Source organism: Triticum urartu, chromosome 3 (assembly GCF_003073215.2).
Source record: "Triticum urartu cultivar G1812 chromosome 3, Tu2.1, whole genome shotgun sequence".
Taxonomy (NCBI): domain Eukaryota; kingdom Viridiplantae; phylum Streptophyta; class Magnoliopsida; order Poales; family Poaceae; genus Triticum; species Triticum urartu.
In genome coordinates this window covers 225,027,823-225,099,911 of record NC_053024.1, presented here as the reverse complement: position 1 = coordinate 225,099,911, position 72,089 = coordinate 225,027,823, and positions in this window count along the sequence as shown.

Genomic DNA, 72,089 nt, shown 5'->3' with positions numbered 1-72,089 from the left:
CTTTGACCCAACAACAAGAGAGGTTATATGACCAAGGTGGTGATTCTTCTTGGTCAGTGTTACAATGTGGCTTGGTGGGATGCCCCCTCCCACCGACTCAAAGTGTGTGGGAGGGGGCACAGTACTACTTCGCACTAGATGAACCTCCGTGGGGTCGAGGATGTCCGATTAATTTGCAATGCACATGTGCCACATCAAATTTGTGATTTGGTTATTTAAATATCACACCACATCGTTTTCACACACACGCACACACACATATAACAGGCCACCCGAAGGTGTGGTTCGTATGTGGTCTCACCCATCTAACACCAGAAGAACACATCTGTGGGCCCACACACGGTCCACATTTGATCGGAAGCAAAGGGGGTGGGGTTTGACCATGATGTACTCCTTTCGGTTTTCTGTGTATGGTAGGGTGAGATGTCAGACCTAGCTATTTGGGAAATGCGTTCATAGCTAGGATTCCCCTCCCGCCAACACGAAGTGTGAGTGTCAAGGGGGCTAGCAATAATAACGAGCGCTTTGTGCGACAGGTGCCACATCGAAGTTGTGCATTGGGTATTTGAACATCAAACCACCCTTTTCATACATATATTTGGTCCACATGCAAGTGTGTTCGTGTTCTGACCCTTTCCCGCATTTTTCGCTAAATTTATAAACAACTGACAAGTCGGACGCAACAACCGTCTGCGATCGGGTACGAAACAAACACGGTTCCCTAGGACTACCCGTGTGCCATGCCCCTGCTTATCACCCACATGATCACAGTATATTGGGCTCCACGAGGCTTCCCTCCCCCTCTCAAAAATATCTACCCCCTCGCAATTTCAAAAATATCTACATGCCTAGATGGTGTTTCTGTTTGACACACGATTAGTATGTGTGGACCGTGTGCGATGTCTGTTACTCCCGCTCTGCTTCAATCAATAGACCCAAATTTTCAGTAACCAAGACATTTATTCCTACCCGCACCGCTCGCAATCTCAAAAATATCTGCTCGGCTGGAGTGTTTTTTTGTTTGATAGCACACAATTATTATGTTTTAACCGTGTGTGATGTTCGTTACTACCTCCTTGATGTGCTTCAATCCCTTGATCCAAATTTTTGGTAGCCCCGCCATTTTACTCCCGCCTAGTAAAATTTTCAATATCCGCGGCATTTCATCAAATACCACCTTGGACCCCCTTGACACACACACCCCAAATCCTTCGCTCACCCCAAATCCCCCGCAAACACACATACACACCACCCCTCCCTCGCTCGAAACCTAGCTAGTTCGTCGACGCCACCGACCCGTCACCTCCCTCGTCAACCTCTGCCAATCTTCACTGCAGTTTACCCACCAATATACATACCCTCGCCACCCTGAGTTTCTTAGAAAACACTTGCGAAATGCCCCCTTTCCCACAGATCCCCATCCCCACCCCTCCCCCACTCCAGAGCGTCACAGCCTAAGCCCGGCTATGCTTCCCGGGGAGCTCGAGGAGCGAATGGCCCAAAAGAGCTTTACCACAGCCTCTTCGCCCGATGTCGGTCTTGTGGATCTAAGACTGAGGGTAGAATGGGGGGGTAGGTATGTAGAGGCAAGATCCTAGCTATGGAGAAGTTGTACACACAAGTTTTACGAGTTCAGGCCCTTCGCGGAGGAAGTAATAGCCCTATGACTCAGTGCCCAGAGGCGGCCGACTGGATTATGCATGTGTGTCTTACAGGGAGTGCGAACCCTTGTGCCAGAGGAGGCGGATGGCCTATATTGTGAACTCCAGTACCCCAGCCGTTCCCCTGTTGCCAAGGGTTCAATGTACATAAATATGAGGCGTTATTAGTAACGCCAGCCTTAAATGCCTTAATGGCCTTCAAGATTACAGAGTAAACTCTTGTCCGTTGCTGTTCTAGATGACTCCTGGTCTTTAATAGGTTGAGTGATCGAGCGACTTCAGGAAGGAGGGGTCTCCGAGTAGCTGATCGGTCCAGTGGATTGCACTCAACACCTTTGTTAGGCCCTCCCTATTGTCTCTTGAGCTTCTTTGTTTCTAGGACAGTGACCTTGGATAGGGCGCATAGGTCAGGCCTATGACCCTACCCCAGGTCTATATCATTATCAGTCGGCGAGGTGGCCGTCGAGGAAGCTGATGACTAGACTTGGACGGAGCCTTTCAATCAGCGGGCTAGAGTAATCTGGCATGTCACTGACGCCGACTACGACATCACGGTCGTCGACAGTGACAGCTTGACACGGGCTATGTCACACGTTAAGTTGCCCACCCCTAACCCTCGGGTTTCATAGCCGTCGATCTCATCGATGGCCCTGCCGCTGATCTCCTGAGGCTCGTTATGAACAATTTGCCATCCTTCATCTTCATGGAGCCCCTTTTGTCATTTTTGAAGGACACGTTCTGCGACACTGGCTTGGGATCCTCAGCTGGCAAGTCAGACCTCATCTACGACGACCATGAGGAGGAGCCAATCTATGATAAGTGAGGAAACCCATGATTTGTTTTGCCATGCCTCTTCACCGAGGGAATCCCATGAGTCACAGGATATCCGCGGCCACCTATGGGACCAGGAGGCCCCTTGTTGGTTCGGCAGGGGGATGTCGTGTTGCACAAAGAGCAGACTAGCGTGCGGCAGCACGACAGAGAGCACACAAGCAATTTACCTAGGTTCGGGCCGTCGTGAGGCGTAAAAACCTACTCCTGCTTTGGTGGATTGATGGTGGAATGTGGATAATGCAACGCAGTACACTTGCCCAACAGGGGTCGCCGTATGTCAGCAGCGACTATGCGCATATGGGGTGCGGGTTCCTCAACTTTCCAACCCTTCCTATGCGTGCCATGGGCCTCCTTTTATATATTAAGGGGTCACCACAATGGCAAAGTGGTCATTATCCACTGATATGATAGCAAATAGTGCTATCATACCTAACTCTACGGGATGACAGGGTACATTAAATGCACCACTTAGTGTCACATCATTGGTTGCCCCGCAAGGCTTGCCGGGCTATATCGCCAGCTCTTCATTTGTTCTATTGACACGTCACAGGACGGTTGTCATATGTATGTTCCTTCTATAGGAAACGGCCGCCATGTGGGGAATGACTGCCACTTAATCACCTTCCGGCTTGACACCGCACTGATTGACAACATGGGTCGTGCTTGAGTGGTTCGTGGGGTGGTTATGCCCCCGCGAGCCCCGGCAGTCCCTGCCGGGGTGCCTTGGTTGCTTCCGGTGGTGGCCTTGCCCCTTGACGAGCTCACCTACCAGCCAAGGGAGGCCCTTCTCTTGCCGATAAACTGCTCCTCTGGCTGGATCTTGACCCCTCTGGGCAGCGTGTTGGTTCTTGACCCTTCAATCTCCGACTCCAGCTGATGCTTCAATCTTGCTCTTGTCCATGCACGAGTCAACGGAAAATGCATACCCATGTATATTTTCCTCGACATAAGCCCATGGGCCTCAGCCATACATGTCGCGTGGCACGTTGGGTTAGGCCCCAAACAGTGTGTGGACACATTGTAGGAAATGGTTGTGCATGCCGTATCACCACGGCGACAGTCAATCCAACGTCCACTTTGCGCAATTACTGTGCGTCATGAGGTCGTGGTACCATTGTAGTTATGGTAAAAACGGTAACTTTCTAAAGAGTTGCGCCTCGACTCCTTCTCCCCCTCCTTAAGAGTAGGGAAATCATAGCGATATGATTCACCGGTCTCTTGCCCTACTCCTCCATCTTCTTCCTCTGCAAGCCAAGCGATAGTTCCTCCTCTCGCTACACCTTCTGCCGCCGCCGCCCCCCTCCCTCCTCCTTCCAACGAATCCCTTCCCTCCCCGTGTTGCCGCAAAAATGTGGAAGAAACCCACGGAGAAGAAGAAGCCGACAGCTACGGCGAAGGAGGATACCACCGAGGGGAACAAGAGGTCGGCGAATTTGAACAACAAGCAGAGCGAGGACGTCGTCTTTGTTCTGTCATCCTTGAGCGGCCCCGTTCTTCAGGCAAAGTATGGATATTTGTGGGGGAGACCCGTTGAGAAGGGGCACGGTGCGCCCGTAGTCTACGAAGTGGGTGAGGTGGATCCCCTGATTCTTATCGCTTCTTTGCTGCTCATTTCATCTATGGCCTCTGTCTCCCTTTCTCCGGGTTTTTCGAGGCGATCATGAACTTCTATGGGTTCCACCTCCTCGATTTCATGCCAAATGCGATGGTGACCATGGCTATCTTTGCGCATTTGTGCGAGAACTTCGGCGGAGTGATGCCCAATGTGGATTTATTCCGACATTACTTCATCCCAAGTGTGGAGAACAAATTCAATCGCTTCGGAATCATCATTTGGATGCCACGGATGAAGAGGGCGATTTGCGATTTGGATTCCACGTGAGAGGTGGGATGAATGGAGAGGAGACCGGTGCTGGATCCAGGACAAGGCAGCTCCCGATTTTTGCGAAGCGCAACAGGAGTGCCTCAAGCGCGGCAAGGATTGGAGCTTGAGGGGGCTCACTGAGAATAGGATGTGCCCGACAATCAATAGGATCACCCGTCTAGCGGCTATCGGGTTAACCATTGAGCATGTTGGGGCAGATTTCCTTCTCTACCGCATCTCGCTGCTGTAGGAAAGGGACAGGACTGCATGGCTGTATGGTGGAACCGCGGATAGGATGAGGGTGTTCCCAGGACTAGCCAATAACTTGTCTATTCATGGCCATGCTTGCTTGTGCGACCAACTGTTTGGTCGCTTCGAGCTGTTGAAGCTCCAGGCAACCGTAATTCCTCTGAATATCAACTCTTCCCGGGACCAAATACTGAAGTGGATGCTAGACTGCAATGCTGAGGGAGTGTCGAGCACTTGGAAACTCCCTTCCCTAGATGAAGAGCTCCAACGGTCGAGTACTTTGGTGGAGAAGGCCACCAAGACTAAGGACGGAATGTATAAATGCACCTCTACCGCGGAGGTGGCGTATATAATGAAGAGAGTGGCGGAGGACAAGGCTGCCGCCTTGCGGAGGTGGGGAAGGCCACAAAGGCTGGGAAGGGCAAAGGGAAAGCTGGAGATGGAAGTTCTTCCCACGGCGGCAGTGAGGCACAAGCCACGGAAGGATCTGCCGGGAACATCTTGCCGGGGCTGACTTTGTCGGGTTAGATGCCCTGGCCATGGCAGTGGAGGAGCTCTAAGAGGGAGCGGATGAGAGGGACGAGGACGTGGTGACGACCCCCAAATATGAGTGGCTTGCCGCTGGACTACAAGCCCTAGCACCGGACCATGACCAACACACCCGTAGGCATGCTGCAACTCGAGGAGTGGCGACCTCCAACCCAGCCCGGCCAGCAAGAGGGTGAAGATGGTCTCCACCAAGTCCACTAGGGATGAAGTGGTGTGTCGGCAATCCCCTCGCCTTGCTAAGGCCAAGGTTCCTTCCTCCAAAGGCCGGTGGCCACGGAGGCGGAGTCCAGCCCTCGCTCCGGCTCGAGCTCTTCGCAGGGCTTGTCTTCTTCGGAGCTCCCGGCATCGCGACAGGTATCAAAGCTGCTGGGAAGTTCCGCCCTCCCAGCTCTGAAGAGAGGACAAGAGTCTCCTCCTACCGCAGAATTCAATTTGAACTCCATGCTCATCACGGAAGAGTAAGAAGGATTTCTCTTTGTGGTAGGCGTCTTCCTATTGTCGGTGTACAAAAGTAGGGGCTCTTCTATTGACCCCTTTACTTGTGCATAGGCAGTCGGAGCTACGCGCCATGGCCACAGTTAGCATGGCAGAGGAGGGAAGCTGGAGAGAAGCCGAAGTACGAGACAACCATGGCAACGCCAAGACTAGAAGCGCAGGAGAGCAAGAGGGCGAGGTGGACTCCCTCGGCAAGATCCTTGCCGAGGCAGCCTCTGCAGCCACGGCAAGAGCCTTGCCGGGGCAACTTGCCCGATGCCAGCGGAGCAAGCCACCCTTGAGCCCACGGGCTCCAACCCAACTAGCTACGTTGGAACCAATGCTCGGGAGGCGCCTCTATGGTGGCATGCAAATCTTCGTCAAGATCATAAACATATGAGATCAGATGAGGACCAGAAGACGGTGACCCTCGGCGGGATCCCAGCCGAGGGAATCCACAAGACCCCAGGCAAGACATTCGCCAGGGACAACTGCAATGCCACAGCAGCACCCTTGCCGGGCCCTCGGCAAGACCCTTGCCGAGGGCAGCAGTAGGGCGAGTGCCAAGCCCACGCCAGCCAAGACACCACCGTCGCCATGCAGCTACTAGCTCAACCAGCTGGGCAGGCACCTGCATGGCAACGGGCAGCCTCTACACCGTCTCAGCAAGCACCTGCATGGTGGCATGCGACCCTTCATGAAGGCTCCACCACCGCGCCAGCCTAGCAGCCAACCAACATGGCACCGCGATGCCTCATCAGCTCGGACGCGTGCCGAGGCCAGGCGAGGCAGCGACAGCTAGGGCGTGCTTCCCCGGCGTCCCCGATAAAGCAAGGAGGGCACATCGGCAGCGCATTAAATGGGTTTGTCCAATGGTCCCAAAGGATATGCTTGTCGACTGTAGAACATTCCACCTCTTGTGTGCCACTGTGGCAACCCCTTTTTCCTATAAAAGGAGGACCGAGGCGACAAGGAGAGGGATTCATCTCTTTTGGGCAAGTTGCACCCCGTAGCTAGCTCAAGAACACAAGAACACTCAAATATATCCACCAAAGCAGGACTAGGGTATTATGCATCTTCGTGGCCCGAACCTCGGTAAACGATCCGTGTGCTTTCTGTCAGACCCGCTCTTTGCACAACCTCGCGCTCGCCAACCGTAGAAGGGATCCCAGTGACCCCATAGGTGTCGTTTCCATCGACATCTCTGGCGCGCCAGGTATGGGATCGTAGTTGTGAAAATCTAGTCTGGTAGTTAGCCAAGCGATTCTTCATCGTCATGGCTCCCAAGAAGAAGACGACCATGGCGGTCAGTTCGTCAGGAGCTGGACAGCCCGTACCGGTGCGGGCGACCAGTGGGCCGGTCGCGGACAAGACCCGAGGCGCGGCCCGCGAGCACTAACATCGCTCTGGCAGTCAGAGCCTCGTGAGCGGCGTCGTTCATGCACAAGACGACGGGCCGCACGCCGCAAAATCCAGTTACGGAGTTGGGCCCCCTGCAGGCGACGCGTGGTCCTTCGGGGGCGTCGCCGTGCCACCCACGGGCGGCGCGGCGACCTCCAAGACGCCCACCCCAGTGCCCACATCACGCTCTTCCTAGGTCGTGCGCGACGAGCAGCGTCACCGCGCTGGTGACCCTGTACAACGCCGTGGGTAGAGTCATGTGCGTCATTTGTGTGACGAAGGAGGCCAGCATGCCCACCGAAGCGTTGGCAGAAATGGCACACAGCCGCCGGGCCATGACAGAGCTCCTTCTAACATGGTTACGAGTCGAAGCGCGCCACGGTCCATGCAGCTTTCGCCGCCACCCACGCCAGCAGAAGCTTTGTCGCGCACGCAGCTGCTGCTCGACATCCCTCCTGCTGCGGAGAAGCTCAATGATTGGAGGGCCACTATCTGGAGCCTCATCGGCGTCGCCAACAAAGAGGAGCCACGGCCGGTGGGGCCCTCAGGCCGGCGCTCCATCGAACCGTTGCACACCAGCGGTGGAGGGGCCAGGGGCGCCGCGGCCATGGTGCACTCTCCTCCTCCACGCCAGCTGCCATGGATGTCGGTCCGTTGTGATGACGCTTGTTATAACATTTCCATTGCGTCATCCGACCCGCGGACCCACCACAACCAACGCCAGGTTCTTCGGGAGCGAGCCCATGAAGACGCTCCAACCACCATCGAGCGCCAGTGTGATACACGCCACCAGTCAGATAGGCGGGCGGGAGGCTCCGGCGGCCTACCTTACGAGGTGGGTTGCCCGAGCTTTACCCGTGAGCTACGGCAGTTCCAGTGGTTGTCCCATCAAACATTCAAGCCCGATGTCGGCGATAAGTACAACGGCAAGACCCACCTGTCGGAGTTGCTCAGCATCTACACCATCGCGATGCAAGCCACTGGGGCTCGTGATGATAAAGTGCTTGCCAATTACTTCCCGTTGGCCCTGAAACCCAATGTCATGTCCTGGTTGATGCACTTGCCGGCGAATTCCATTTCATCTTGGTCAGACATGTGCCATGAGTTCGTTAGTGCCTTCATTGGGGGCCACCAAGCTCATGGCCAGGCGAGTGATTTGCATATCATTCCCCAGAAGGAAGGTGAAAACCTACGCAAGTACATACAGAGGTTCTGCCAAGTGCAATACAACTTCCCAGATGTTCACCCTGCCGCCGTGATCAGCGCGTTCCATCAGAATGTGCGCAACCGCAAGATGGGTGAAGAGCTGGCGATGAACAAGGTCAAGGATGTGGCCGAACTTTATGTTATGGCCGATAGATGCGCTCGGAAATAAGAGGGGAGGCAGTACCCCGACGAAGATGCTGGCGTGAAACCGACTCTACCGGCGAAGACACCGCCGCCCCAACGAAGAAGGGTCGGCATCACAACAGGAAGCGCAAGGGCAAGACCGTGCTTGCCGTCGAGGGATCTGACGACACCGGCGTGACCAAGAAGGCCAAGGCAGATGACCCCAGCAAGGAGATTGCCAGGTGCGCCACTTGCTGGGCCTTGGCGGCTGCCGACAAGCCAGGGTGCTATGACAAGCAGTACTGCAAGATCCACCGCACCAAAGGCCATGACCTCCAGAACTGCCGACAAGTTGAGCTGCTTGCTGAAAAGCAAAAAGCCAAGTATGAGAGGCGGGACAAGGAGAAGGGCCAAGATGGCGCTGAAGGATCCGGCAAGAAGCGTGGCGGCCAAGGAGGTCACCACGGCAAGGATAACCAGCAATAGAGGCCCACTCGGGGCTGCAACAAGAAGCAGGAAGACAATGATCATGACGAGGACGACGAGTACGGCGAGCATGTGTTCCAGAAGGCTACGGAGGCCATGTGCATCAATGGTGACGCCTCTCTGCATACTTCTCACCGCCAGCTAAAACAGTGGGCACGTGACATCACAGCAGGGGAGCCCTTGCTCGACGCTACGAAGCCACTGAAGTGGTCCAGCACGCCCCTCATATTTGACGCCGAGGACCACCCCGACCGCACAACTACGGTCGGGTGTTTGCCGTTGTTGGTCTCACCAATGATACGCAACCTCAAGGTGAACAAGATGCTGGTTGACGGAGGGGTCGGTCTGAATTTGATCTCGCCCATTGTGATCAAAAGGCTGCAAATTCCTGATGGAGACCTCGGGGTAACGGGCACGTTTCAAGGGGTTAACCCGGGAAGGAGCCAGCCGAAGGGGAAGGTCATGTTGCCTATGTCGTTTGGAGGCAAGCTGAACTACAGGACGGAGAGGATTTTCTTTGATGTAGCCGAGATCCCCTTGCCCTACAACGGGATTCTCGGCCGTCCGGCGCTAGCCAAGTTCATGGCAGCATCACACTACGCCTACAGCATGCTCAAGATGCCTGGGCCGATGACCATCATCACCGTGCCCTCCAACAAGAAGGACGCGCTGATCTGCGCTGACCAACTCTACCGAGAAGCAGTTGCAGCAGCTGCCGCCAAGGCACTTGCTCCTGCCGCTGAAGCCCTAGGAGGGAAGAAGAAGACTGGCAAGACCTCTCGCACCCACTCTGGCAAGCGCACCTCTTCAGAGTGTTGTGCTACCATCGAGGACGTGCTAGAGAGTTCTATCGGCAAGAGCAAGAAATCCAGAGCTGCACCACCAGAGACCAAGGGGTGTCCGTTAAGGAGGATGGCATGGGAGGGGCTTTCACCATAAGCTCCACCGTTGATAGCAAATAGGAAAGCGCGCTCGTCACTTTCCTGTGGGCGAATGTCGACGTGTTTTCATGGCAAGCATCTGACATCCCCGGCATTCCCAGGGAAGTGATTGACCACCATCTTGCTATCTGTCCCCATGCATGACCCGTCAGGTAGAAGGTCGGGAAGCAAGCTTTGGAACGGCAGAAATTCATCACTAAGGATATCAGGAAGTTGGAAGCGGCAGGCTTGGTGAGAGGGGTGCTCCATCCAACGTGGTTGGCCAATCCGGTGGTGGTGCGCAAGTTAAACGGGAAGTGGAGGCTGTGTATCGATTAAACAGATATCAATAAGGCTTGTCCTAAGGACCCCTTCCCGTTGTCGTGCATTGACCAGATTGTTGACTCCACGGTCGAGTGCGATCTGTTATCATTCCTCGACGCCTACTCAGGCTACCACCAGATCTTCATGGCAAAGGAAGACAAAGAAAAGACAACATTCATCACCCCATGTGGTACGTATTGCTTTTTACAGATGCCTTTCAGGTTGAAGAGTGCTAGATCGACATTCTCAAGGGTGGTCCAAATTGGTTTTGATCCTCAGTTACATAGAAAACCAAGGACAAGGCAACCCTTGTACAAGACTTAGAAGAAACGTTTGCCAACCTACGCAAGATCAACCTCAAGTTGAACCCTGAGAAGTGTGTCTTCGGTGTTCCGTCCGGCAAAATTCTCAGGTTCTTTGTGTCACAGCGTGGGATTGAGGCAAACCAGAACAAGATCAAGGCTATTGAGTAGATTGAGGCACCCAAGCCGATCAAGGATGTGCGTCGGCTCACTGGCTGTGTTGCCGCCATGAGCAGATTCATCTCCAAGTCCGTTGAGCGTTCCCTTCCCTTTTTCAAGATCTTGAAGAAGGTGGGCCCAACGGAGTGGACCCCAGAGGCCGAGGCAGCGTTGCAGGATCTGAAGAAATACCTTTCCTCTACACCAATACTGGTTGCGCCTAAACCACAAGAGACATTGTTGCTGTATCTGGCAGCGACGAATCAAGTGGTCAGTGCCGCGCTAGTGGTGCAGAGGGAGGTCAGCAAAGAGGCAGTGGCGACGGCGGGTGTCGGTGTCAAAACCGGCGGATCTCGGGTAGGGGGTCCCGAACTGTGCGTCTTAGGCGGATGGTAACAGGAGGCAGGGGACACGATGTTTTACCCAGGTTCGGGCCATCTTGATGGAGGTAAAACCCTACGTCCTGCTTGATTTATTCTTGATGATATGAGTATTACAAGAGTTGATCTACCATGAGATCGAAGAGGCTAAACCCTAGAAGCTAGCCTATGGTATGATTTTATGTATATGATCTATCGACTAGCCTGGCCTCGGTTTATATAATGCACCAGAGGCCTAGGATAACAAGAGTCCTAGCCGAGTACGCCGGTGGGGAGGAGTCCTTGTCTTGATCACCAAGTCTTGTAGAATCTTCCATGTATGCGGCAGCTGTCCAAACTGGCCCATGAGTATACGGCCATGGGGGTCCTCGGCCCAATCTAACAGATCGGGAGATGACGTGGTCAGTACCCCCTAGTCCAGGACTCCGTCAGTAGCCCCCTGAACCGGTCTTCAAGTTAGAGACGCTCCTCGATTCTTCCGGACTGTTCTTCATCTTCGGTTGTCGGTCTTGGAAACTGGTTCAACAAATCTTCCCATCTTCGATCTTGAGGATCGCCGAAATGCATTCGACGAGTTCACACGTCGGGTATCCGAGGAGCCCCTTTAAGTTTCCGGCCTTTGTCAATGCCTTGTTATTTTTATGCCACACCTCGGGTTTGAAGTTGTTCCCGGGAGGCAGTGTCCTCTTGCGTCCGAGCTCTAACGCCGGACTGCATTCGAGGTATCTTTTGCAGCCGAGCACCAATGCCGGACTGCTTCCAAGCTCTAACACCGAAATGTATCCGAGCTCCAACGCCGGACTATATCCTAGATGTCATAGATCATCTTGGTCCAAAAGAGTTGAAGGAGTTTAGCCGAGCTTAATGTTGGAAATGCCCTCTATGGAGCCAGCCACTAGCGCCCGAGCTTTATGCCGGATTGCTTCCGAGGTGGTGCACCACCCCGACTGTGGGCCAATTTTTTTTCAATACTTTTGATTGGTGCAATTTATTCTCTGCCGAGATATATAGCTAGTAGCCCTCAAGGTGTGTATCGGTCTAGAACCCGAGATGCACCTGAAGGATGACATAAGACCGTTGATCCCAGTAGCCGCTGAGACTCGGGTTGATTTGCAAAATCGGTCTGAGGATCAACTCCTAGCTCAGCAAAATACTTTAGGACACAAAAAGCGGTGTGCAGAGTCCCCGAGACTCAGGTTGGGTGTGGCCGGCCAACCTGAGGATCATAATCTCCTCGAAAACTATATTGCACTTAAATTTTCTGCACTGGATTGACAATGCAGTAGCCTCCGAGACACTGGTCGGGTGGCAACACCAGATCAGGGGATCGATACGCCCCTTTAAAATTAGAAAACGATAAGCCTGAAGCCCAGTAGCCCCCGAGCCTTAATGCGGGCACGGGTGGCCGAATTAAGGATCGATATCTAGAGTAAAATCACAAATTATGTGTAATGATTCTATGTATCCAAGTACTTTACATCATTAATGCTCGGATCTGCATTGTACAAAACTTTGTTGACCGAGCATCGGCTTCCACCTCCTCGGCCAGTAGCCGAGGAGTGTTTGTCCTACTTTATAAAGCCTTTATGAGGGCAAAGATTTACGAAAAACAAGGCAATCTGGCCATACGGTTTTATAAACAAAGGTACGCAGAGAGATATGTTATATCACTGTTTAACATAATAAATGTCTTCCAAAGAAAATAATCCCGCTATCGGTTCCTTTCTTTGGGTTGTCATGTTGAGCATGATCATGAAACCTCTGCTCTAATGTAAGAGCAAAATATTGAGCATTTAGTTTGGGAGGCCAGTTACTAGCCCCCGGTAGTGTTCGGCGACAGTCGAGGTCAAGCCGTAAACACTTTAGCCAATGTTATGAATGGCCAGTCATTTAGCACCGTCATCGGATTGCTTACCAGTTTACGCTTATTGTGACGGTCAGTTTTCGGCTTTCTCCACTAAGGTGCTTAACCATGTGAGCTGGAAGCACAATCGCAGTGGTTCTCCCTTTGCACACCTAGCCGAACAAAGCGGGACGTAGAAGGCAAGCACAGGAGCTGGGCAACCCAACTATTGACCGAAGACACAATAAGAAACCAATGCATGTATAGTGAGATCCGAGAATGTTTTTGCCGAATGTATAAACGTGTCCGGCATTGCACTATGAGACTTGTGCTGGAAACACACAAATAGTTTAAAAGTGCCATAAGCTTGGAAAACCAAAAAAACGTCAGTAAAAACCTGACGTCCGAACAAGATCAATTGTTCGGTGCCAATCCGAAAATTGGGGAAAAATTGTGCATCTGACGTGCATTAATATTACACATCCGATCTCAAGACTTCAAGCAGGTCAGCCTACGGCTGCAGCCTCCTATCCCGAAGGTGGAGTGCTTCTCGTTAGACCAGTTTAGCGAACTAAACCCGAGCGGTCACTAGAGAGAAAATGGGTTATCTGGCTATTGACCACACACTCACGTCGAAAAAGGAGCGATAGAAAACGACTTTGCAACGACCAAGAAGAAAACACATTTACTATAAAATAGCTCATATAAATTTTAAGAGCCCCCAAGTGACTTGGGTAAAAGAATTTTATGTATAATGATTGTATGTACCGAAGTACTTATATCATATCTTTGTTCAACCGAACTTTAAACGCGTCTGAACCGACCGTCGGATTCTCCCTCTTCGGTAAAGGACCGAAAAGTGTTATGTACTCCACCTGTCGAGAATATCGACAGTGTTTCTGATAACCAGGCAACCGGGCTATAAGGCTGTAACAGACAAAGCGCGCTCAGGGAACTTATGCTATATTATAGACGAAGTGTAAGAAGCATCTTCGAAGAAAATAGTACCCCCACTGATACCTTTCTTCGGTGCTCATTATTGCTATGAGACTTGTGCAATAGATTTTTTGTACTCATAAGTTCCGTTGTGTGCCGACCATGATTGAAAACAATAAGAGCACTAGCTTTCGGCTTCACCCAGTCTGAGGTCAGAGCTCGGAGGACCCGATCGTGACAATCACAGAGGTGCTCCCTTTACTCCCTAGCCGAACAATCGGGAACGTAGGGGTAAGCACAGGAGCCAGGCAACCCAGCTTGCAAATCGCTTAAGTCAATATGGTGCATATTGTGGCGTAATATATGAACAAGGAAGGAAGCCGTACAATTATAATCATATGCAAGAGGAAAAGCTTCATAAAGGAAGCCCCCAAATAAATGGGGTATTTGAATATGTGTGTCACAAACAAAGTTTGGACAAGGAAAAATTTTACAAGCAACTTTTTTTCCAAAAAAATATAATGCTTGGTCGAACCGAACACAAGTTAAAAATTAAAACTTTGAGAATGAAAGCGACTTAGCTGGTTAATGTGTTCGGCATTGATGACGCGGTCCGAGCTTGATGCGGGACAAGGTTCCATCCCCCAAGCCGGTCCCGAGGTGGCGGAGCGGAGAGCTCGACAGGCCGAAGTGGTGACATAGCACGGTCAATGCAGACCGACAGAGTGACGACGAAGTCCCCGGATCATTTTCCTGTGCACAAAAAATAGTGCAAACCGAAGATAATAGTAATAATAATAATTAAAAAAATCGTTGCATAATAAATAATTTATGCAAAGTGAGTAATAAAAAAATATGGCCTGGCGCCGAAGTCAATGTCGATGCAGGGCGTCGGCGTGATACGGTAATGGCGTGGGAAAGCCTGAATTCACAGGTCGTTTCGAGTTCCGGATGCGGCGTTCGCTGGACTATGTACGGAAACTGACCGAACCACCACGCGACCGTCGTTAATGCGGCCATCATTTGATAGACCTGTGTACAGATGATGGACAAACCATAGTAATAATTCCTTGGGAAAAATAAACCCAAACAAGCAAAAAATACTAGGATTAATAGCACATGGTTTACTTGTTGTAGCAATCCGAAGAAAGGTGATTCCCAAAATTGGGACTCGATCCGCACACCCATTGCCTGATGGGCGATAAAACGATGGTATGGCGATGCTGACAAATGTTGGCTCGCCGAGGCAAAGCCCTCGGTCCAGCTAATGTGACAGAGCTGGTCGGCTAGTGACGCTGAAGTCTCCGGAGTAGGTTGATGAAGAGATGGAGAAGCCCCCGGTCCAGCCGAGATGTCGAAGCCTCGATGTCAGCTGATGAGTCGAAGTAGGTCGGCGTGATGGACACCAGCCTGAAGAAGCAATAGTGCGGCCCTGCCGATGCAGGTCGTGACGTGGTCGATGCCGGCTTGATGAAGTGACCGTGTGGCGATGCCGGTATGCCCGCCCTGTGTTTCAGTGGGCTGGCGATGTTGTTGATGATTTATCCTTCACGATGCCGGACTCTTGTGTGGCTTGCTCAGCTCAACAAAGTGACGACGTGTCTAGCACAGGTCGGTGGCCTTGGAGCAATATCGCCGGACTGGTTTAACACCAACATGATGATGAAGGCGACCTAAGGGGAGGCTTAAAAATTTATGGGCACATGTTTAAAAACAACGCACAATACCCTAGAAGAGAATTTCTCTAAAAAGGTTGTCCAATGTCACGTTCATAAAGAAACATGAATTCGGGTCGGATCCATATTCGCGCAAAAAACGGATCCAAAAATTGATCCACTCATCAGAAGGTTCCCAGAGTTTGAACCGTCAGATCGAGCTGAAATTTGGAGGGGTGGTAGATATGGGAATTCCGCAGTAGATGAACTTTTGGATCTTCCAAAGGACCTCCGAGCTAGGATCTGGAGACCACGCCCTAAACTCGTCCAGATTTGACAGGGCTCCGGTATATCGTAGATTGTCGGAGATTCCTCCATCGAAACTCGACGAAATTTTGCATGGTTGTTGTAGAATCAATTCCGCACAATTCCACCAAAGGGATCATCAAAACGATGCTATAAGAGGTGGTGGCAGCGGATACAAGTTTGCTGTTTGGAAAAACAGCATGGTCGCCCGAGGGCAATGTTGACGTTGAGCCCCCGGGCTCCATGGATGATTCCTCCATGATCATGATAGAGATCGGAGTTGATGTTGATGAAGGCTCTTGTCCGAACATGACAATAGGAGATGGAGCATGGTCCTCGGTCGAGCCAAGGTGACCAGTCGAGCCGACGACGAAGATGCCGGCATCGCAATTGACCTGCAGACGAGCCATTCATCCTTTTGCCGATCACACAGCGGAACTCTCAATGAAAGCACCAATGTCGGTGTCAAAACCGGCGGATCTCGGGTAGGGGTCCCGAACTGTGCGTCTAAGGCGGATGGTAATAGGAGGCAGGGGACACGATGTTTTACCCAGGTTCGGGCCCTCTTGATGGAGGTAAAACCCTACGTCCTGCTTGATTTATTCTTGATGATATGAGTATTACAAGAGTTGATCTACCACGAGATCGGAGAGGCTAAACCCTAGAAGCTAGCCTATGGTATGATTGTATGTATATGATCTATCGACTAGCCTGGCCTCGGTTTATATAATGCACCAGAGGCCTAGGATAACAAGAGTCCTAGCCGAATACGCCGGTGGGGAGGAGTCCTTGTCTCGATCACCAAGTCTTGTAGAATCTTCCATGTATGCGGCAGTTGTCCGAACTGGCCCATGAGTATACGGCCATGGGAGTCCTCGGCCCAATCTAACAGATCGGGAGATGATATGGTGAGTACCCCCTAGTCCAGGACACCGTCAGTGGGACTGGCAGATGGCAAGCCAGAGGTTCCCCCGGCAGGGCCCGATGCCAGCAAGGCAAGGCCCCCGGCGGAGTCTGAGTCCATCAGGACAGGCCCCATGCAATCAAATGAGGTGGTGCATATGAAGAAGATGATGTAGCACCCTGTTTACTTTGTCAGCTTCCTCCAGCAGGGGGCTAGGTCAAGGTACTCTAGTGTGCAGAAATTGCTGTTCGGCCTCATTATGGCCTCGAGGAAGCTGCATTACTACTTTCAAGCACATGAAATAACCGTCATCACCCGCCTCCCGTTACAACGGATACTGCACAACCCAGACGCAACCGGAAGGATTGTGGAGTGGGCCTTGGAGCTTTCGAGCTTTGGTTTGAAGTTCGAAAGTACTTCGACAATCCAGAGCTGAATCTTGGCATAGTTCATTGCAGAATGGACCTCAACGCTCGACGAGGAAATCCAAGAGACCACCCCCCCCCCGGCAAGGAAGCAAGTCACAACGGGATCATGTACTTTGACGGGGCTTTCTCTTTGCAAGGCGCCGGTGCTGGTGTGCTGCTCGTCGCACCCACCGGAGAGCACCTCAAGTATGTGATCCAGATGCACTTTTCCAGGGAGATGTCCACCAACAACACCGCTGAGTACGAGGGGTTGCTTGCCGGCCTCATGATCGCGGCGGACCTCGGGGTCAAGAAGCTCATCGTGACGGGTGATTCATAGCTTGTCGTTAGACAAGTTAACAAGGATTATCATAGCCCATTGATGGAGGCCTACGTAGATGAGGTGAGGAAGCTGGAGGAACGCTTTGACGATATACAAGCGGAGCACGTTCCCCGAGTGGAGAACGACATCGCCGACTACCTGTCAAAGCGCCCTGCATTCAAGCTACCTGTGGAACCAGGTACCTTTTTTCTTCGGTTAACTCGGCCATCCGTCGAACCATCAACGAAGTAGAACAAACGGAGGAAATCAGGCCCCGACAAGTACTTTCCCGGTGAGCCCCCAGGGGCCGCCAGCAAGGGTGTTGCCGCAGATTTTGAGCCTGCCGAGAAGCGACTGATTCCGGCGGGCCATCAAGCCCTCGCCATAGAGATGGCCGCTCCCATGGCAGAAGAAATGCCTTTGGTTCTTGCCGTCGAGCCCCAGGCTCCGGCATGGGCGCAGCATACCGTCCGATTCGTCCAAATAGGGGAGCTTCCTGAGGAGCAGGAAGAAGCAGAGGAAGTAGCCCGTCGGTCTGCCGTGTATCAGTTCGTCGATGACGTCCTGTACCGAAAGAGACCGAACGGCGTGAAATTGAAGTGCATTCCCCGGGAGGAAGGACTGGAGCTGTTGGCTGAGATACATGGAGGCATATGTGGCTCCCACATAGGGTCGAGGGACCCTGCCGGCAAGGCATTCTAGCAAGGTTTCTTCTGGCCCACTGCCCTCCAGGATGCAATGGCACTAGTAACCAAGTGTGAAGCGCGTCAGTTCCATTCAGAGAAGCTTCATCAACCAGCTCAAGCCCTTCAAACAATTCCTCTTTCCTAGCCATTATCGGTATGGGGGCTCGACATCCTGGGCCCTTTCCCCCACTCTGTCGGGGGCTTTGAGTACTTGTACGTTGCGATTGACAAGTTCACAAAGTGGACAGAGGTGGAAGAAGTGAGGAAGGTGACACCACAGTCAGCCGTCAAGTTGTTCAAGGGGCTAATGTGCCGGTTTGGTGTCCCAAACAGAGTCATCACCAATAACGACACATAGTTCACAAGCCACACCTTCATACAATATATCCGAGACCTCGGAAGCATGGTCTCTTTCGCTTCCGTGGCACATCCATGGAGCAACGGCCAGGCAGAGAGGGCTAATGCTGAAGTGTTGCGAGGCCTGAGGACAAAGACTTTTGACAGGCTGCACAAGAGCGGGAAGTGCTGGATTGATGAGTTGTCGGCAGTTCTTTGGTCGATCAGAATGACGCCAAATCGAGCCACCGGCCAGACACCCTTCGCCCTACTATATGGGGCAGAAGCAGTTCTCCCCACGGAACTCATATACGGGTCACCTCGAGTGCTCGCTTACGACGAGCTTGAGCAAGAGCAATTGCGGCAAGATGACGCAACGCTCCTCGAGGAAGATCGTCTTCGGGTGGCTGTGAGAGCAGCATGCTACCAGCAAGCCTTGCGCCGCTACCATAGCCGCAAGGTTCATGCTCGAAGCTTTGAGGAAGGCGACCTTATTATTTGGCGCGTTCAGTCGGCCAAGAATTCCAACAAGTTGACGCCAAAGTGGGAAGGCCCTTATCGGGTAATACGAGTCACCAGGCCTGGCGCAGTCCGCCTGGAGACCAAAGATGCTATTCCAGTGAGCAACTCCTAGAACATTGAACATCTTCACAAGTTTTACCCATAAGGCGCGGTTACCGGCCCCCCCTGCAATCCACCTTTTGTACAAGCCTTTCCGGCAAGGCATGTAACCCTTTGTACAAAGCCAGGTGCAGACCCTGAGCATAAATAAATGAAGCGCTGGCGCCCTAAGTTTCAGCATGCATGCTAGGTTAAGTCTCTCCCTCGGTTAGGGTTGGTAGTGCATAGCTGCGACTAACCCCTAGCCTAGAGGTCGAGAGTTCCTCTTTCTGTCTTCTATGGTTCGCAGGGCATGTGGACTCTTCTGCTGAGCCACTTGGGAGAGAGAAAACGAACCGGTGCTCCGGCCCCGGCAAGCCAAGACTGCCGGGGGCCGGAGACACAAGGATTTAACCACGGCAGGCCAAAGTTGCCGGGGGCTGCGGATTCAGATAAGTCCTTCATCCCCTGTTGTGCATTTCCGTATGGAACTGGGACATATGAAACCTCGTTTTGCTCCAAGACCACCGTGCTCCCCCTTCTTCTTGTACCCACGTCCCTGGTACAGAAACGGGTTGTAGATGCGGTGGCAAGGAAATAAACGAAGGGCCTAACTCTACTTCGCCCCTGCCTCCGCCAAAATTGTGAGAATGGTCGACTGAAGTCAGGGGACGGCAAGGCCTGTTGCGGGGCGACAATGTTTATCTTAAAAATAACAAGGATTCGTTCCTTGGCATGGGCCTCGCTCACGCACTAAGAACACGGAAAGCACCCTTTTTCATTAAAAACATCCCATACAGGTACAGTTCATACGGAATTAAAAACATGAGCAAGGGGATTACAAGTCTTAAAATTAACAAGTGCCCGCAGGCTTACAAACTAAAAAAAGATAAGATGCCCATAATCCCTTTCTTGTCCCTCTCCTCAGAAGGTGGAACGGGATAGCAAGAGGGCAAAAAGAGCGCCTAGGCGAGGTGCGAGGAGTAGAATGCACCAAGAGAACGTCTTGGTGCCGGGATGGGAGCTGGAAAATGAGGCAGCATGCCGACAATACACGACAAAGGTGTCAGTGCCCGCGTACTCCGACTTGAAGGCCCCACACGCCTTCTTCGCCTTCTCCGGCCCTCCTACGCCAGCCACCCAAGGAGACGACGCGGACCTCCCCGATGGAGAGCTTGGCGTGGAAGGCCCTCGGCGGGCCGCACGATGTAGGGCGGGGTGACGCGGTCAGTCGGAGATGAGGTCGACGTGATCTCGCTCGGCGCTCTCATCGTCGCTGTCGCTACCCTCCTCGTCGCTGCCGCTTGAAGAGGAATCTTCATCGTTGGAGAAACTCTCAATGCAACACTTTAGGCAAATTCCAAAATCTCCAAAGACCTTGACGGAGAGCAGGCCGCCCTCCATTAACTTGAAGTAAAGGAGGAGCCCCGCCATCAGGTTGTGGATGTGAGTAAATATCTTCCATCCGCGACAGAGGTACATGACGTGAGGAGCGGGGAAGTCGACGTCGACCCGCGTGCCACCATTCTCGTAGCCCGACATGTGCAATCTGAGGGTTTGGGGTGGACCGAGCTCCATCTCCTGAGCAAATGGAGTAGGGAGACGGAGGCAGCGATGCGGTGGCTGGCGCAGCCTGATGAAGTACTCGCGGGGCTGGTCCCTGACGTGGCCCTCCATCGGGAGAGGCATCGCTGGCGGAGGCGAGGACGTTGCACCGTCCCGTCCCCCTCTCCCCCGAGTGACACGGTGACCTCGGCCTCGCACGCTCCCCCTTCCTCTCGTGGCCGGCTCCGCCGCCATGAGCTCTTGGGAAGGAGGGACGCGCTGTCGAGCAGCGACCCTTGCCACCACCATCGAAGGGCCAACACCCCCTCTCGCCATGATGGGTGGAAGAAAGGAGGGGAGGTGGAAGAAGATGGGTGCTGAGAGAGTGTGGGATGACATCCCCCTCCCCCTCCTTATAAAGGGGCGGGGTCGAGGCTGGGCCGCCCCAGTCAACCAATCGAGTTGTCGGAGGCATAGGGAATCAGGACCGACCCGCTGCCCCAATCGGCGACGGCCCGGTTTCTCGCCTCCTCTGCCTGCCACCTGCATGGGGGACACGTGGCGAGCAAGCAGAATTGAGGGGACGGGTGAGGCGACCGTTCCCCACCCCGTGATCCTGGGGCACTAACGCCTTGAAGGCCATGACCTGAGTCCACCCAAGTAAATGAGTCGCGCCTCTGCGCCTCCCTCTTTTTATGGGGAAGGTGCGGGCCGCCTCTTTACCACAATGTGACGCATGCTTGCGGAAACCGCCCCACGCATGACCCCCATGTCACGCACGACCCTCCACGTCGGGCATTCAACGCAGCTCGTGGGGAAGTGCAACGGACGAGAAGTTACTGCGGTAAAATCTGCCCCACCTGCCTGCGCACCATTCTGGACCTAGCCCAACAACGCGGTGCGCTTATGTGTGGCCCAGGCCCGGGGGCTCCTGTCGGTGTACAAAAGTAGGGGCTCTTCTTTTGACCCCTTTACTTGTGCACGGGCAGTCCGATCCGCGTGCCACGGCCACACTTAGCATGGCAGAGGAGGGATGCCAGAGAGAAGCCGAAGTATGAGACAACCAAGGCAATGCCAAGACCAGAAGCGCAGGAGAGCAAGAGGGCGAGGTGGACTCCCTTGGCAAGATCCTTGCCGAGGCAGCCTTCGCAGCCCCTGCAAGAGCCTTGTCGGGGCAACTTGCCCGGTGCCAGCGGAGCAAGCCACCCTTGAACCCACGGGCTCCAACCCAACCAACTATGTTGGAACCAAGGCTCGGGAGGCGCCTCTGTGGTGGCATGCAAATCTTCGTCATGATCATAAACATATGAGATCAGATGAGGACCAGAAGACGGCGACCCTCGGCAGGATCCCAACCGAGGGAATCCATAAGACCCCCGGCAAGACCCTTGTCGGGGACGACTGCAACGCCACAGCAGCACCCTTGCCGGGCCCCCGGCAAGATCCTTGCCGAGGGCATCAGCAGGGCCACTGCTAGGCCCGCGCCAGCCAAGACACCACCATCCCCAACCAGCTGCTAGCTCAACCAGCTTGGTAGGCACCTATGTGGCGACGGGCGGCCTCTACACCATCTCAGCACGCACCTGCGTGGTGGCATGTGACCCTTCGTGAAGGCTCCACCACCGCGCCAGCCTAGCAGCCAGCCAACGTAGCGCCGTGATACCTCGTTAGCTCGAACGCTTGTCGAGGCTAGGCGAGGCGGCGACAGCTGGTACGTGCTTCCCCGGCATTCCCGATAAAGCAAGGAGGGCACGTCGGCAGCACATTAAATGCGTTTGTTCAATGGTCCCACAGGATAGGCTTGTCGACTGTAGACCATTCCACCTCCTGTGTGCCACTGTGGCAACCCCTTTTCTTATAAAAGGAGCCCCGAGGTAACCAGGAGAGGGATTTGGCTCTTTTGGGCAAGTTGCACCCCGTAGCTAGCTCAAGAACACAAGAACACTCAAATATATCCATCAAAGCAGGACTAGGGTATTATGCATCTTCGCGGCCCGAACCTGGGTAAACGATCTGTGTGCTTCCTGTCAGACCCTCTCTTTGCACAACCACGCGCTCGCCAACCATAGAAGGGATCCCAGTGACCCCATAGGTGTCGTTTCCACCGGCAGCTATGCAGATTTGAATGCATTTGCTGACTAACCACTCGTTTTTGTTGTTGCTGGCTGGGAAGTGGATGAGGATACGGAGACCCTCGTCCACCGTTCCCAAAAGAGGCTCAGGCGCCTCAGGTCACTGGAAGGCGTAGAGGGTTCGGTCCCAACAGGGAAGGGCATAGAAGACCCCGTGCCGAGCCCCCAGTCCAGCCCCCGGCCTGGGAGTGGAGACTTGGCCCCACCCGCTGGAGACGACGGAGGCGGTCCTTCCACCCCCTCTCATGGAATAGGTGGGGAGACGACACCAGGTGAGCCCCTCCTGGAGGGCATGCTTCCCCTGCCACTCAAACCGAGGAGGTCGTCATGGAATCCTCTGCGGCGGAGACTATGCAGAAGGCCGCCCAGCCTACCCCGGCAGAGGACGAAGCCCGCGACCTGGCAACAACTGTTGTCGAGGAGATGGAGACCCCTGCTCGGCAGACTTCCCCAGGTATCTGGCTTAATCCTTCTTTTCTTTTGCTCTTTGGTTGTATTTATCGGTTTCTCCATTCGCTTGAGGTTTCTATTTCTCTACCGTCCCCAGCCCATCCATATGCAGCCCCTCAAAATGAAGAACGAGATTTGGTGGACGTGGTGGCTGACATAGGGAGGTCTGCCGCGGTTGAAGCCGCGAGGCTCGTGGTTGCCGAGGGCCAGGACCTTGTCACGGGGGACATTCAGGGGTCCTTGGCGGTGATGGAGCATCCTTCGGACGACGCCCCGGTAGGGGAAGTGGCCGTCGAGGTGAAGATTCCACTCCAAACCATGGGTCCGCTTCCCACCACTGGGGTCGTTGCCAAGATTCTGCCACCTCCCTCGAGCACACTCGCAGTGGTGTTGTCGTTGCCTAACATCGGAGTCCCGGCCCGTCCTCGACGGACGTAGAGCTTGATGATGAGCTCCAGCGCCTTCTGGCACTGTTGCATCTGGGAGGCGGGGAGGCCGACAACACATCCGCCATCACCGCCAGAAGTGGCAGGAGCTTAAGGAATAGCGTGAATCCACCGGCAAGGTGGATCAGAGGCTGAAGCAAAAATGCTTGGAGCTGCGTGAGTGGCATGACAAGCAGTTCAAGGTACTCATGAGGCAGCAAGAGACCCTTCAGATGACGAGGGAGGATGTCACAGCTCGGAAGGAACGCTTGGCAGACCGCAAGGCGTCTCTGGATGCTAGGGAGTGAGAGATCTCCCTTTGGGAGGAGAATCTTGAAGCCACCCTCCGTGCCAAAGACGAAAGCTTGGAGGCCCTGGTGCTAAAACGCACCAAGGAGTTGGAGGACAAGCATGAGGTTTCCCTAGACACCCTTGCCGCCGACCATGTTACCTAGCTGAAGAAGCTTGTTGAAGATCTGGACGCCACGTCTTCCGCCAAGGCTGAGCTCGACCGGCAGGTGGCCAAACTAAACGAAGACCTTGCCGAGAGCGCCAAGAAGGTGGAGGCACTCAAGCAGGAAGCACGGCAGGCAGAGCCTCACCTGGCTGATGTGCAGTCACAGCTCTCCTCCAAGACCCAAAGCCTTGAGACCGCCAACGAGAACATCTCTGACATGAAGGCAAGAATCGGCTCGCTGTAGCAGTCGACGGAATCCCTCGAATCCCGGTAGCTATTGCTATCCAAGGACCTGGAAAACGCCAAGCGTCTCCGCCAAGATGTAGACGATAGGCTGAAGAATTGGGTCAACATGAGCAACCTTTGGCTCAAGAGCCTAATTGACATTGCAGAACGTCTTGGCGCCCAAGCTGCGGCGATGGGCATGGATGGCCCGGTCTACTCACCCAACGAGCAGGAGGTCCCGAGTGTCAAGCTAGGGGTCTTCTTCGACGAGTTGATCAACAAGATGAAGGTGCATGAGGAGGGGAGGGCAGAGCACTTCGCAACCGAGTCGCGGAGGCTTGCTCACAACGCCCTCTTCATGGTCTTGAGCAACATCGTATGTCGCCACCCAGAGCTTGATCGTGATGACAGCATCAAGAAGCCGCCAGCCAGTGCTGATGTCGCTGCCACTAAGGAGAAGGCCGCCCCCCGCGCCAATAGAGTTCTCCGCGTTTAAGCTCTTCCTCTTGGCCATAGGGTCGTGCATTGGGCCACAGTCACTCCCACGAGACCCTGTAATGAAAACATGATATATATTTTGTGTTTAGCCGTTGTATCTCTACTGTTTGTGTGAAACCAATACTTCTAGCTGGATCTTTGAATGTACATTTACCCCTTTGAACTCTATATGCTCGTGCTTGTATGATCAACCCCTACAAGTTTTGGATGCCTGCCGATATCATATTGGCGCGATTGTCGTAAGGGTCCGGCCCTTAACAGTCATCTTGGCGTGAATGCGTCTCGGCAGGTTTTTCATTGGTAGCTCTCGATGCAGCCTCTCATCCTGCGAGCGTGGCTCTGGAGAAGATAATGGTGTGATTAAAGAAACTAGACAAGGTTCCATTGCATGAGGGATCTCTCGATACAAACACTCGCTAGAGTTAAGGGATAAACGACTGCAAAAATTTGAAACGCATCTTCAAGAAGCGATAACGTGAACCTAGATTTTGTATTAAGTTTCTCTTCCATCTATTGGACCGTGCACGTTTGACGGGCCCGCAGCGCCTGGAGGAGTAGAAGGCAATCAAGTGGTTTCTTCATTCTCGGCAAAGGGGTGACGTGTATTTCTTGCAACTAGTGGGCATCGGGGCACGGTGCCGGGCTTCTCTGGTCCTCTTCCCTTTTTCTTCCCTCCCCTCGGGTTAGTGCAGCGGCTGCCGTTGCACATGTCGTGCTAATGTGGGCAGCCTCACCGAAGTCTGCTTGTCGGGGCATCAATCGACGGACTTATACCAATGCTTTGCCCAGGATTACCCACAGCGGGGGAAATACTAGACCAAGCGTTGTGTGGTAATCGTCGACATCGAATACACCGAGGCTAAAGTAGCTCGGCTGCTGACGAGGTGGATGGACGAGAAGGAGGGAGCTCCCGCTCGCACGTCTTGTGCCCTTTCCCTCGGACGGTGCCCAAATGGCAAAAACGACATACGAGTCGTCTGGATAACTCTACCGTCGTTAGCGGTGGTCTTGGTCGTAATTGTTGCTACAGCGAAGCTCGGAGGGCAAGAGAATGGCTCGGGGGATAACTCTACCACTACAAAAAAAGACACTTCCATGATGATACGTGTTTGTCACAATAAAAGACACTTCCATGATGATTTTATGACAGAATCAAGATAGTCATACCTGTGTTGTCGTAGAAGTGTTCCATGACATTACCAAAATTATCATCACGGAAGTGTCCACTTCCATGATGATAAATCGCGCTTCATAGAAGTGCTTTCGTCAAGGGTGACCGACACGTGGCATCGACCGTAACGGCTCGCCGTTAAGCTATCGGGTTAGGTTTTTGATTTGATAACCTGTTAACAGCCCAAACCAATGGGGATTTTCCACGTGTAAAATTCTCATTGGCCGACGGAACCACGTGTCAGCTCCACGGTGGGACAGATGCCATCCACTCATTGGACAGGAGGCGCCTATGATACGTCGACACGTGGCACGACCCAATAGAGGCCCATTCTGGTGAAAAGGCCGGCCCAGCTAAAGGCCCACCATGTTTTTTCAGACACTAGTGGGCTAGCCATTAACAGCCTACCATGTTTTGGGTCAAATTGAGGCCCATATCAGATTAGGCCCGTTCACAGCCTGCCGAGTTTTGGGCCAAATTATGGCCCATATCGGATCAGGCCCGTTAGCAGGCCACTATACCTTTGGGCCCATTCTAAGACATGTTTGTATTTCATCCTGTTAAATGCCCGTTTACCAATTCGACCCGATGATACGTCTCCAACGTATCTATAATTTTTTTATTGCTCCATGCTATGTTACCTACTGTTTTGGGAAATATTGGGATTTATTATCCACTTTTATATTATTTTTGGGACTAACCTATTAACCAGAGGCCCAGCCCAGATTTGCTGTTTTTTTTGCCTATTTCAGTGTTTCGAAGAAAAGGAATATCAAACGGAGTCGAAATGGAACAAAATCAACTGGAGAAGTTATTTTTGGAAGGAAAGCTACCGGATGGACTTGGACCCCACGTCAGGAGAGAAGGGAGGTGCCCACGAGGGTGGGGGCGCGCCCACCCCCCTAGGGCGCGCCCCCTGCCTCGTGGGGCCCTCGAAGCTCCACCGACGTACTTCCTGCACCCATATATACTCACGTACCCTAAAACTTCCAGAACAGAGATTAGATCAGGAGTTCCGCTGCCAGAAGCCTCCGTAGCCACCGAAAGCCAATCTAGACCCATTCTGGCACCCTGCCAGAGGGGGAATCCTTCTCCGGTGGCCATCTTCATCATCCCGGTGCTCTCCATGACGAGGAGGGAGTAATTCTCCCTTGGGGCTGAGGGTATGTACCAGTAGCTATGTGTTTGATCTCTCTCTCTCGTGTTCTTGAGATGATACGATCTTGATGTATCCCAAGCTTTGCTATTATAGTTGGATCCTATGATGTTTCTTCCCCCTCTACTCTCTTGTAATGAATTGAGTTTCCCCTTTGAAGTCATCTTATCGGATTGAGTCTTTAAAGATTTGAGAACACTTGATGTATGTCTTACCATGCGTATCTTTGGTGACAATGGGATACCACGTGATTCACTTGATGTATGTTTTGTTGATCAACTTGCGGGTTCCGCCCATGAACCTATGCATAGGGGTTGGCACACGTTTTCGTCGTGATTCTCCGGTAGGAACTTTGGGGCACTCTTTGAGGTTCTATGTGTTGGTTGAATAGATGAATCTGAGATTGTGTGATGCATATCGTATAATCATGCCCAAGGATACTTGAGGTGACATTGGAGTATCTAGGTGGCATTAGGGTTTTGGTTGATTTGTGTCTTAAGGTGTTATTCTAGTACGAACTATAGGGCTGTTTGTGACACTTATAGGAATAGCCCAACGGATTGATTGGAAAGAATAACTTTGAGGTGGTTTCGTACCCTACCATAATCTCTTCGTTCGTTCTCCGCTATTAGTGACTTTGGATTGACTCTTTGTTGCATGTTGAGGGATAGTTATGTGATCCAATTATGTTATCATTGTCGAGGGAACTTACACTAACGAAAGTATGAACCCTAGGCCTTGTTTCCTATCATTGCAATACCATTGACACTCACTTTTATCATTAGTTACCTTGCTGTTTTTATATTTTCAGATTACAAATACCAATATCTACCATCCATATACCACTTGTATCACCATCTCTTCACCGAACTAGTGCACCTATACAATTTACCATTGTATTGGGTGTGTTGGGGACACAAGAGACTCTTTGTTATTTGGTTGCAGGGTTGCTTGAGAGAGACCATCTTCATCCTATGCCTCCTACAGATTGATAAACCTTAGGTCATCCACTTGAGGGAAATTTGCTACTATCCTACAAACCTGTGCACTTGGAGGCCCAACAACGTCTACAAGAAGAAGGTTGTGTAGTAGACATCAAGCTCTTTTCTGGCGTCGTTGCCGGGGAGGTTAGCGCTTGAAGGTATATCTTTAGATCTTGCAATTGAGTCTTTTAGTTTCTTGTTTTATCACTAGTTTAGTTATAAAAGAAAACTATAAAAAAATATGGAATTGAGTTTGCCTCATACGCTTCATCTTTTTAATATCTTTCATGAGTATGATGGGAAGGAAAATTGTGCTCAAGTGCTAGAGGAATAAGTCTATAAAATGTTCGGCACTAAATCTTTGAATGATGAGCATGATTACAATGTTGTTAGTATGAACTCCTTGAATATCCATAGTACTAATGATGATTGCACTAGTTATGATGAAAATGTCTCCTATAAACATGTCAATTTTTGTGGAGTGCATTGGGTTTGTAAGTACACACCAAATAGGGAAGATAGATATTGCAAGAGGCATAAGTACTTAGAAACTAAGTTCTTGCAAGAAAGGCTAGATGATTGTGCTGAAAATTTAAATTTTCTTGGTCGTACTTGTGGACTTTGCAATGAACAGGGTCATTTAGCTATCCAATGCAAATTGTTTCATGATCTAATCGTGTCCAAAAATTGTGATGACTTGATTTCCCTTGCACATTATAATGAACTCAGTTTTCTTATTGGTTACGAAGAAATGAAATGTATAACTAAGCATCTTCCAGAATTTGCCCGTTAAAAACTTCTTGGCTTTGATCTAGAGGAAATTTATATGTATTGTGCGGTGAATTGCATTGAAAACCCCTATATTGCCAGTTACATAAAGAAAAGGAAACCAATAGAAGATGAAGAGAATACTAATGAAAGGGAAGAGACTTCCCAATATCCTCCTATTATTTCTTATGATGAATCAAGTGACGAGGAGGAGCCTTCTATTCAACCAATCTCATTAATAAGGAGCTCCAAAAAGAGGATTGAACCCACACATGATATGGTGAAGAAGAAGAAAAGAAAAAGGAAGAGAGGTAAAAAGATATCTCCACCAAATAATGCTGCTCCTATTACTATTGTGCCTCATGAAAATATAATTGTGGAAGATAATGATACTTCTTATGATCTTGAAAATCTTTTTGGCACTTGCTTGGAAGAATATGATAATTGCTATACTATTGGTGCTATCTATACTATTAATGATGAGAGTGATTATGCGTATGATATGAAAAGGCCCAAGCTTGGGGATGCTATGTTTGATGAAGATGATGTTTTTGAGAATATACTTGCTGCAATTAATGTTTGTCCCAAGCTTGGGGATGCTACGCTTAATGAAGATGATATTTTTTGTCCCCCAAGTTTTGATGAGCAAATTTATAATGATGATAGCATTCCTCCTACTTATGATAATTATTGTGATGATACATATGCTATAAAAAGTAGTGATGATTATATTTATAAAACTTATCATGATTATGATTACCCTTTTTCTGAACATAACTCTTTTAATGTGGAAACAATTTATAGTATTCAAGTCTCTTATGATACTCCCACTATTCCGATTAACAAGAAATTTGCTTATGTGGAGAGTAATAAAATTTCTATGCTTGTAGATCATGAAAAGAATGCTTTAGGTGCTGGTTATATTGTTGAATTCATTCATGATGCTACTCAAAATTATTATGAGGGAGAAATATAAGCTTGTAGGAATTGCAATAATATCAAGTTTCCTCTCTATGTGCTTAAAGTTTTGAAGTTATGCTTGTAGGAATATCTGTCTGAAGGGCAGTACCCTACTACCACTACATCAGTCAAGCAACCCATTGATCATTTTGATACAAACCCATGTTCTCGCTTCTGCTCTTGTTTACTACATTAAGACAACGCGATTCAAACTGCTGTGTGCTACGGTAGTTGAACCCTTATACTCTGCATGACCTGTCATTGCCACAGTAACTAGATGAAACCCTCTAGCATGTGTAGGAGTTGATTGAGCCATGTATGTGTTTCCTACCTTGCTATGCCTGCTATGCTTAGAATTGTGTCAGGTCTGGTTCATTTGGGTGATGGGCTAGAGTGAAATGATTATGTCGGTAATGTGAGGGATGTGTTGAACATGTTTTGGTAAAGGTATCGATGAGAGGCCATGTAGGAGTACATGGTGGGTTGTTTCATTGAGGTTGTCCATAAGAACTGAGATCTGTATGCATGATTTAAGATTCAGCTACTACCACACATTGGGCCCTGAAATATGACCCCGCTCGACTTACTGACCCCTCTTGTCCTCTGTCCAGGAGTTGCAACTAGTTTCTGGTGTTTGTAGGTTATGTGTTGGCGGCCGTGCGAAGCGCTGACCCTAGGCGTGGGCTATGATGCGGTAGATACACCGTGGCACGGTGTACCGAGTCACCCGTTTGGTGTCTCGGGAACCCTGCACACATCATTTGGGGTCGTTGAGGACACCCCGGCCGGATTTCCTTGCGGATGGAACCTGAATAGGCGATAAACCTGGAATAGAGACTTGTGTGGTTAGTCAGGTCGTGGTCTACACCCACGTTGGTTTTCACTTGAAGTCTGCCGAGCACATGTCGTGTGCAGACGCTAAGTGGTGGAAACATGTGTGATGAAGTACACCCCTGCAGGTTATAAAACTATTCGAATAGCCGCGTCTACGGTAAAGGACTACTTGGTTGCCTATACAGTTCATAGACAAGTTATTGGATAGTACTAAAGGACTCAAGATAAGTGTGAGTACCGAGGATGGCCCTCCCGTAGGATGACGAGGGAGGATCCCCGGTGGAGTATTGTGTTGGTGAGTAGTGGACTCGTGTGCGAAAACTACATTACTAGTGGAGTCTCGTAGGATAGCTTAGCCAAGACTCAAAGCTGGCTTGCTGCAATAACTCCACCACCTTCTTGAGAATGAGCATGTATAGTAGGTTCTGATGTAAGACTTGCTGAGTACCTTTGTACTCATGTTTGTTTAATTACTGTTTTCAGACGACAACACCGCCCCCTCCGATGGGTTTTATGTAGATCTCGACGTCGATGAGTGACTTGCCACCCAGGTGGTGATCCTGGCCATGGAGGGCCCTATGTAGACAGACAGGCTTCGAGAAGCCTTCTTTCTTTCTAGTGTATATACTCAGACTATTTGCTTCCGCATGTGCTTGTATGCTTGTATGACTTGAGTGTCGGGTCATGTGACCCCTACCTGTATGAACATGTTATGTTTGGCTCTTTGGAGCCTTTAAATAAAGTACTTGAGTTGTAGAGTTTTGTTGTGATGCCATGTTGTATTTGCACATATCGAGCATGTTGTGTGTATGATTGAAATGCTTGGTATGTGTGGGATCCGACAATCTAGTTGTTTATCCTTGGCAGCCTTTCTTATGGGGAAATGTAGTCTAGTGTTCCTCGAGCCATAGTAGTCCGCTACAGCCCGGTTCACCAGAGTCCTGCTAGCCCAGCACTACTGCTCAGGACACTTGACTGGCCGGCATGTGTTTCACTTCGTTCCTATGTCTGTCCCTTCGGGGAAATGTCACGCGGTGACATCCGGAGTCCTGCCTAGCCTGCTACAGCCCGGGTTCCCCGGAGTCTTGTTAGCCCAGTGCTACAGCCCGGATTCACTCGCTGATGACCGACATGCTCGATGTGATTCATGTATGCCGGTCTCCATAGGTCTGTGCCACTTTGTGTTCACGAATAGCCATGTCGGCCAGGGTTCTCCGTCATATGGATGCTAGCAACACTATCATATACGTGAGCCAAAGGGCGCAAACGGTCCCGGGGCATGGTAAGGCGACACTCGTGGGGATACCGTGCGTGAGGCCGCAATGTGATATGAGGTGATACCGACTAGATCGATGTGACTTGGAATCGGGGTCCTGACATCAATGTCGATGTAGATCATTTGGAGCAATCCTTTGGAGTGAGTTGCACTTTCAATACCTACATGGGTTAGTCCCACAAGGAACAAACAAGGATATCCATAGACATAGAGTGATGCATACATAAGATGATGTCCATGAAAGCATTAGATTACCTTGTCCCTTGTCTTACCAACAAGAGGGTTTGTGACTCCTTGAACTAGTGCAAGATATGGAAGTTGTTCGCACTTGTCCTCGCTAAAATGATTGGAGTGAAATATGTTGGCGGAGCCACCCTCAAGAACTCTCTAGTTCTTCTTCTTCTGGATCCACACCATCTTGATGGGAACCCTTGGAGTTGTAGTTGTACTTGATGAAGTAGAACTTGATGTGGTCTTGGGAACCCACTTGACCAAGGCCTTGGGTGCTTCTTCAAATGCATCAATTTCCTCTTGAAGCTTGTCCTTGCCTTTTTTGCTTGTGATCTTGTGGTGGAAGATCATCTCGAGCTTGTGTCCCCTTGAAAGAAGTAGGATCATACTTCTCTTGTTGAGGAACAAACTTCGTCTTGTATTGATCTTCTTCCCACTCAACTCCATTGGCATTGAACTTTCGTTCAAAACCAACACCTTGATTCTTCCGGTGTCTTTGTTGCTTGCGCACAATTTCCTCAAATTGCTTACTCCCGGCAAGGCTCTTGTAAACACCTTTCTCTATAATTCCCTTCAATAAGATATTTTCTTGCTCAAGTGTAACTTGGCTAAGAGATTCATTAGTGGAATCAAGAGAACTACTAGAAGCAACAATATTGGATTTAGCATGATTGTTGTTACTAGTAGATGAAGGAATCTTTCTTACCCTTGTTGCTAGATTTTTAACTTGTGGCATGTAAGTAGACAAGAGTAAATGCTTGGCAATGGAAGAAGAACTTTTCTTGCAAAGATCATCATTGATTGCCTTTAAAAACTCATGCTCTTGCTCAAGGTTGAGCTTTTCAAAGCGTAGTTTATCATGAGTCTTTAAAAGATCTCGATGATTTTCCAAGGTAGTTTCATGAGCTCACTTAAGAGTGTTTAGTTCTTTAGTTAGATGCTCAATCTCCTTCTTATCATCATCATTCGTTTTATCTTGATTAGGATGATTAATTGACGTTTCATCATAGTTTTCATCACTAGAGTTGTCAACAAGTAAATCATCATCACCCAGCAAATTATCTTCATCACTATTGAAATCAACATACTCGGGATGTGTTACCTTTGGACCTTTGGCCATGGAGAGCCTTCCAATTCCTTCATTTGGTGAGTCAAATATGTCGTAGGAGTTGGTTGACACAAGTGCTAGACCGGCAACACCTTCATCTTGAGTATATTCGGAGTCGGAGTGATAACTTCTTTTGGAGTGATTGTCGGAGTCAGAGCCGGATACCCATTCACCAACATGAGCTTGATGTCTTCTTTTTGTGTAGCTCCTTGATGACTTTTCTTTCCTTTTGGAATCCTTGCTTCTTCGAGAGGGTTTTCGTTCATAATGATCATCTCTACTCCTCCCTTCTGTTGGTGGTGATTCTTCTCTTCTGCTTCTTCTTTTTGGAGAATCTTCTCTTCTTTTGTAGGGAGTCGTACACTCATTGGAGTAGTGTCCGGGTCTTCCACAACTGTAGCAATTACGCTCACGACTAGAAGATCTTTTGTGATTGTAGGACCTTGACTTGGAACTTCTTTCTTTGCTTCTACTCTTGTAGAACTTGTTGAACTTCTTTACCATTAGTGTAACACCCCGAGACCGTTGCGCCAGGTGTCTTGCAGTTATTCGCCGTCGTTGCCATGTCTTTCGCTTGCGTGTTGCATCTTGTCATGTCATCATCCGCATTGCATCTGCATGTTTTCAAAACTTGCATCCGTCCCGGCCTCCCTGTTCCTTCCGTTGTCCGTTCTGAGTCCAGACACCCTTGCACGCGCCCCGGCACGCCCGAAATATTATTTTATAAGTGGTCGGAAAATGTTCTTGGAATGGGATGAAAGTTGGCGTGTGGTCTTATTATAGTGTAGATAGAAAGCCTGTCAAGTTTCATCGCATTCGGAGTTCGTTTTACGCCCCAATGATTAACTATAGCGACAGTATAGTCGGTCAAATGTCGGACGTTTTCGGTCTCCGGAAACAGTCGCCGGGTCTTTCTCTCTTCTCTTTTCTCAGCCTCAGGCCTTCTGCACAGTCCGCTACCTACCCCCAGACCCAACCTAAGCTCTCTCGTCAGCCCGCAGACCTCCTCGCGCACGTCCGAAAACTGTCCCGGATCCAGGCGGGGAGGAAGGCAAGGGCGCAACGTCCATCGGGAGGCTTCCATGGCGCTGGAGTTGCCGCAGTCTCGAGGAAGAAATAGAGGAGACCGAGGGACAAAGGTTCAAGCTCCTCCGTCTAGTGCAGAAATGAGCAGAGGCCGACGCCACAGGGATCCAGGGTGGCGCGGCCGATCCAGGGCACGGGCGCCATGGCGGTCGACGGGGATGGATGGATCCGCCTGTTTCCGGGCCAGATCTGGCCAACGGGGCGTCGACTGAGCTCCGGCAAGGGTTGACCAAGGCGGCGGCATCTTGCAGCTGATGCGGCGTGGGAATTAGAGAGGAACCAGGGAAAATAGGGTGAGAACGTGGAGAGGCCCAGCGCTGTTGACCTGCTGGTCGGAGAGTTGGTCGCGGCCTCCGGCGACCCTGGTCTCCGGCAAGCGACGGGGTGGACACGGACTGCTGTTGCCGCGGCTTGTAGTTTGTCGGGCGAGGAGATCGTGGAACGGAGCGTGATGGTTGGTCGGACACGGAAAACAAAGAAGAAACAGTGTGGTGGCAGCGGCTAGGAGGATCCTTAGGGATTAGGGATTGGTCCAATGATTGCACTGATATTTATAGTAAGTGGGTGTGGGTAGGGCTATCTCGTCCCTCCGATCGTAATCGGACGATCTCGGATAAAATAGTTAGGGAGTCCAAATAAGAAAACGGAGACGTTTTGTAGATGTTTGGGGATGATGTGAGTCCAACGGTGGCAACTGTCCGGGTCGGGTCCGGGACAGTTTTCGGACATGCGCGAGGAGGTCCGCTGGCTGACGAGAGAGCTTAGGTTGGGTCTGGGGGTAGGTAGCGGACTGTGCAGAAGGCCTCAGGCTGAGAAAAGAGAAGAGAGAAAGACCCGGCGACTGTTTCTGGTGACCGAAAACGTCCGACGTTTGACCGACTATACTGTCGCTATAGTTAATCGTTGGGGTGTCAAACGAACTCCGAATGCGATGAAACTTGACAGGCGGTCTATCTACACTATAATAAGACCACACGCCAACTTTCATCCCATTCCGAGAACATTTTCCGACCACTTATAAAATAATATTTCGGGCGTGCCGCGGGCGCGTGCAAGGGTGTCTGGACTCAGAACGGACAACGGAAGGAATGGGGAGGCCGGGACGGATGCAAGTTTTGAAAACATGCAGATGCAATGCGGATGATGACATGACAAGATGCAACACGCAAGCGAAAGACATGGCAATGACGGCGAATAACTGGAAGACACCTGGCGCAACGGTCTCGGGGTGTTACAACACTCCACCACTACGAGAGGATCTCGTCTCGAGATCTAGAATGGCACCGGAGGAACAACGGAAAAGAAAGAGAAGAGGTAAAACTAAGTTGCTTCTTTGACAAACGAGTGAAACCAAAGTACCTTGAAAAGTTAAACCATTTCAAGAAAAGAATACAACGGAGATGAACGAAGTTGACAACACTCTGTTTTAAAAGAGGAACAAGGGAGAACAACTTCGGGCAACACTCCAATTGAAAAGAAAAGGAATTGAATAAGAACTTGGCCAGATGAGAACATACTTGATGAGATCAACAACACATTGTCTCCAGAACTATTGAAAGAATGGCACAATGGGTAAGAAAGATCTCAGACAGCACTCCGGTTGAGAAGGGAGTCAAGATTTGATAAGATGAGATAGCTCGAATGAAAACACGACTCTTCGACTGGATGGATAAGCAAAAGAAAGAACATGAACTTCACAATACGAGATGATGAGTGAAGAGAACATCATCACAATGCCTCCGGAAGAAATATAAGAATGGAAAACAAAAGAACAGAGAAGAAGACAACAAGTTCTGCCTGAAATGAATTTGGGAGAGCATCCATAAAAAGAAGGATTGAACGGAGTTGTTGGGAAATCAACAACGAAAAGAATAAGATTGATATGGTCTTATGGAATACATCTCAAATTATGAGGTGACAACCTGCCACTCACGGGAAAAAGAATTGGATTGATAAGAACAAGTAGACAAGAAGCTATTTCACCGGGAGGATAAAAGAAGAAGTTGGGTCACTTATGAGCACCATAGATAGCAACAATCCTTAGGGAAGGCTTTAGGTGAAACATGACACCAGATAGCTCCAACTAGTTGGTTTATGGATTTAAAATACCTCATTCTTAATAACATGTGAATCATGAAACATGAAATCAAATTATCAAGAATGACATAATGCCACCTCGAATGATACGGTTGAAAGAATTGCACTCCAGATTACAAGATGAAGAATGCTTGAGCTTCTTTGAAAAGAATCTTGATGAACGCTTCGGGAAGGGAAAAAAATCCTTGATGAACCATCATGTAGAGTCTCCATGAAGAACTCCGGTAAACAAAAGGCTGATGAAAAGAAAAGGAAGTTGAAAACACAAGGTGAATCCTTGTACCGATTTAGATGAATATCCATGGTGAAATAGTTGGAAAAGACTGGAACTCTGGGAAAAATAGAGGATGAACAATTGAAATAAGGAATTTAATCATCATGAACAAACACCGGAAGAAAAAATTAACATATGGATGAAACAAGAATAAGAATTACATTATGCTTATCCTTCACCAATTTAGATTGATGACAAGCAACGGATTTGGCATACTACTTATTCTCGTAGAAAAAAATAAGAGAGATATAACATAAACTTGGGAATGTCTTCCACTAACCACTGGTAGGAATTTGGAAGAACGAATAAATTGATAAAGAAGACAAATCTTGAACGAAACACCGTAAGAATTAAAAATGAACGAAGAGAAGATAAAGAAAACACCGGAAAGAAATTAGCAAATGAATGAAGATGCTTGAGATAATTTATATATGAGAGAACGAAGAGATCATGCACTGTTTAGAGGATATTTGAATGAGGCACCGGTAAGATTTGGAGAGAAATAGTTGAAAGCTGAGAATGAATAAATCTGAGATGATGGCCTTCGGAGAATCAAACTGGAAAGACTCTTGAATTGCTCCAGAATGGTGAAAAGAATATCTCACAATCGAAAATAATTATTAGAGGATGGCATCAAGCTAGAATCATGAATCTTGAGAGAACGGGTAAGATTTGGAGGAAAAACTCTTCTTCGGTCTTCAAATGTTCAGAATGACGACGAGAAACACCACCATGAGTTGTTGAGATACTCCGGAATGAAAATTAGAAAGATTGAAACCAATGATGAAAAGAATTTGAAATATCTTGGAGAAAGACATTTGACTGATGATAAATCATTCTTACATCAATCTTTGAAATGAATTTGAAAAGCTCCGGGAAAATAAGAAGAGTCGGGTAAGATCCTGGGAAAAGACCTATGGGTTAGGGCCCACTCAAAAGATACACCGTTGAACAATTTGAAGGAGAGATTGCACCGGTTGAATTAAATGACTTGAATGAAATAACAACCTCGAAGGATCTTGAACTAATGCAGAGTGGAAAACACGAATCTTCAAGATATCTTGAGCACTCCGGAACAAATGAATAGCGAGAGGTGAATGATAAAGAGGTGCACCGGTAAGAAAAGGTATTTGAAACGAGGAAAAAGGATATGATCCACAAAGCTTGACTTGGTTCCACCGGAGAAGAAAAAGAACGAAGAATGTTGAACTAGAAGCTCCGTTAGAATCTTCATGAGAAACACCGGATAAGAATGGAGAGACTTCCATCGATAAAATGGATAGTTGAATAAGAAATCTGAGTCCTTGAAGAAAAAGAGTGGGTGGGCGGGAAAAACAAAGGCAACTTGGAGACGGATGAAACAAACACCGTTGATAAGAACTGATACTTGATCTTGCGGATGCTGCAATGATCGGATCCACTTGAAGAGAAGCACACCGGTTAAAAAGAATTGACATGACAAACTCGTGATCGAGAAGGATTGGTGTTCACATCGGGGTAAGAGAACACCGCTTAGGAAAAGGTATGGAATCAACATTTGACTTCGAAGCAACTCGAATATCACCACTCAAAACAAAACAAAGGATTGGCTTGCAAAATAAGCCGGACCAAACATATGATAGAGATTTCGTCCGAAGTTTTCGTGGTGGCGCCTACATGGGCTCGATCGTACTACACCATCATGTACAAGGCAGTGCACATGACATACGAAGCGTCCCCGAGTCGGCATAGCCAAGGACTCTTTAAGACACAACGAGACCACTGTAAAACCAACCGTGAATAGGCGGACCACTAGACGTCGAACCCCAATTTCATATCATACATCCGTCGAAAAGATATCCTAAGAGCTACTTGAATTCCCACTTATAAACTCCCGAAATTTTCCAGTTATGCAATCAGGTGTTGGGGATACAGGGGAAGCATAATATCTCACCCAAACTAGCAAATCCTACATCCAGCTATATCCATCCTTCAACACATAACCAAGAAACCTTCGGAAATCATCTACCTCAACCTTCGAAAAGCATCCGTTATACGAGTTATGGCAATACTCCCGAACTCCCGCCCCAGTACTGGGTGGCGTCGAGGTTATCTCACCAACCTGCATAAAAGAGATTTTCGATGTCGGCGAAACTAATCTCAGGTATTCCAGAACTGCAACGATAAAATTGTGACGACAACACCTCGGACCTCAACTCCCCGGGACACTGCCACAACCCCTAAATGACAGGAGGCACCAAGAACAATGTTCTTGTCACAAATAGATCGGAACGATTCCAAGATACCAGCATGATCCTAAATTTTTTTAGTGAAATTTGAGAAGAGAAGAGTCAAAACTCTATGTCAGGATGCCTCACCAGAGCGACGAAGGGACTGAGGAGTAAAAAGAATTCCTAACTCTCCGATATATATAATCCTAAATGACTCAAAACATTTTTCTAGACTCAACAACGCCAGCTATTCGATCAAGCATGGGGCTCCTAAGGTCGGGGAAGGCTCTGATACCAACTTGTAACGCCCTCGATGCGGCTATATCTCCCACGTGTCGAAGCACGACTTAGAGGCATAACCGCATTAAAAGCAATGTCGCAAGTGAGGTAATCTTCACACAACCCATGTAATATATAAGGGAAAAGATACATAGCTGGCTTACAATCGCCACTTCACGCAATTACATGAATAAGGCATTACATCAACCAGATACAATCAAGGTCCGACTAAGGAACCAAAATAAAAGAAGACTACCCCAAATGCTACATAGATCCCCGATCGTCCCGACTGGGCTCCACTACTGATCAACTGGAACGAAATGGCGCAATGGACAAGATCTTCATCGAGCTCCTCCTTGAGCTTGGTTGCATCATCTGCAAGGACTCATCGGCACCTGCAAGCTGGTTTTGGAAGTATCTATGAGTCACGGGGACTCAGCAATCTCACACCCTCCCGATCAAGACTATTTAAGCTTATGGGTAAGGTAAAGGTATGAGGTGGAGCTACAGCAAGCGACTAGCATATATGGTGGCTAACATACACAAATGAGAGCGAGAAGAGAAGGCAAAGCACGATCGAGAAACTATGATCAAGAAGTGATCCTAGAACAACCTACGTCAAGCATAACTCCAACACCGTGTTCACTTCCCGGACTCCGCCGGAAAGAGACCATCACGGTTACACACGCGGTTGATGTATTTTAATTAAGGTCAACTTCAGGTTTTTTACAACCGGACATTAACAAATTCCCATCTGCCCATAACCGCGGGCACGACTTTCGAAAGTTCAAATCCCTGCAGGGGTGTCCCAACTTAGCCCATCACAAGCTCTCACAGTCAACGAAGGATATTCCTTCTAGCGGGAAGACCCGATCAGACTCGGAATCCCGGTTACAAGACATTTCGACAGGTAAAACAAGACCAGCAAAGCCGCCCGATGCGCCAACAAATCCCGATAGGAGCTGCACATATCTCGTTCTCAGGGCACACCGGATAGGTCAAGCTACGAGTAAAACCAACCCTCGAGTTGCCCTGAGGTGGCCCCGCAGGCTGCCCGTTTCGGACCAACACTCAGAGGAGCACTAGCCCGGGGGGGGGGGGTTTAAAATAAAGATGACCCTTGAGTCCGCGAAACCCAAGGGAAAAAAGGCTAGGTGGCAAATGGTAAAACCAATGTTGGGCATTGCTGGAGGAGTTTTATTCAAGGCGAATTGTCAAGGGGTTCCCATTATAACCCAACCGCGTAAGGAACGCAAAATCCGGGAACATAACACCGATATGACGGAAACTAGGGCGGCAAGAGTGGAACAAAACACCCGGCATAAGGCCGAGCCTTCCACCCTTTACCAAGTATGTAGATGCATTAATAAATAATAGATATTGTGATATCCCAACAAGTAAACATGTTCGAACAAGGAACAAACTTCAATCTTCACCTGCAACTAAGAACGCTATAAGAGGGGCTGAGCATAGCGGTAACATAGCCAAACAACGGTTTGCTAGGACAAGGTGGGTTAGAGGCTTGGTTCAACAATATGGGTGGCATGATAAGCAAGTGGTAGGTATCGCAGCATAGGCATAGAAAAAGAGCGAGCAACTAGCAAGCAAAGATAGAAGTGATTTCGAGGGTATGGTCATCTTGCCTGAGATCCCGCAAGGAAGAAGAACGAGTCCATGAACAAGACAAACGGACGTAGACGAACGGGTCCTCACAAACGCGACGTTATCGGAACCAACCCGAAGAAGCAACACCGGAAAGAAGCACACAACATAGTAAACAACCAACACATGAACATGGCATGATGCACAATCAAGTATGATGCATGTCCGGATTAATGAGGCATGGCATGCCAAAGTGCACAAACAACCCTACAAATTAAGTGGAGCTCAATATGCAATGAGTTGCATATTGACGGAACACCATGTGACTTATTTAGTTCACTCTCATTTATGTACCCAACAAGAATAAATGTTGTTAGCAAGGCAAGAGGTGAAGCATAATGAAACTATCTATCTAGTCAAGTTTAAATGAGGCCGGAAGCAACGAACAACAATTCTGGTAAATCCCCATATGCATATATTAGGTTTGGTACTGTTCTGCCCTAAACACAATTTTAGGGTTGTTAAACATGCAAATAAAGGTCACCATGTTAAACTAGGCATTTTTCTACCCCATTTACATATAAAGTTTGTTACAAACCGAGCTACGGTTAAATAGTTATGAATTAAAGCATTTTAGCATGGCATATGAACAAAATTAGACAAACAGCATTTTAAACATTTCAAACATGCATGAAAGTGGCATTATATGAAACTAGATGAAATTCTAAACATTTTACATATAAAGTTTGTTTTAAACCGATGCACGGTTAATTAGTTAGGATATGCATGAAGTGCAAGGGTGTTTCTGCAAAACTGGCAGTCCCTGAAAAAATCGTTAAATCGCAGATCTGGGAAAAAAAGGCTATGGGCCGAAACTGCACATGGGTCAACAGTGAAAAAGGAGAGGGGGTGGCTCACCCATGGGCCTCGGCCCGGTCGGTGGTGAGGGACACAGGCAGGCCGGCTTGCGGCTGGGCCATGAAGAGGAGACCGGTGGAGGCAGATCCAGGCCTCGGGTGCTGCAGTGGCCCACGCGGAGCAGGGCCGTCCCTTGCGCTGGAGCTGGGCCGTTCGGGCAGTCTAGAGAAGGCCGGGCCTTGCTGGAGTGACCGGCTGTGCATCGACATGGTCAACGCGAGTGAGACGCTCGATCTGGAGCAGGGGAAACAGAGGTCGGCGACGCCATAGACTTGCATTCGCTGGAGGTTAGCGAGGGCTCGACGCAAGAGACGACAGCGATGACGTTCATTCTAGGGAGCCAACGCAGGCTCTGGTGACGTGGGAAAAGGCAAGGGGGGCCGGAGTAGCGGGAAGTAGATGAATCCATGTCGGATCCAGGCGGGGAGGAAGGCAAGGGCGCAACGTCCATCGGGAGGCTTCCATGGCGCTGGAGTTGCCGCGGTCTCGAGGAAGAAACAGAGGAGACCGCGGGACAAAGGTTCGAGCTCCTCCGTCTGGTGCGGAAATGAGCAGAGGCCGACGCCACAGGGATCCAAGGCGGCGCGGCCGATCCAGGGCACGGGCGCCATGGCGGTCGACGGGGATGGATGGATCCGCCTGTTTCCGGGCCAGATCCGGCCAACGGGGCATCGACGGAGCTCCGGCAAGGGTTGACCAAGGCGGCGGCGTCCTGCAGCTGATGCGGCGTGGGGATTAGAGAGGAACCAGGGAAAACAGGGTGAGGACGAGGAGAGGCCCGACGCTGTTGACCTGCTGGTCGGAGAGTTGGTCGCGGCCTCCGGCGACCCTGGTCTCCGGCAAGCGATGGGGTGGACATGGACTACTGCTGCCGCGGCTCGCAGTTTGTCGGGCGAAGAGATCGCCGAGCGGAGCATGATGGTTGGTCGGACATGGAAAACAGAGAAGAAACAGTGTGGTGGCGGCGGCTAGGAGGATCCCTAGGGATTAGGGATTGGTCCGATGATTGCACTGATATTTATAGTAAGTGGGTGTGGGTAGGGCTATCTCGTCCCTCCGATCGTAATCGGACAATCTCGGATAAAATAGCTAGGGAGTCCAAATAAGAAAACGGAGACATTTTGTAGATGTTTGGGGATGATCTGAGTCCAACGGTGGCAACTGTCCGGGTCGGGTCTGGGACAGTTTTCAGACGTGCGCGAGGAGGTCCGCAGGCTGACGAGAGAGCTTAGGTTGGATGTGGGGGTAGGAAGCGGACTGTGCAGAAGGCCTCAGGCTAAGAAAAGAGAAGAGAGAAAGACCCGGCGACTGTTTCTGGAGACCGAAAACGTCCGACGTTTGACCGACTATACTGTCGCTATAGTTAATCGTTGGGGTGTCAAACGAACTCCGAATGCGATGAAACATGACAGGAGGTCTATCTACACTATAATAAGACCACACGCCAACTTTCATCCCATTCCGAGAACATTTTCCGACCACTTATAAAATAATATTTCGGGCGTGCCGCGGGCGCTTGCAAGGGTGTCCGGACTCAGAACGGATAACGGAAGGAATGGGGAGGCCGAGACGGATGCAAGTTTTGAAAACATGCAGATGCAATGCGGATGATTACATGACAAGATGCAACATGCAAGAAAAAGACATGGCAAGATGGCAAATAACTACAAGATACCTGGCGCAACAGTCTCGGGGTGTTACAATTAGTCTCAATTCTTCATTGAAGGTTTGTTTCTTGCTTGATGATGTGGGAGCATCAGATGAGGCTTTCTAAGCACCACTTGACTTGTTGTGAAGCTCTTCCTTATCCTTGAGTGACATCTCATGAGCAACAATTCTTCCAATGACTTCCGTTGGCTTGAGATCTTTGTAATTGGGCATCATTTGGATCAGTGTGCACACGGTATCATATTTTCCGTCCAAGGCTCTTAGGATCTTCTTGATGATGAATTTGTCGGTCATCTCTTCACTTCCTAAGCCGGCAATCTCATTTGTGATGAGAGCAAGCCTAGAATACAATTCGGCGACACCTTCACCATCCTTCATTTTGAACTTCTCAAGTTGACTTTGAAGCACATCCAATTTGGATTCCTGGACGGAGTCGGTACCTTCGTGCATATCAATCAAAATATCCCAAATTTCCTTTGCATTCTCAAGATGGCTGATTTTGTTGAATTCTTCGGGGCACAATCCGTTGAAGAGAATATCACAAGCTTGTGTATTGTATTGTAGCATCTTAAACTCTTCCGCAGTAGCTTCACGGTTTGGTTCTCTCCCATCAAAGAATTCACCTTGCAAGCCAACACACACAATAGCCCAAACGGCGGGGTTATGTCCAAGAATATGCATTTTCATCTTATGCTTCAGATGACCCACAAGTATAGGGGATCTATCGTAGTCCTTTCTATTAGTAAGAGTGTCGAACCCAACGAGGAGCAGAAGGAAATGATAAGCGGTTTTCAGCAAGGTATTCTCTACAAGCACTGAAATTATAGGTAACAGGTAGTTTTGTGATAAGATAATTTGTAACGAGTAACACGTAACAAAAGTAAATAAAGTGCAGCAAGGTGTACCAATCCCTTTTGTAGCAAAAGACAAGCCTGGACATATTCTTATATAGAGTAAAGCGCTCCCGAGGACACATGGGAATTATCGTCAAGCTAGGTTTCATCATGATCATATGATTCTCGTTCGGTACTTTGATAATTTGGTATATGGGTGGACCAGTGCATGGGTGTTGTCCTTACTTGGACAAGCATCCCACTTATGATTAACTTCTATTGCAAGCATCCACAACTACAACAAAAGTATTAAGGTAAACCTAACCATAGCATGAAACATATGGATCCAAACCAGCCCCTTACGAAGCAACGCATAAACTAGGGCTTAAGCTTCAGTCACTCTAGCAACCCATTATCTACTTATTACTTCCCAATGCCTTCCTATAGGCCCAAATAGTGGTGAAGTGTCATGTAGTCGACGTTCACATAACACCACTAGAGGAGAGACAACATACATCTCATCAAAATATCGAACGAATACCAAATTCACATGACTACTAATAGCAAGACTTCTCCCATGTCCTCAGGAACAAACGTAACTACTCAAAAATCATGTTCATGTTCATAATCAGAGGGGTATTAATATGCATATAGGATCTGAACGTATGATCTTCCACCAAATAAACCAACTAGCATCAACTACAAGAAGTAATCAGCACTACTAGCAACCCACAGGTACGAATCCCAGACTTAGAGATAAGAATTGGATACAAGAGATGTACTAGGGTTTGAGAGCAGATGGTGCTCGTGAAGATGTTGATGGAGATTTCCCCCTCCCGATGAGAGGATTGTTGGTGATGACGATGGCGATGATTTCTCCCTCCCGAAGGGAAGTTTCCCTGGCAGAACAGCTCCGCCAGAACCCTAGATAGGTTCCGCCAAGGTTCCGCCTCATGGCGGCGGAGTCTCGTCCTGAAAGCTTGCTTATGAATTTTTTCCTTAACGAAAGACTCCATATAGCACAAGATGGGCATCGGAGGGCCACCAGGGGGCCCACGAGGCAGGGGGGCGCGCCTAGGGGGTAGGGCGCGCCCCCACCCTCGTGGCCAGGGTGTGGCGCCCCTTTGGAACTTCTTGCGCCTAGTATTTTTTATATATTCTGAAAATGACTTCCATGAAGTTTCAAGACTTTTGGAGCTGTGCAGAATAGGTCTCTAATATTTCCTCCTTTTCCAGCCCAGAATCCCAGCTGCCGGCATTCTCCCTCTTTATGTAAACCTTGTAAAATAAGAGAGAATAGGCATAAGTATTGTGACATAATGTGTAGTAACAACCCACAATGCAATAAATATCGATATACAAGCATGATGCAAAATGGACGTATCAACTCCCCCAAGCTTAGACCTCGCTTGTCCTCGAAAAATATGTCCACATGTTTAGAGATAGAGGTGCCAATAAAAATAAAATACGGACATGAGGGCATCATGATCATTCTTAGAACAACAACTTATATAATTCTTGTCATATGATCTCTTATGCTAGAGTAACAACTAAATCACTATTTCAAGTATGAATCATAAAATTCATTGAAAACTAACAAACTATAATCTCAGTCATTGGAGGAATTGAAATTTAGCATAACATAGGAAAGAGTCAATATAAGAGCTTTTCAGCAAGTCCACATACTCAACTATCATATAGTCTTTCAAAATTTCTAACACTCACGCAATACTTATGGGTATGGAGTTTTAATCGGACACAGAGAAAGATAGGGGCTTATAGTTTTGCCTCCCAACGTTTTACCTCAAGGGTGATGTCAACAATAATAGTTCATGAAAACTCACATCCAATTAGCCATATATACTAGGATCTTTCCATCAGGTTGTGCTTGCCAAAAGATAAAATGTAAAAGGAAGGGTGAAGATCACCATGACTCTTATGCAAGGTAGGAGATAAAATTAAAAGATAGGCCCTTCGCAGAGAGAAGCAGAGGTTATCATGCGCTTTTATGGTTGGATGCACAAAATCTTAATGCGAAAGAACGTCACTTTATATTGCCACTTGTGATATGGACCTTTATTATGCAGTCTGTCGCTTTTATTTCTTCCGTATCACACAATCGTATAAAGCTTATTTTCTCCCACACTAACAAGTCATACATATTTAGAGGGCAATTTTTATTGCTTGCACCGATGACAACTTACTTGAGGGATCTTACTCAATCCATAGGTAGGTATGGTGGACTCTCATGGCAAAACTGGTTTAAGGGTGTTTGGAAGCACAAGTAGTATCCCTACATGGTGCAAGGAATTTGGCTAGCATGAGGGGGAAAGGCAAGCTCATTCATGTTGGATGTTCCATGACAATATAATTTATCTCGGATGTAAGAAAACATTACCCATTACGATGTCTTCCTTGTCCAATGTCAACTCTTTAGCATGTCATATTTTAATGAGTGCTCACAATCATAAAAGATGTCCAAGATAGTGTATTTATATGTGAAGACCTCTCTTTCTTTATTACCTCCTATTAATTGCAACGATGACCAAAACTATGTTCGTCAACTCTCAACAACTTTTATTAATCATACTCTTTCTATGTGAGCTCATTACTCTCCATAAGATCCATCTGATCTCTTTGTTTCTTTTTATTTCTTCTCTTTTCTTTTATTCACTCAAGATCATGGAAAAATAATAAAGCCCTTGACTCAACACTAATCTTTATTATATATAGCACACGGACTCGATTACATAGAAGGATCATAAAGAAAAACTCACAACTAGATCATACTAAAAACTTTTATTCTACTAGATCAAAATATTTTCAAAAGGATCGAACTAAGAAAAATGGTAAAGATAAAAGTGATGGTGATACGATACTAGGGCACTCCCCCAAGCTTGGCAGTTTCCAAGGGGAGTCCCCATACCCATGTGATTATATCTCTTTTGTTGGTGAAGAAGATGGTGGTGATGATGGATAGTCGCACATCAAGCGTAGGAGGTCTTCTAACTTGTGGATAATGCCATTGAGTGCGATGATATGCTCCTTCAACAAAATATTTTCACGTGTGAGATACTTATTTTGTATTCGAGCTAACTCAATCATCTTGAAAGCTTCGATCTTAGTTGGGGTAAGAAGATTGTGATCAAGTTGAAGGATGTTTTCTGTTGCCGGAACTCAGTTCTCCGTGGTCTTCTTGATCCCTTTATCCTTGTTGATCTCCATGGGTTCTTCTCTCTTCATCTCTATCTTCATTAGCCAAGCATTGTTTCCCTCATTGTTGGAGGTGGAGGGGGATGACATGACGCTTTGCTTTGACAACCCTGGCAGAAAACAGCTCAAAGCAGGAACAGGAGATTTTTGCGTGATACGGGAGTCAAAACCTTCGGGAGATTATATAATGAATTTTTACCGACCAAAAGAAGTATCGTGCAAGAAAACGGAGTCCGGAGAGCGCACGAGGTGCCCACGAGGCAGGGGGGCGTGCTCAGGGGGGTAGTGCGCGCCCTCCACCCTCGTGGAGCCCTCATGTCCTTCCCGGACTGTTTCTTATTTTTCTATTTTTCTAAATATTCCAAAACAGAGAAAAATTGCCACTAGAACTGTTTTGGAGTCGGTTTACTTACCATACCACATAGTATTCCTTTTCGGAGTCTGAAACGTTCCGGAAAGTGTCCCTTATGTATTCCTCCGGGGTTACAGTTTCAATAACATTGGTTTCAACATATATAGGATTACCTGAGATATAATGTTTGATTCTTTGACCATTCACCACCTTCGGATTTGTGCCTTCGAAGTTGTTGATTTTTATGGCACCGGAACGATAGACCTCCTCGATAACGTAAGGACCTTCCCATTTAGATAGAAGCTTTCCTGCAAAAAATCTTAAATGAGAGTTGTATAGCAATACATAATCACCTACATTAAACTCACGCTTTTGTATCCTTTTGTCATGCCATCTTTTAACCTTTTCTTTAAACAATTTGGCATTCTCATAGGCTTGGGTTCTCCATTCATTGAGTGAGTTCATGTCAAATAACCTTTTCTCACCGGCAAGTTTGAAATCATAATTGAGCTCTTTAATAGCCCAATAAGCCTTATGTTCTACTTCGAGAGGTAAGTGACATGCTTTTCCATAAACCATTTTATACGGAGACATACCCATAGGATTTTTATATGCAGTTCTATAGGCCCATAATGCATCATCAAGTTTCTTGGACCAATTCTTCCTAGATCTATTAACAGTCTTTTGCAAAAGTAATTTGAGCTCTCTGTTACTCAATTCTACTTGACCACTAGACTGTGGGTGATAAGGAGATGCAGTTCTATGATTAACGTCATACATAGCAAGAATTTTACGAAAGGCACCATGAATAAAATGTGAACCACCATCAGTCATTAAATATCTAGGGACTCCAAACCTGAGAAAAATAACTTCTTTAAGCATCTTAATAGAGGTGTTATGATCAGCACTACTAGTTGGAATAGCTTCTACCCACTTAGTAACGTAATCAACAGCAACTAAAATATGTGTATATCCATTAGAGGCAGGAAAAGGTCCCATATAATCAAAGCCCCAAACATCAAATGGTTCAATAACAAGTGAATAATTCATAGGCATTTTTTGACGTTTACTAATATTACCAATTCTTTGACATTCATCACAAGACAAGAAAAACTTACGAGCATCCTTGAAGAGAGTAGGCCAATAAAAACCAAATTGCAATACCTTGTGTGCAGTTCTATCTCCAGCATGGTGTCCTCCATAAGCCTCGGAGTGATACTTGCGTAGGATCTGTTCCTATTCATGCTCAGGTACACAACACCTAATAACACCATCTACTCCTTTATAAAGATGTGGATCATCCCAGAAGTAATGTCTTAAATCGTAGAAAAACTTTTTCTTTTGCTGATATGTGAAACTAGGTGGTATAAATTTAGTAACAATGTAATTAGCATAATAAGCATACCATGGAGCAGTATGAGAAGCATTTATGACATTTAGTTGTTCATCAGGAAAGCTATCATCAATAGGTAGTGGGTCATCAAGAACATTTTCTAACCTAGACAAGTTATCTGCAACGGGGTTCTCAACTCCCTTTTTATCAATAATATGCAAATCAAATTCTTGTAGCAAGGGAACCCATCTAATAAGTCTAGGTTTAGCATCTTTCTTTTCCATAAGATATTTAATAGCAGCATGCTTAGTGTGAATAGTTACTTTAGAATCAACAATATAAGGTCTGAGCTTATCACAAGCAAATACAACTGCTAAAAATTCTTTTTTCAGTTGTAGCATAATTTCTCTTGGCATTGTCTAGAGTTTTACTAGCATATTGAATAACATTTAATTTCTTATCAACTCTTTGCCCAAGAACAGCACCTACATCATAATTGCTAGCATCACAAATAATTTCAAAAGGTAAATTCCAAGCAGGTGGCTGAACAATAGGTGCAGAGATTAATGCTTTCTTAAGTATTTCAAAGGCTTCTACACAATCAACATCAAAGTCGAATGGTATATCTTTTTGTAATAAATTAGTCAAAGGCCGAGAAACTTTTGAGAAGTCCTTAATGAACCGCCTATAAAAACCGGCATGACCAAGGAAACTTCTTTTTTTTGAATATGTACTGCAAGGCAACAGCCTCACAGCTCTTTATTGAAAACAACAAAGAACAAAGTCCTATTACAAGTCCATACAAGAAGAGAAAAGAGGAAGACATAAATACTTACAAAGTTACAACCCAAGCAGGGCAAAGAAAAGCACTACCTAAGGAAGGTTAGAGATCCAAGTTAGAAGGCTATCCTTGTATTTACATTTTATCCTATGAGAAAGAAGGGTTATGTCATGGATGAAGTTATGCCTCCATGCTCTGAAAGAAGGTGTCTCATTCCTGAAAACCTTGCCATTCCTCAAGATCCAAATGTTCCAAGCTGCTGTAAAGACCACTTCAGTGAAGAAAGAATGCCCAAAATCCTTCCTAGCCTTTACTGCCATGTTGTAAGTTGTCATCCCAGGCTGTGGGTCCCTGATAATCTGCAAGTAATTCCAGACTCTAATGCTAAAATTACAAGAGAAGAACAGATGTGCACGATCTTCATGGATCATATATGGACATAGGACACAAGTATGATTTTCCACATGCCAATGCCTTCTGAGTAGCATGTCTCTGGTGTTTAAACGATCTCTCAGCAGTAACCAACCAAACATTTTGATTTTCAGTGTACATGAAGATTTCCAAATCCATTGGAAGATTGGATCAACAACAATATGCTGATGCTCATACACATAGAAGGATTTGGGTCTGAAACAACCCTTATGAAAAGGCCAAATCCATGCGTCATGAGTTGCAGAGCAAGAATAATCATGAGTCGCTGTTGAAGACATTCAAGCTCAGCAAAGGCTTGTGTAGAGATGGGCAAATGCAAATTTGACAAAAACTCCTGGGAAAGCACATCAGACATGAAATTTGCTCATCAATAACAAAGGAGAAGAGCCTGGGATATTTTTCACTGAGACAGGAACCCTTAAGCTCAACCATCCATCTGTCATACCCAAAGAGAATGGACCTGCCATCACCCAACGCTGGAGTAGCCATCTGACAATATTTGTCAACCAATTTAAACACATCACGCCACCAAAAAGATCCACAGAGCGTGGTAGTATGAGGGACAGAGTTGGCATAGTAGGCATTCCAAATAAGGCCAACCCAGGGGATGTCATGATGATTATAAAATTTGTGCAAGAACTTCATAAGCAAGGCCTCATTCTGCACCCTGAGATTAAGCACACCAAGACCCCCTTTGTTTTTTGGTAAGCATACCAAGTCCCAGGCGGCCAGAGATTGTCTCGGAGTATCAGAGTTTCCTCTCCATAGACATTGTCTCTGAATCCTTTCAATTTGCTTCAAAATTCCAGCTGGGATGACTAGTGTGCACAGGAAGTATATAGGCATTGATGTTAGAACAGAGTGGAGCAACTGCAACCTGCTACCTTGATTCAGAAAACATGAAGTGGCAGACAATCTTCTTTCAATCCTATGCACAAGGGGCATGAGGTCTTGGATTGAGGGCCTTGTAGTCCCCATGGGTAGACCCAAGTAAGTAAAAGGCATGGTTCCTATGCTACAGCCAAGAATTGAGGCCAACCTGTTAGCTTCATCAGATGACAAGTTCATAGGCACTATAAGGGATTTTGTAAAATTCACAGATAATCCTGTTGTCGCAGCAAAGACATCAAGCATGTCTTTAAGAGCAAGCAGTTGGTGATCAATAGCAGGCAACACAATTAGTGTATCATCAGCATACTGAACAATGGGGTAATCCTGGCTGTTGGAAGGGATTGGCAAAGTCAGAATTCCTTTACTGCACATGTCATTGACAACAGACTGAAGCAGGTCAGCGGCAAGGACAAAAAGAAGAGGTGACATTGGGTCTCCTTGCCTGACTCTTCTCTTACATTTAAAATGGTTACCAGGAACACCATTAAGAAGCACAGAAGAAGAGCCAGAAGACAAAATAGTTTGCATCCAGGAGATCCATTTTTCATTGAAACCCTTGTATCTTAAGATTCTAAGAATGGCATCATGCTCAATAGTGTCAAAGGCTTTAGTAAAATCCAATTTCAGCAGCACTATTGGTCTCTTTGAAGCCATACACTGGTGGATATACTCAAAGCACCAAGCTAGACAATCCTGAATAGACCTGGATTTAATAAACCCATATTGGTTTTTATGAATACAGGAAAGGATGACCTTATGCAACCTGTTTGCCAAAAGTTTAGTGAGGAATTTCAAACAGGTATTTGTCAAAGATATTGGCCTGTAATCATTCAAACCCTCAGGTGAAAGCTTTTTTGGGATCAAGGTTATGAGAGAACTGTTGATACACTCCAAATCAAGGTGCCCCTCAAACAACTCTTTAACCAGTTGATGAAAGTCATCTTTAATTATGTGCCAACACTTCTTAAGAAAAAGGCCAGTGAAACCATCTGGCCCAGGTGCTCTGTCAGGAGGCATTTCCTTAATAACACAATCAATTTCCTGCTCAGAAAAGGGCTTGGTCAAGTCATCTAGTCCCTGAACCTTCTTAATAATATTTGGCATATCAAAACCCATTTGTGTATTATTTGTGCATCCCATCCTCTGCTTGAACTCCTGCAAAAATAATCCAGCAATTGATGCATGATCAGAGGTCACTTGCCCATCATCAGAAGTTATACTAGAAATAGAGTTATTCCTGTATCTCTCTGTGGCCATGGCATGGAAAAATTTGGTGTTTTCCTCTCCCACTTTAATGTTTCTAATGGTACATATCTGCTTCCAGTAGGTAAATTGCAACCTTAGAGTTTCCTCCAAGTGTAACTTTACAATTTTCCTTAAATTTTCCTCAGGCCCAGACAAAGGCCTTAACTCCTCAAGACCATCCAGACAAAGAATTACTTTATTGCAGTTGGAAATTAGAGCCTTGACGGTAGAAAGGCTAATGTGCCAGTGTTTGAGTGCCTGCCTGAGAGCTTTGAACTTTGCAGATATTATAGCAGCAGAAGATCTCTTATGAACTGGTCTATTCCAAGATTCACTGACACAATCAAGAAAACCAGGCAAATTAGTCCAGTAATTTTCAAATCTAAACACTTTGGCCTTGGGAATAGTGGTTTTGATTTGCACTACACATGGCACATGATCTGAAGTGGTTCTAGCCAGAAGAAGGACCATAGTGTTAGGAAAAGAACATGTCCATGAAGGGGTTGTAAAAAACCATTCAATCTGTTCAAGCAAAGGAGCAGTTTGCATATTTGTCCAAGTGTACCTTCTGCCATTGATAGGTAATTCAATTAAGCCCAGATGCCCAATAACCTCATTAAAGATGAACATGTCATTAATATCACCACCTAGTTTATTCCTATTATCCATTGATTTCATGAAATTGAAATCACCCAGTAACAGCCAGTTAGCATCATCAGGGATAGTTATATCATGCAACCAATTAATAAAATTATCTCTAGCTTGATTTTGACAGGGTCCATAGACTGAAACTAGAGTCCAGGTTTGGGAGTTATGAACAGACATGAACTCCACCATAATACCAAAACTATTGGACTCAATTACCTTCCCAGCAAACAAAGCAGTATTCCATACGACTAACAACCCACCCGAGGCTCCAGACGAAGGCACATGGATAAACTGATCAAAACGTCATGGACAACACTTACGGATGAAACGCTGATCAATGACCTCACATTTTGTTTCTTGGAGGCAAACAATGGAACAAGCACTCTCATCGATTTTCTGACGAACTGCACGCTTTCTGTCTTCTGAATTCAGACCTCGCACATTCCAACAGAGAACTTTCCAATCTCTAACATCATTGTGATTCATTACAGACCATAATTAAGTAACAGCAAAAGACTGTCACATAATGACAGTACCAGTTCAGCCAAGGGATAGCATAAAAGTTCAGACAAAGCCTAAAAGATAAGTGCAGATAAATGGTTTTCACAAGGGTTAACCATAAACCCCACCAAATGAAATGATCAGCTATCATTGGAGCTAGGAGGAGCAGAAGACTTGCAAGAAGAAGCCTCAAGCTTCTCCTTAGTGAGCTTCTCCGGCCCAATGCCGAGGCGAAGGCCAACCTACTGCAACACATTGATTGGCGTGGGCGGCGGCACAGTAGGTTGATCTGCATCGTGAGGAGGAGCCCGCGGTTGTTCGCCATCCACAGTAACCTTGCGCTTCTTCTGGGGCTTTGCTGCAGGTTTCTTCATAGGGGACTTGGCTGGAGTAGAATGCCTGAAGCCATCACGTAAGGCTGAGAGCCTGGCACTGCGCCTAACCTCAGACTCAACAATCACAGACTTTGGTTTACGAGCACGAGCTGGACGCTGACTTGGGGCTGCAGAGAAATAAAAGGCATACATCTCAACCGCAGACAACGCTGGGTCAACCATGGCACAATCCTCAGCAACATTGTCAAAAAAAAGTGCACGAGCAACAGGAGGCTTCCTTGGAATATTTACCATCCGACAAACAGGTGAAGGATGAAAAACTAGCTTGTTCTTCATAGCAGAGTAAGAAAAAGATAACTCCCAAGAGCGCGTAGACAGTAGAACTGGTTTGAAAGGACTGAAGAACTGTAACCCTCGAGGAATGTGCATTGTATCAAAGACTGGCATCATACGCTGAAAAGATCTTGTCCATTGCATTACCGGAGGAAGCTCTGGTCTGAAAATTGTTAGAACTTGACCAATAACAACGTGAGGCTGGATCAGAGGAGGCACATAAGCTGCCACAACACCTTGCTGGTTATTGACAGATCCCTCAGTAGAGTCAACAGGCCCCGAGTTCTCTAAAACCACTGACTCTTGAGAAGCAGGTAGTGCTTCATCCTCATGAATCTCCTCAATAATGACACTGTCATGTTGGTTATGAGGCTGCGGATCATCATTATGAGCATGAGGGTCCTCATTCCAACCCAGCTCTGGAAACTCAAGCATGACAAAGTTAACATTTTCAAAATGCATGTTCCCGGGCAACGGATGAGGGTTTCCATTGAAAGGCATAGGATCTTCATCAGCTGGCATAATGTCAGCAAATTCTGCAGAGAGCACATAGGTAGGTACTGTCCAAGAAAGACGCGTAGCTCCAAAGTCTGCATACTCACGATAGAAAACATCCCTAGGTACTTGCTGAGGGCTTGGGAAAGAAACATAAACAAGATTCCTGACTAGCCGCGGATCATCCTGATGCCAGATATGAAAACGACCAAAGGTGCTAACTGCCTCAGAAATATGCTATGTTGTGCGGTAGTCCAAAGGAACACCTAACATCATAATCCAGCCCCTACAAAAACCCTGAATAGCTCTGTGATTGATGCCTTGATCATGAGGAACAAACCGAACAAAGTGACCATTGCCAAGATCATAAGGAGGATGATTTATAATGGCATGCCTAGATGCAGGAGATCGGAACTCAAACAAACCAACACCCTCAATCCATTGCTGATCACTAAGAACGTCACGGTGAAGCTGAGTCATCACAAAGTCACTAACTAGTTACCTGAAGTGATGAATCTGTCCGGGTGGCGGCGGAGGCTCAACAAAGCCAATGGCAAACTGCTCATGGCGACGGTCCGGTGCAATGGCTGGAGAGTAGAAAGTCCGAGGCACGCGGGTTGGCCCTCCATCGATGAACTCGAACCCTGGTGGAAGGAACTCAAGAGGATCCAGTGGAAAATTTGCCATGGCTTGCTTTGGTGGAGGTGGAGCAGGTTGGTGGTGCACGGGAAGTGGTGAAGACGTGATGTGACTCGTCTGCACTGGCGCGTGGGTCGTCTCTATACCCGAGGAGTCCCTAGGCGATGGAGTAGTAGGCTGACTCGTGGCGGGCATGGGAATCAACAGTGGAAATTTTTCTGGATTTTGTTTCGTGTGTTTAACTCTCCAAACATAACCATTATCCTAGGCCAAATTAATGCAATCCCGATGACGATGACCATAACGTGAGCAAGCCAGGAAAACAGGACAAGAGACCGACAAGTGGCCCCGCTGGTGACAGTTGGAACAAGTTAGAACTCGGTCCACCATGTCATTGACCATCTCATCAAACAAAACATTAGCTTCCTGAGTAGACGGGATATCCATTGGCTGGGTGGTGGGCTGTAGTCCGTCATGGAGGCCTGGCCCAACATGGGATGCAGGAGAATCGAGAGTAGATGAGAACAAACTAACCGCCTCAGGTGAATTCCGTTGAATCCGCGGCGGGTCAACAGAACCGAAAGTAATCGACGGAGAAGCAACAGTCCACTGGAGATTCACCGGCGGCGATGGTCGAATGATCAAACACTCATTTGCCGGGACAACATATCCAGCATCAGAAAGAGTATCAATACAATCCTGCGTGGCCGGATATCTATAACCCTTGCATGCATCATTGCTTTGGAACGTTGCAAAAGACATTTTATTTTGCACAGAACCAGAAGATCTAAAAGAGGACTTAGACGGTGGTTTATGCATAGCGATCATCCCAAGCGCCGCCCGTCTCTTAGATGGGCTAACTAAGATCCATTCCGCATCACTTTGCAACTTCCAAAGTTTAAACTCTCGAACCCAATTTGGTCCTCCACGGCCCCAAAGATTAAAATAAAATTTGAATTGCGGGCAAGCAAAAGATCGAAGATCAACAATAAAGAAACGTTGAAGGAATAAACCTTGTCACGTAAGCATGAGACACCCAACTCGATCGCAGATCCACCAACAGCAGCCTCTAGAGCCACCGCCACAGAATGATCATCAAGCCTGAAAACATGATGGCTAAAGGACACCACCAACGTGAAGTGACCTGTGTCCTCCGTAGGGTGGATCGAAAAACCAGTAGATCTGAAAACTTTATCTGCAAACTCCAAACCCTTGGAGAAGTCCAAGCCAAGGGTTGATCCCGATGAGAAAACCATGAACCCTGAGTGAGGGGGAGACGCCGGAGAGATTGGTAGGGAAAGATTAGGGTTTTAGTGGTGGTGGGAGGAGATCGCCGGAGGTGGGGTGGGAGGTGGGAGGTGGGGGGGGGGGAGACGCCATCGCAGAATTTTTCCAAGATTGCCCCAAGGAAACTTCTTATACCTTTGATGTCCTTGGGACACGACATCTTTTCAATAACATCAACTTTAGCTTTATCAACCTCAATGCCCCTTTCAGAAATTTTGTGCCCCAAGACAATACCTTCATTAACCATAAAGTGGCATTTCTCCCAATTCAAGACAAGGTTAGTTTCTTCAAATCTCTGCAAAACTCAATCAAGGTTTCTTAAGAAATCATCAAAAGAGGATCCATAAATGGAGAAATCATCCATGAATACCTCACATATCTTTTCACAAAAATCAGAAAATATAGCCATCATGCATCTTTGAAAGGTAGAAGGTGCATTATATAAACCAAAAGGCATACGTCTATAAGCAAAAGTATCGAAAGGGCAAGTAAGAGTGGTCTTAGATGGATCATCAGCTGACACAGGTATTTGGGAGAAACCAGAATAACCATCTAGAATGCAAAAAATTTGTATGTTTGGATAATCTTTCTAGCATTTGATCAATAAAAGGTAAGGGTAATGGTCTTTTTTAGTAGCCTTATTTAATTTGTGGGAATCAATTACCATCCTATAACCTGTAATAATTCTTTGCAGAATCAATTCATCTTTATCATTAGGAATGACAGTAATACCTCCCTTCTTAGGAACACAATGGACAGGACTTACCCACTCACTATCAACAACGGGATAAATTATACCTGCCTCAAGGAGCTTTAGTATTTCTTTTCTTACCACTTCTTTCATCATAGAATTCAGTCGTCGTTGGTGATCAATAACTGGTTTGGCATCTTTTTCCAAATTTATTTTGTGTTGACATAGAGTGGGACTAATGCCCTTAACATCATCAAGAGTATATCCAATAGCAGCACGGTGCTTCTTCAGAGTTTTCAATAATCTTTCTTCCTCCTTCTCTGAAAGGTTAGCACTAATAATAACAGGATATATCTTCTTTTCATCAAGATAAGCATATTTGAGAGTATCAGGTAATGGTTTAAGCTCAAACACGGGATCTCCATTGGGTGGAGGAGGATCCCCTAAGATTTTAATAGGAAGTTGTGTTTCAGAATAGGTCCCTGTTTAAAGAACAATTCAATTTATTTCACTTCTTTCATTCATATACATATCATTTTCATGGTCTAGCAAATATTGTTCGAAAGGATCACTAGGTGGTACGACAATAGAAGCAACACAAATAATTTCATCCTTACTAGGCAATTCTTCTTCACGGTGTTGTCTAGGAAATTTAGAAAAGTTGAACTCATGAGACATATCACCTAAACCAATAGTAATAACATCCTTTTGCAGTCTATCCTAGCATTAACGGTGTTTAAGAAGGGTCTACCAAATATAATGGGACAAAAGCTATCTTGTGGGGAACCAAGAACAAGAAAATCAGCGGGATATTTTGTTTTCCCACACAATACTTCAACATCTCTAACAATCCCAATTGGTGAAATAGTATCTCTATTGGCAAGTTTAATTGTGACATCAATATCTTCTAACTCAGCAGGTGCAATATCATGCACACTCTTGTTGTACAAGTCAATAGGTATTGCACTAGCACTAGCACCCATATCAGATAAGCCATGATAACAATGATCTCGTATTTTATCAAAAATAACAGGCATGCCTACCACAGGTCTATGTTTATCTTTAGCACAAGGTTTTGCAATTCTAGTAGTTTCATCACAGAAATAAATAACATGCCCATCAATATTATCAACTAAAGATCCTTAACAATAGCAATATTAGGTTCAACTTTAACTTGCTCAAGAGGTGTATAGGTTCTAATATTGCTTTTACAAACCATAGTTGAAGCTTTAGCATGGTATTTTATCCTAACAGGAAAAGGTGGTTTCGCAACATAAGCAGTAGGAACAATAGGATCATTATAACTGATAGTCTTTTCTTCAACTTTAATAGGTGCAGCTACTTTTAGTTCTATGGGAGGATGATATTTAAACCACTTCTCTTTAGGGAGATCAATATGAGTAGCAAAGGATTCACGGAAAGAAGCTACTATCTGAGAGTCAAGTCCATATTTAGTGCTAAATTTACAGAAAACATCGGTATCCATAAAAGATTTAACACAATCAAACTTAGGTGTCATACCTCACTCCTTACCTTCGTCGAGATCCCAATCTTCAGAGTTGCATTTAATTCTTTCCAATAAATCCTATTTGAATTCAATTGTCTTCATCATAAAAGAACCAACACAAGAAGTATCGAGCATGGTGCGGTTGTTATCAGAAAGCCGAGCATAAATTTTTTGAATAATCATTTCTCTTGAGAGATCATGATTGGGGCATGAATATAACATTGACTTAAGCCTCCCCCAAGCTTGAGCGATGCTTTCTCCTTCGCGAGGCCAAAAATTATATATATAATTACGATCACGATGAATAAGATGCATAGGATAAAACTTCTGATGAAATTCCAATTTCACTCGTTTGTAGTTCCATGATCCCATATCATCACATAGCCAATACCATGTCAATGCGTCTCCCTCCAAAGATAAAGGGAAGACCTTCTTCTTGATAACATCATCGGGCATACCTGCAAGCTTAAATAATCCACAAACTTCATCTACATATATTAAGTGCTCTTCATGATGTAATGTTCCATCTCCGGCAAAAGGATTAGCTAGCAGTTTTTCTATCATACCCGAAGGAATTTCAAAGCAGACATTTTCATTTTCAGTAGGTTCAATAGTTTCAGTAGGTTGGGGAGCAAATCTTTGCTCTACTGGTCGGGGTGAGGAAACCCCTAACAAGCCCCTAAGAGGATTACTTTCCATAGTAACAAGTGACAGTAAATTTCAGCACACTATATAAATTTTTCCTTACCAAATTCCACCTACCAAAGGCGCTTCACTCCCCGGCAACGGTGCCAGAAAAGAATCTTGATGACCCACAAGTATAGGGGATCTATCGTAGTCCTTTCGATAAGTAAGAGTGTCGAACCCAACGAGGAGTAGAAGGAAATGATAAGCGGTTTTCAGCAAGGTATTCTCTGCGAGCACTAAAATTATAGGTAACATTTAGTTTTGTGATAAGATAATTTGTAACGAGTAACAAGCAACAAAAGCAAATAAAGTGCAGCAAGGTGGCCCAATCCTTTTTGTAGAAAAGGACAAGCCTGGACAAATTCTTATATAGAGTAAAGCGCTCCCGAGGACACATGAGAATTATCGTCAAGCTAGGTTTCATCATGATCATATGATTCGCGTTCGGTACTTTGATAATTTGGTATATGGGTGGACCGGTGCTTGGGGTGCTGTCCTTACATGGAAAAGCATCGCACTTATGATTAACTTCTATTGCAAGCATCCGCAACTACAACAAAAGTATTAAGGTAAACCTAACCATAACATGAAACATATGGATCCAACAGCCCCCTACGAAGCAACGCATAAACTAGGGTTTAAGCTTCTGTCACTATAGCAACCCATTATCTACTTATTACTTCCCAATGCCTTCTCTAGGCCCAAAAAGTGGTGAAGTGTCATGTAGTTGACGTTCACATAACTCTACTAGAGGAGAGACAAGATACGTCTCATCAAAATATCGAACGAATACCAAATTCACATGACTACTAATAGCAAGACTTCTCCCATGTCCTCAGGAACAAACGTAACTACTCACAAATCATATTCATGTTCATAATCATAGGGGTATTAATATGCATATAGGATCTGAACATATGATCTTCCACCAAATAAACCAACTAGTATCAACTACAAGGAGTAATCAACACTACTAGCAACCCACAGGTACCAATCCCAGACTTAGAGACAAGAATTGGATATAAGAGATGAACTTGGGTTTGAGAGGAGATGGTGCTGGTGAAGATGTTGATGGAGATTGACCCCCTCCCGATAAGAGGATCGTTCGTGATGATGATGGCGATGATTTCCCCCTCCTGGAGGGAAGTTTCCCCGGCAGAACAGCTCCGCCAGAGCCCTAGATTGGTTCCGCCAAGGTTCCGCCTCATGGCAGCGGAGTCTCGTCCCAAAAGCTTACTTATGATTTTTTCCTCAACGAAAGACTCGACATAGCATAAGATGGGCATCAGAGGGCCACCAGGGGGCCCACGAGGCAGGGGGCGCGCCCAGGGGGGTAGGGCACGCCCCCCACCCTCGTGGCCAGGGTGTGGCCCTCCTCAGGAACTTCTTGCGCTCAGTATTTTTTATATATTCTGAAAATGACTTATGTGAAGTTTTAGGACTTTTCAAGCTGTGCATTATAGGTCTCTAATATTTACTCCTTTTCTAGCCCAGAATCCCAGCTGCTAGTATTCTCCCTCTTTATGTAAACCTTGTAAAATAAGAGAGAATAGGCATAAGTACTATGACATAATGTGTAATAACAGCCCACAATGCAATAAATATCGATATAAAAGCATGATGCAAAATGGACTTATCAACTCCCCCAAGCTTAGACCTCGCTAGTCCTCAAGCGAAAGCCGAAATCGGAAAATATGTCCACATGTTTAGAGATAGAGGTGTCGATAAAAATAAAATACGGACATGAGGGCATCATGATCATTCTTAGAACAACAACTTATATAATTCTTGTCATATGATCTCTTATGCTAGAGTAACAATTCAATCACAATTTCAAGTATGAATCATAAACTTCATTGAAAACTAACAAACTATAATCTCAGTCATTGGGGAAATTGCAATTTATCATAACATAGGGAAGAGTTAATATAAGAGCTTTCCAGCAAGTCCACATACTCAACTGTCATATAGTCTTTCACAATTGCTAACACTCACCCAATACATATGGGTATGGAGTTCTAATCGGACACAGAGAAAGATAGGGGCTTGTAGTTTTGCCTCCCAACGTTTTACCTCAAGGGTAATGTCAACAATAATAGTTCATGAAAACTCACATCCAATTAGCCATATATACCAGGATCTTTCAAACATGTTGTGCTTGCCAAAAGATAAAATGTAAAAGGAAGGGTGAAGATCACCATGACTCTTATGCAAGGTAGGAGATAAAAGTAGAAGATAGGCCCTTCGTAGAGGGAAGCAGAAGTTGTCATGCGCTTTTATGGTTGGATGCACAAAATCTTAATGCGAAAGAACGTCACTTTATATTGCCACTTGTGATATGGACCTTTATTATGCAGTTTGTCACTTTTATTTCTTTTGTATCACACGATCGTATAAAGCTTATTTTCTCCCACACTAATTAGTCATACATATTTTCAGGGCAATTTTTATTGCTTGCACCGATGACAACTTACTTGAGGGATCTTACTCAATCCATAGGTAGGTATGGTGGACTCTCATGGCAAAACTGGTTTAAGGGTGTTTGGAAGCACAAGTAGTAACCCTACTTGGTGCAAGAAATTTGGCTATCATGAGGGGGAAAGGCAAGTTCAATCATGTTGGATGATCCATAACAATATAATTTATATCAGATGTAAGAAAACATAACCCATTACGTTGACTTCCTTGTCCAACGTCAACTCTTTAGCATGTCTAATTTTAATGAGTGCTCACAATCATAAAAGATGTCCAAGATAGTGTATTTATATGTGAAGACCTCTCTTTTTTTGTTACTTCCTATTAATTGCAACGATGACCAAAACTATGTTTGTCAACTCTCAACAACTTTTATTCATCATACTATTTCTATGTGAGCTAATTACTCTCCATAAGGTCCATATGATCTCTTCGTTTCTTTTTATTTCTTCTCTTTTCTTTTATTCACTCAAGATCATGGCAAAATAATCAAGCCCTTGACTCAACACTAATCTTTATTATATATAGCTCATGGACTCGATTACATAGAAGGATCATAAAGCAAAACTGACAACTAAATCATACTAAAAACTTTTATTCTACTAGATCAAAATATTATCAAAAGGATCGCAGTAAGAAAAACGGTAAAGATAAAAGTGATGGTTATACGATACCGGGGCACTCCCCCAAACTTGGCAGTTGCCAAGGGGAGTGCCCATACCCATGTGATTATATCTCTTTTGTTGGTGAAGAAGATGGTGGTGATGATGGATAGTCGCACATCGAGCGCCGGAGGTCTTCTAACTTGCGGATAATGCCTTTGAGTGCGATGATATGCTCCTTCAACAAAATATTTTCACGTGTGAGATACTTATTTTGTATACGAGCTAAGTCAATCATCTTGAAAGCTTCGATCTCAGTTGGGGTAAGGAGATTGTGATCAAGTTGAAGGATGTCTTCTGTTGCCGGAACTCAGTCCTCCGTGGTCTTCTTGATCCCTTTATCCTTGTTGATCTCCATGGGTTCTACTCTCTTCAGCTCTATCTTCATTAGCCAAGCATCGTTGCCCTCACTGTTGAAGGAGGAGGGGGACGACATGACGCTTGGCTTTGACAACCCTGGAAGAAAACAGCTCGAAACAAGAATAGGAGATTTTTGCGTGATACGGGAGTCAAAACCTTTGGGAGATTATATAATGAATTTTTACTGACCAAAAGAAGTATCGTGCAAGAAAACGGAGTCCGGAGAGCGCACGAGGTGCCCACGAGGGGGCGCACCCAGGGGGGTAGGGCTCGCCCTCCACCCTCGTGGAGCCCTCGTGTCCTTCGCAGACTGCTTCTTATTTTTCTGTTTTTATGAATATTCCAAAATGGAGAAAAATTGCCATTAGAACTGTTTTCGAGTCGGTTTACTTACCGTACCACATACCTATTCCTTTTAGGAGTCCGAAACATTCTGGAAAGTGTCCCTTATGTATTCCTCCGGGGTTACAATTTCAATAACATTGGTTTCAACATTTATAGGATTACCTGAGATATAATGTTTGATTCTTTGATAGTTCACCATCTTCGGATTTGTGCCTTCGAAGTTGTTGATTTTAATGGCACCGGAACGATAGATATCCTCGATAACGTAAGGACCTTCCCATTTAGAAAGAAGCTTTCCTGCAAAATCTCTTAAAACAAGAGTTGTATAGCTATACATAATCACCTACAATAACTCACACTTTTGTATCCTTTTGTCATGCCATCTTTTAACCTTTTCTTTAAACAATTTGGCATTCTCATAGGCTTGGATTCTCCATTCATCGAGTGAGCTAATGTCAAATAACCTTTTCTCACTGGCAAGTTTGAAATCATAATTGAGCTCTTTAATAGCCCAATAAGCCTTATGTTCTAGTTCAAGAGGTAAGTGACATGCTTTTCCATAAACCACTTTATACGGAGACATACCCATAGGATTTTTATATGCAGTTCTATAGGCCCATAATGCATCATCAAGTTTCTTGGACCAATTCTTCCTAGATCTACTAACATTCTTTTGCAAAAATTAATTTGAGCTCTCTGTTACTCAATTCTACTTGACCACTAGACTGTGGGTGATAAGGAGATGCAATTCTATGATTAACGTCATACTTAGCAAGCATTTTACGGAAGTCACCAGGAATAAAATTTGAACCACCATCAGTCATTAAATATCTAGGGACTCCAAACCTCAGAAAAATAACTTCTTTAAGCATCTTAATAGAGGTGTTATGATCAGCACTACTAGTTGGAATAGCTTCTACCCACTTAGTAACGTAATCAGCAGCAACTAAAATATGTGTATATCCATTAGAGGCAGGAAAAGGTCCCATATAATCAATGCCCCAAACATCAAATGGTTCAATAACAAGTGAATAATTCATAGGCATTTCTTCATGTTTATAATTTTACCAATTCTTTGACATTCATCACAAGACAAGACAAACTTACGGGCATCCTTGAAGAGAGTAGGGCAATAAAAACCAGATTGCAATACCTTGTGTGCAGTAATATCTCCAGCATGGTGTCCTCCATAAGCCTTGGAGTGACACTTGCGTAGGAGCTATTCCTGTTCATGCTCAGGTACACAACACCTAATAACACTATCTACTCCTGTTCATGCCCAGAAGTAATGTCTTAAATCATAGAAAACCTTTTTCTTTTGCTGGTGTGTGAAACTAGGTGGTATAAATTTAGCAACAATGCAATTAGCATAATCAGCATACCATGGAGCAGTATGAGAAGCATTTATGACATTTAATTGTTCATCAGGAATGCTATCATCAATAGGTAGTGGGTCATCAAGAACATTTTCTAACCTAGACAAGTTGTCTCCAACGGGGTTCTCAGCTCCCTTTCTATTAATAATTTGAAAATCAAATTCTTGAAGCAAGAGAACCCATCTAATAAGTCTAGGTTTAGCATCTTTATTTTCCATAAGATATTTAATAGCTGCATGATCAGTGTGAATAGTTACTTTAGAATCAACAATATAAGGTCTGAAGTTATCACAAGCAAATACAACTGCTAAGAATTCTTTTCAGTTCTAGCATAATTTCTCTGGGCATTGTCTAGAGTTTTACTAGCATATTGAATAGCATTTAATTTCTTATCAACTCTTTGCCCTAGAACAACACCTACATCATAATCACTAGCATCGCACATAATTTCAAAAGGTAAATTCCAGGTAGGTGGCTGAACAATAGGTGTAGAGATTACTGCTTTCTTAAATATTTCAAAGGCTTCGACACGATCATCATCAAAGTCGAATGGTATATCTTTTTCTAATAAATTAGTCAAAGGCCAAGAAATTTTTTAGAATTCCTTAATGAACCTCCTATAAAAACCGGCATGACCAAGGAAACTTCTTATACCTTTGATGTCCTTGGGACACGACATCTTTTCAATAGCATCAACTTTAGGTTTATCAACCTCAATGCCCCTTTCAGAAATTTTGTGCCCCAAGACAATACCTTCATTAACCATAAAGTGACATTTCTCCCAATTCAAGACAAGGTTAGTTTCTTCACATCTCTGCAAAACTCGATCAAGGTTGCTTAAGCAATCATCAATAGAGGATCCATAAATGGAGAAATCATCCATGAATACCTCACATATATTTTCACAAAAATAAGAAAATATAGCCATCATGCATCTTTGAAAGGTAGCAGGTGCATTACATAAACCAAAAGGCATACGTCTATAAGCAAAAGTACCGAAAGGGCAAGTAAAAGTGGTCTTAGATTGATCATCAGCTGACACATGTATTTGGGAGAAACCAGAATAACCATCTAGAAAGAAAAAATGTGTATGCTTGGATAATCTTTCTAGCATTTGATCAATAAAAGGTAAGGGGTAATGATCTCTTTTAGTAGCCTTATTTAATTTGCGGGAATCAATTACCATCCTATAACCTGTAATAATTCTTTGTGGAATCTATTCATCTTTATCATTAGGAATGACAGTAATACCTCCCTTCTTAGGAACACAATGGACATGACTGACCCACTCACTATCAACAACGGGATAAATTATACCTACCTCAAGGAGCTTTAGTATTTATTTTCATACCCCTTCTTTCATCTTAGGATTAAGTCGTCGTTGGTGATCAATAACTGGTTTGGCATATTTTTCCAAATTTATTTTGTGTTGACATACAGTGGGACTAATGCCCTTAGCATCATCAAGAGTATAGTCAATAGCACCACAGTACTTCTTCAGAGTTTTCAATAATCTTTCTTCCTCCTTCTCTGAAAGGTTAGCACTAATAATAACAGGATATATCTTCTTTTCATCAAGATAAGCATATTTGAGAGTATCAGGTAATGGTTTAAGCTCAAACACGGGATCTCCCTTGGGTGGAGGAGGATCCCCTAAGATTTTAATAGGAAGTTGTGTTTCAGAATAGGTCCCTGTTTAAAGAACAATTCAATTTATTTCACTTCTTTCATTCATATACATATCATTTTCATGGTCTAGCAAATATTGTTCGAAAGGATCACTAGGTGGTACGACAATAGAAGCAACACAAATAATTTCATCTTTACTAGGCAATTCTTCTTCATGGTGTTGTCTACGAAATTTAGAAAAGTTGAACTCATGAGACATATCACCTAAACCAATAGTAATAACATCCTTTTGCAGTCTATCCTAGCATTAACAGTGTTTAAGAAGGGTCTACCAAATATAATGGGACAAAAGCTATCTTGTGGGGAACCAAGAACAAGAAAATCAGCAGGATATTTAGTTTTTCCACACAATACTTCAACATCTCTAACAATCCCAATTGGTGAAATAGTATCTCTATTGGCAAGTTTAATTGTGACATCAATATCTTCTAACTCAGCAGGTGCAATATCATGCACACTCTCGTTGTACAAGTCAATAGGTATTGCACGAGCACTAGCACCCATATCAGATAAGCCATGATAACAATGATCTCGTATTTTATCAAAAATAACAGGCATGCCTACCACAGGTCTATGTTTATCTTTAGCACAAGGTTTTGCAATTCTAGTAGTTTCATCACAGAAATAAATAACATGCCCATCAATATTATCAACTAAAGATCCTTAACAATAGTAATATTAGGTTCAACTTTAACTTGCTCAGGAGGTGCATAGGTTCTAATATTGCTTTTACAAATCACAGTTGAAGCTTTAGCATGATATTTTATCCTAACAGGAAAAGGTGGTTTCGCAACATAAGCAGTAGGAACAATAGGACCATTATAACTGATAGTCTTTTCTTCAACTTTAATGGGTGCAGCTACTTTTAGTTCTATGGGAGGATGATATTTAAACCACTTCTATTTAGGGAGATCAATATGAGTAGCAAAAAGATTCACTGAAAGAAGCTACTATCTGAGAGTCAAGTCCATATTTAGTGCTAAATTTACAGAAAACATCGGTATCCATAAAAGATTTTAACACAATCAAACTTAGGTGTCATACCTGACTCCTTACCTTCGTCGAGATCCCAATCTTCAGAGTTGCATTTAATTCTTTCCAATAAATCCTATTTGAATTCAATTGTCTTCATCATAAAAAAACCAACACAAGAAGTATCGAGCATGGTGCGGTTGTTATCAGAAAGCCGAGCATAAATTTTTTGAATAATCATTTCTCTTGAGAGCTCATGATTGGGGCATGAATATAACATTGACTTAAGCCTCCCCCAAGCTTGAGCGATGCTTTCTCCTTCGCGAGGCCAAAAATTATATATATAATTACGATCACGGTGAACAAGATGCATAGGATAAAACTTCTCATGAAATTCCAATTTCAATCGTTTGTAGTTCCATGATCCCATATCATCACATAGCCTATACCATGTCAATGCGTCTCCCTCCAAAGATAAAGGGAAGACCTTCTTCTTGATAACATCATCGGGCATACCTGCAAGCTTAAATGATCCACAAACTTCATCCACATATATTAAGTGCTCATCCGGATGTAATGTTCCATCTCCTGCAAGAGGATTAGCTAGGAGTTTTTCTATCATACCCGAAGGAATTTCAAAGCAGACATTTTCATTTTCAGTAGGTTCAATAGTTTCAATAGGTTGGGGAGCAACTCTTTTCTCTACTGGTCGGGGTGAAGATACCCCGAACAAGCCCCTCAGAGGATTACTTTCCATAGTAACAAGTGACAGTAAATTTCAGCACACTATATAAATTTTTCCTTACCAAATTCCACCTACCAAAGGCGCTTCACTCCTCGGCAACGGCGCCGGAAAAGAGTCTTGATGACCCACAAGTATAGGGGGTCTATCGTAGTCCTTCCGATAAGTAAGAGTGTCAAAACCAACAAGGAGCAGAAGGAAATGATAAGCGGTTTTCAGCAAGGTATTCTCTGCAAGCACTGAAATTATAGGTGACAGGTAGTTTTGTGATGAGATAATTTGTAACGAGTAACAAGTAAAAAAAGTAAATAAAGTGAAGCAAGGTGGCCCAATTCTTTTTGTAGCAAACTACAAGCCTGGAGAAATTCTTATACAGAGTAAAGCGCTCCCAAGGACACATGGGAATTATCGTCAAGCTAGGTTTCATCACGATCATATGATTCGCGTTCGGTACTTTGATAATTTGGTATATGGGTGGACCGGTGCTTGGGTGCTATCCTTACTTGGACAAGAATCCCACTTATGATTAACTTGTATTGCAAGCATCCGCAACTACAACAAATGTATTAAGGTAAACCTAACCATAGCATGAAACATATGGATCCAAATCAGCCCCTTAGGAAGCAACGCATAAACTAGGGTTTAAGCTTCTGTCACTCTAGCAACCCATCATCTACTTATTACTTCCCAATGCCTTCCACTAGGCCCAAATAATGGTGAAGTGTCATGTAGTCGACGTTCACATAACACCATTAGAGGAGAGACAACATACATCTCATCAAAATATCGAATGAATACCAAATTCAGATGACTACTAATAGCAAGTCTTCTCCCATGTCCTCAGGAACAAATGTAACTACTCACAAAGCATATTCATGTTCATAATCAAAGGGGTATTAATATCCATATAGGATCTGAACGTCTGATCTTCCACCAAATAAACCAACTAGCATCAACTACAAGGAGTAATCAACACTACTAGCAACCCACATGTACCAATCCCAGACATAGAGACAAGATTTGGATACAAGAGATGAAGTAGGGTTTGAGAGGAGATGGTGTTGGTGAAGATGTTGATGGAGATTGACCCCCTCCCGATGATAGGATCGTTGGTGATGATGATGGCGATGATTTCCCCCACCTGGAGGGCAGTTTCCCCGGCAGAGCAGCTCCGCCAGAGCCGCAGATTGTTTCCGCCAAGGTTCCGCCTCGTGGCGGTGGAGTCTCGTCCCGAAAGCTTGCGTATGATTTTTTTCCTCAATGAAAGACTCCATATAGCAGAAGATGGGAATTGGAGGGCCACCAGGGGGCCCACGAGGCAGGGGGGCGCGCCCCCCAACCTCGTGGCCAGGGTGTGGCCCCCTTGTGGAACTTCTTGCACTTGGTATTTTTTATATATTCTGAAAATGACTTCCATGAAGTTCCTGGACTTTTGGAGCTGTGCAAAATAGGTCTCTAATATTTGCTCCTTTTCCAGCCCAGAATCCCAGCTGCCGGCATTCTCCCTCTTTATGTATACCTTGTAAAATAAGAGAGAATAGGCATAAGTATTGTGACATAATGTGTAATAGTATCCCATAATGGAATAAATATCGATATAAAAGCATGATGCAAAATGGACGTATCAGCTTCCAACTAGCAAAATTTACCATCAAAGTAAGGACCTCTACGGTGGTAATTTCCCTTGCTGGACACCATACTCTTCTAGGTTGTGAAACCAAGGCTATGACCACCAAAATCTATGGAAATCAAAGAAAATGGATCGAAAGTATGTCTAGAGGGGGTGATTAGACTACTTGACCAAATAAACCTACACATGCAACTCTAAGAGTATACCAGCGGAATGTAAAACAATTGCATATGAGGGTAAAGGGTGGAGTTTGAGGGAGCAAACGCAATGTTGACACAGAGATTTTTGGCATGGTTCTGATAAGTGGTGCTATCGTACATAAACGTTGATGGAGACTTCAACCCACGAAGGTTAACGGTTGCGCAAGTCCACGGAGGGCTCCACCCACGAAGGGTCCATGAAGAAGCAACCTTGTCTATCCCACCATGGTCGTCGCCCACGAAGGACTTGCCTCACTAGGGTAGATCTTCACGAAGTAGGTGATCTCCTTGCCCTTACAAACTCCTTGGTTCAACTCCACAATCTTGTCGGAGGCTCCCAAGTGATACCTAGCCAATCTAGGAGACACCACTCTCCAAGAAGTAACAAATGGCGTGTTGATGATGAACTCCTTGCTCTTGTGCTTCAAATGATAGTCTCCTCAACACTCAACCCTCTCTCATAGGATTGGATTTGGTAGAAAGAATATTTGAGTGGAAAGCAACTTGGGGAAGGCTAGAGATCAAGATTTAAGTGGTTGGAATGGAATATCTTTACCTCAACACAAGTGTAGGTGGTTCTCTCTCAGAAAATATGTATTGGAAGTGTAAGCATGTTCTGATGGCTCTCTCCACAAATGAAGAGTTGGTGGAGGGGTATTTATAGCCTTCACACAAAATCTAACTGTTACACACAAATCACCAAACTTGGTGGGACCGAATCATGAAACTCGGTCAGATCGATTTAGTTCAAAATGTGAACGTTAGGATTCTCGGTGGGACCAACATGTCAACTCGGTAGGACCGATTTCCTTGGGGTTAGGGCATAACGTAATCTCGGTGAGATCTATTACACAAACTCGGTGAGACTAATTTTGGTAATGGACTAACAGAGAGTTGGCCAGGCAAACTCGGTGGGACCGATTCGCTCATTTCGGTTGGACCGAAGTGTTACGAAAGGGAAACAGAGAGTTTGCATTGCATTCTCGGTGGTACTAATCGCTCATCTCGGTTTGAACGAAACGTTACGAAGGGAAACTGAGAGATTACAATCCCATCTCGGTGAGACCGAGATCCCTATCAGTGAGATCGAAAAGATTAGGGTTTCTGGCAGTGGCTATGTCAACTGAACTTGGTGGCGCTGGATAGAAAAAATCGGTGGGGCCGAGTTTGACTTTTGGTGTGGGACATATGTGGATATGAGAAAGTAGTGGAGGCTTTTGGAGCATATCACTAAGCATTTTGAGCAAGCACCTCATTAGGCAACACCTCATCCCTTCTTAATAATATTGGATTTTCCTATAGGCTCAATGTGATCTTGGATCACTAAATAGAAAATGTAGAGTCTTATGCTTTGAGCTTGAGCCAATCTTTTATCCTTAGCATTTTGAAGGGTCCACTTTCTAATCCATGCCATGCCAACCATTGAGCTTTCCTGAAATATTCATCTTGGAATAGCATTAGCTCAATGAGTTATATGTTGTTAGGAATTACCAAAACCACCCAGGGATAGTTGCACTTTCATCAATAATCTCGTTCACATCTTTATGTGATTAGTTCACATCTCCATGTGACTAATACCAAAAGGGCTTACTAAAGTCAATAATCTAGTTCACATCGCTATGTGATTAACACCAAAAGAGTGATCATGTTTTGCTTGTGAGAGAAGTTTAGTCTACGGGTCTATAACATTAAGATCCATATGCATTTTGCAAATTTCTATGTCTACAATGCTCTGCACGGAGCTACTCTAGCTAATTGCTCCCACTTTCAATATGTATCCAGATCGAGACTTAGAGTCATCTAGATCGATGTAAAAAGCTTGCATTGATGTTACTCTTTACGATGAACTCTTTTATCACCTCCATAACCGAGAAATATTTCCTTAGTCCTCTAAGGATAATTTTGACCGCTGTCCAGTGATCTACTCCTAGATCACTATTGTACCCTCTTGCCAAACTTATGGTGAGGTACGCAATAGGTCTAGTACACAGCATGGCATACTGTATAGAACCTATGACTGAGGCATAGGGAATGACTTTTCATTCTCTTTCTATTTTCTACCGTGGTCGGGTTTTGAGTCTTTACTCAACTTCATGCCTTGCAACACAGGCGAGAACTCCTTCTTTGACTGTTCCATTTTGAACTACTTCAAAAT